This window comes from Panthera pardus, unplaced genomic scaffold (assembly GCF_024362965.1).
Source record: "Panthera pardus isolate Hobbes unplaced genomic scaffold, ASM2436296v1 HiC_scaffold_10, whole genome shotgun sequence".
NCBI classification, from domain to species: domain Eukaryota; kingdom Metazoa; phylum Chordata; class Mammalia; order Carnivora; family Felidae; genus Panthera; species Panthera pardus.
This window is the reverse complement of record NW_026526655.1, coordinates 56,258,941-56,331,029: the sequence shown is the minus strand read 5'-3', so window position 1 is coordinate 56,331,029 and position 72,089 is coordinate 56,258,941. Positions and strand designations below refer to the sequence as shown.

At 41.9% G+C, this 72,089-nt stretch overlaps 1 long non-coding RNA gene across 2 annotated transcripts; it reads right to left on the bottom strand.

Annotated features, from left to right (window-relative positions):
* Positions 1-11,764: 11,764 nt before the first annotated feature.
* On the bottom strand, positions 11,765-71,399 carry LOC109273538 (uncharacterized). 2 transcript variants are annotated; one of them, XR_002083118.2, is made up of 8 exons: positions 71,311-71,399; positions 70,912-71,045; positions 49,228-49,334; positions 47,068-47,185; positions 45,617-45,763; positions 44,170-44,281; positions 14,856-14,987; positions 11,765-12,330 (listed from the first exon to the last, which is right to left on the bottom strand). It is a non-coding gene; the product is annotated as an uncharacterized LOC109273538 (long non-coding RNA). The 2 variants fall into 2 exon arrangements; XR_008423884.1 differs by lacking the exon at positions 49,228-49,334.
* Positions 71,400-72,089: the final 690 nt, after the last annotated feature.

Sequence of the window (72,089 nt, the reverse complement as noted above, 5' to 3'; positions counted from 1 at the left end):
CACGCAGCAACGCCGGGCTAAGATCTAAATCTCTGAACTCCGCTCCTGGCAGACTACCTATCTGTACCTGCCACCTCCAGCCCCTCCTCTCCCCTTCCTCGCCATGCTGAAAGCTCCCATGTCACAAGCCAGGCAGGCTGCCGAAGAAATCACCAACCTCTCAGAGAAAGGCCCATTTCAGTTACTCTGGGGCTCCGTCCCCCTGGGGTGGGAGAACAGGATGGTAATGACGGTAGAAATGGTAGCACTAACTCTACCACCAGGACCAGTTACGCCATGAAAATAGCCTCAGATAAGTGTTTTCAGGTGGTTGGGAAGGGACTGGTGGCTTCCGATAAAGAACAACCTGCAGATGCTGTGGTAATAAGAAACTTGGTTCAGTTCCCAATTTCTATAAAAATAATATCTTCCCATATCACAAGCATGGCCATTTCAAAGACGGCTCAGGGCTGAGGGGTCCTCTGTAATTTCCATAAGCCTCCTGCCACGTGACCCCAACAAATAGTATTAGTGTGTACTTGCTTTGCAAGCGCAGCCTCAAGACACACAGGGCATCAGCTGGTCCTATAGGAAGCTCTGTGACTGGGATAAACTTACAGAGTCGTCCCAGTGGAGGTGAGGGGGCCAGACCTTTGAACCCTCTCTAGCCACCCATCGTTGAATGTGAGCTTCCCTCACCCTCCCCACCTCCGGAGTTGGGGACTAACCTCAGTAAGGAAACTGCCTTCAGTCAAGGGCAATTCCTGTTGAGGGACTTGTCTGTGATGGGTCAGGGGCCAAAAGTCTGGACAGCAGGGTGAAGGGCAGTGTTTGTTCTGAGGGGTGATTTGGGCAGTGCACCCCGGGCTAAAAGAAAACAGTGTTATTTAATTCATTTTTTATTGATGATTTAAAGCTGAGAATATGAGAACATAGAGCAATTATAGTAGACATGTAAATGGGACCACACTGGAGACCTATGTTAGGTGACATCTACGTAAGCATCCACGTTTTGCTAATGCAAAATACGCTCCTCTGGTTTCCGATGGTGAGTGATCTAGACTTTGTCTCCCCTGATATATCTCAGAGCCAGAAATTACATTAGCTAAGGCACGTTCTGAATGGTATTGAAAGGACATGATCCCCATAGAAAGGCACATAGTGATTAGGGGTAACCAGTGATGGATTACCCCTGACACTGTTTAGGCAAAATGTCACCTGTTACCATTATGGGCCAAGAGTATATAATAAGACTGCTTATCACAGCAGACTACTGGTAGCATCTCTGGGCACGTCCTCACAGCTACAGACACCATGGATTTGGCATACTTAATGTTCAGAGGCAGCACGCTAACAACAGCTAAGCATTGCTTTGGAGCATGTAGCCGCATGTTTGGGAAGTTACACTAGTTGGAATGATGTGTTAGATTTTTGAGCTGGCCATGCAACATTCAGTAATGCCAGGGAAGCTCTGAGGTGCAGAGTTAGCTCTTGAGATTTGTTTTAATTGCACCAGAGAAAAAAAGAAGCAGGAAGTGGAGGGGGAAGGAGAAAAGAGAAGAAAAAAAAAGAAAAAAAAGAGGAGGGAGCAGAGAACAGGGGAGGAGGTGATAAAGATGATCCCAGAGTGCCTAGTTTTAGTAAAAAGGTGCTAGGTCTCACTAAAGCTTATATATCTAGAAATTTGACACACAGGTTTTTATTATGAGCTTGTTCATATATATATATATGTATATATAAAAAATATATATATGTATGTATAAAATATATATATATATACATACACACACACAGTGGATAATATATCCTACTCATATACATACACATAAATATAATTTATTAAATATATTTATCTATAACATTTACAAAATATATATTGTTTATGATATAATTTTATCTATCATAAAATATAAATTATACATTTAAATATATAACAAATTATTATATATTTATACATAAAATCTCATAATGGGAATTAAGAAGACAGTAATCTAAAAAAATGTGACACCTGAACTCTGGGATCTAAACTGTCATAATCAGGGCACCCGGTGGCTCAGTAGGTTGAGCATCTGACTTTGGCTTGGGTCATAATCTCACGATTCATGAGTTTGAGCCCCACATCTGGCTGGCTGCTGTCAGCCTGTCCGTGTGGAGCCCACTTCAGATGCTCTATCCCCCCCTCTCTGTCCCTCCTCCAGTTGCGCTCTCTCAAAAAATAAACATTAAGATATATATATATATATATATATATATATATATATATATAATAAAATATTGTTATTAAACTTTGTTTTCAAGATTTCGTGAGGTTTCAGTGACATCTTTCAAGATCAGACCATGACCAGCTATACTACCTTCCATGGCTGTTAGAGAAATGTTGTTTCCTAGTTATAATGAACAACTTCTAAATGATATTAACTCATAAGTATACTACTAAGCTACTAAAAATGCTGTCTGATTGACTAGTCAGTCCCAATTTCCTGCTTATGAAATTATGACAGATTAACTTGCTTTAGGAGGACATGTCTTGTGGTCAAACCACTTGGAAAAAAAAACATTTAAAATTTAAAAACCAGAGGCTTCTGACTCTGGCCTCTACCACTGACTCACACGATATAAATATAAAGGAGACTCTGGCCCATCTCCAATGTACACTCCAAGCAGCCCAGATAGAAAATTAGAATTTCAGACCCTGAATTAAAATAGATTCTATATTCACAAAGGCCTTGTGATTGTCCAAGGTGCTAGTGATAAGTTTGGCGGGGGGGGGGGGGGGGGGGGGGTGGGCAGGAGGGGGTGTGAACTAAAAAAGAATAAAATCTTGAAAACATTGTATTTTATAGTAATAAAATTCCTATCTTTAAATATAGCCAAAAGATATTTCAAGACTCTAAAGATGCAGAACCAAGAACAGACTGATAAACTGAATATTGATTAACTGATTACTTGAAGGTAGACACCCAGGCAGGTAAAGAAAACAATGGACAGGTGTTCCCACGAGCAAACTTCTCAAAATGCACAGCTGTAGTACAAGTCCACAGAGCCTCAGTCTTCCCTGGTCTACTTGACTAACACTTTTCTGATTCTACAGCTTATCTCATTTTCCCAAGAAGAGAACTATTTATGAAGAGTCATGGCCCTTTCTTTGGCTGGATGGAAATGCTGCTCTCAAACCACCGGCATAACCTGGAACAAGAACGCTCCATTGCCTCCGATGGGACCCTGGGGACTCTTGTACACACACATATTTATCTTCTCCTCTCTGTGCGTGTGAAATTCCACAGGAAGGAAAGCCCATGCTCTTCCAGTCACTGGGCTCCCTCAGCCTGCATCTTCCAGGGGTGATGACAACATCGCCTCATCTAAGGCATTCCTCCCCAACTCTGGCACCAAGTGGGTGGCTGTCTCTCAAACCCTGGGGCTCTGCACCTTCTTCCTCTACTCTCTCCCCTCACCAACTCCACACTCTCTGACCCCCTTCCTTCTATTCACTGGTCTTCAATCTCTCCATGACCCTGAACAATAATCCCATTACATCCCTGAACTCTATCCAGGACGTTCATCTCCATCCACCTTTTTAATGGCATTGTTAATGATTTGAGGGGAGTAAATCACAGTCAAGATAATGGCTGCAAAAAATTAATAGACATGATTTTTATGATATAATATACTAGTGTACTAATCGTGAGAACAGTTAATTGAAAAGCACTAAATATTTTATTATCCATTCAGCATTCTGTCTCCTTTTACCATTCAGCATTCTGTTTATTCTTTCCCCCATTCTGAACTTTTTACCTATTATTCTTTCATAATTCCCCATAAAGGAAAACTGCAGAGTAAGATAAAGAGGATTCTAATCACTGCATCTAATTACAGAGATGAGTAAATCACAGTTTAACATGTCATAGTCTTAAGAAAAAGGGAAAAGGCACGATTCAAGGAGAAGCTAATGCCTTAAAGCTTGGGGAGAAAATCTCAGACAACCTAAAAATTGCTGAACTACTTGTGAAAATGGGGTCCTTTTTCTTTCTAACTCTTGAGCAAGAAGTACCAGTAGTTCTTTTCAAATGACAGTATTTTTCAATTGACTGAAGTGCTCGTTGTTGGGCTTTGGGGCTGTTGGCCACACACAGGTGGATGGGCAGTGCTGGGGCGACATTCATCTTCACAGCCCCAGCTCGGGTGGCACTGAGGAGTTCCACAGGAACCCAGGACTCCACTTCTCCCACCACACATCACGTGAGGACTCTACTCCCCGTAGGTCCGCAGAAGATGCTCAATTATTGTGTATTTACTTTCTTCAGCCTTAAGAAAAATACAGGACTAACAAACCGGAACATTCAGCTTTCCACCATCTACTTGCCGAAGTGGCCCCCTCACGGCGAAGTCAGATATTTTCACATCTAATAAATTCTAAAACTGTGTTCAGTACTCAGACCTACTGGTTAGTTTACGTAACTGCTCAATTTCGTGTAGTTTCTTGGGTTGAGAAGAGGATAAAAACCACAATACCATATAAATTCTGAAAACATAACAACCCTCTACCCCACTTACTATTATCATCTTCATCTCAAAGGAAGTAGGAGAGCAAAGGTTACGAGCTGTGTTCACTCACCCAGAGCTGGCCCTGAACACGTTTGTCCAACACACCAAGTCTCTCTTTTATTCTCCCCCACCCACCCCCACTCCAGACCCTTTGATTCCTGAGTCTTCATTCCTCAGGCCTTACCACCACCATCGTCCTCTGCCTCCTACCCCCACTCTCTCTCAGCTGCCTCACCTCCCCAGCCCCACAGCTCACCCCTACAAGATGAAAAGCCTTCAGTATTAACTTAGCCAGGATTTTTACGTTTTTTCAGAGGACTGTTAAAGGCTAGGGAGAAAATTATACTTAGAATTTCAAGTCTCTAGAAACATAATCTTTGATCATTAGCCCCCAAACCTAGAGGACTTTCAAAATTATCTGGAGAACTTGTTAAAAATACAGATTCTTGGATGTGTTCCACAGAACACTGGAAATTCTAGAGGGCAGAGGGCAGTCGAGTAATCTGCCCTAGCAATTTTTTTTTTTTTTTCTGAGAGAAAGAAACAGAGAGAGCAAGGAAGGACCAGAGACAGAGGGAGAGAGAATCCCAAGCAGACTCTATGCTGTAAAAGCAGAGTCTAGTGTGGGGCTTGAACCCACAAACCATGAGATCATGACCTGAGCTGAAATCAAGAGTTGGATGCTCAAACAGTGGAGCCATCCAGGCACCCCTGCCCAGGCCACGGATGAGCAGCAGCTTGTCTGCTGGGGATCATCAAATGATCTACTAACTAAGCTCCTTCTCCAAAACTGGGCCTGCTTTTGACAAGTTAAAATGGGAGCTTGAGAGGATTAATTACTAGAAAAGGCGAAAGCCATGATATTCACAAAAACGGAAGAAAAGAATCAGTTACATTCACCACGATTTTATTTTGCTAAACAGGATGCTAGCTTCAATTCAATCAGCTGAATCTGCAAGATGACATATTTGATCAGCTAATTGTATCCAGTAAGAAAATGGCATTGGCTACTTTTAACTTCTTCATTCCATTAGGCAATTGTAAAAGGCAGGATTTATAGGTGCATATAAAGGTCTTTCCTTTCCTTCCCTTGAAATGAGAATGAACCCTGGCCGTCCCTTAAACCCAGTCTGACAGGTGTTGTTTTTTTCTTTCCCCCATATCAGGTCACAGATTTTATTTATTTTTTATATATAATTTATTGTCAAATCGGTTTCCATACAACACCCAGTGCTCATCCCAACAGGTGCCCTCCTCAATGCCCATCACCCACTTTCCCCACCAGACCGATGTTGAGCAATGATCGCTTCCATTTTCCCTGTATTAAGTAGAGCCCTCACATTAACGCCAAGTAGCAGAAGGACACTCTGCAAAGTACACTCCCAACCCAGCCAGGGGAAGATTCTCTCTTCACATTCTCTTCACAGTCCCTTTAGAATCCTGACTTAGAGAAGGGCACTCTGAGTTCAAGTTCCAACTCAGCAACTCTACAACCTTGAGCATCATACTCACCCTTAGGGGGCCTTTCATGGCATCTGTACAATGGGCATCCAAGTATCCAGGTCCCTGCCTATCCACAAGGAGATGTTAGGCCCCTCCCTCTCTCCAGGTCTCTTTCAGAATTTATCTTAATTTCATCTCGACCCTGTCATTTGCCCCCAGTTAGAACGATTTGATGCAGATGAGGGCTCAGTTCAAATCTGATTGATTATTTTAAAACCACTAGTAAATTTCTGTTTCAATAAAGACAGTTATAATGCAATTAGCCACATTATTATGATAGATTAAGATTATGTTTATCTGAACCATGACAACTGTTGTTGGTTGAGGAAATAATGTCAGTGGACTTCTACATAGACCAAGGTGGTTGTAAAACCTTGTATAACCCTTTAGGAGGGTACAGAAGAGAGGATTCAGGAGTTAGCTGAGTAGATGTACCACATATCCTCAAGGACCCTTCCAACCACAGAATCGATGAAGTTATTGCTAATTCTAAATATTACTTATTATTACAAGTATTATTATTTTTATTGTTTATTTATTTTGAAAGAGAGACAGAGACAGAGACAGAGACAGAGACAAAGCAGGGGAGGGGAGAGAGAGAAGAAGAAAGAGAATCCCAAGCAGGCTCGATGACTTGGGGCTTGATCTCACCAACCATGAGATCCTGACCTGAGCCAAAATCAAGAGTTGTATGTTAACTGACTAAGACACCCAGGCACCTCCATTACAAGTATTATTAATATTAATTTACTTTTCTTTACTCAAGGTGCATCCTTGAATCATCATATTTCATGTTCAATTGTTGTGATTCTGCTACTTTAAAGGAACATATACTCAATCACTTTGAGAGGTGAGAAACATTTATTGGTGTGAATAACCTCCTTTTGCCTATCTTGACATCCTAGATTTTTTTGGACCCATTTGATTCTTTTTCAAGCAGCACATTCTAGAATTTATTAATAGAGATTTTATACTTCTACAAGAGCGTAAAATTATGAATTATGGAGGTTGAAGAAATGAGCTTTTTTTTTTTGGAGTACTGTGACTCAGCCCATGGAATTTACTTAATAATCATAAATAAAACAATAGATTCTCTTTCCATCCTCAGTGCATCATTTCTAAGGTGTCATTTCTTGTGACCCATCACAAAAAAATATAGGTTCAAAACAGCATTGCTATTATCGTGAAAGTCCTAGATCTATAACCTCATACAACTCTGCCTGAATTGTAGTCAGTGGTCATAGACAGTGTAAACCATAAGGTCACTGAGAAGGTGTAGAATGTCCTTAACACTACAATGACATAATTGGGCTCCACGTACACAAAGAACACAGCCATACACGGCCAGATATCATGCATAGCTTGGTGACCCCTTGTTTCTGTTTGCCTCGCCAGGTCCCACTCTCCTCACAACTCTGGGTAACCTGTGTGAACTGGATCAATGAGCTTCCTTGCTCTCAGGCTTCCAGGCAGGTTCGGCCAATGGGAATATCAGCAGGTCAGAGGGAAGGGGAGAATGATATAAAGGTATTTATTTTATTGACTGCTTCCCAGCATGGTGGCTTTGGGTGGGCTGCCTGCCTCAGTTGAAGACCCCAGTCCTTGCCAAGTAGCCCTCTCCCCATGATGCACACTCTGTCTCCCTCCCAGTTCTGGTTACCACTTTTCCCCTTCCTCCACCAAGGCATAGTGGTGGCATAGCTCTCTCCTGGGATTAACCCAGCAGTTCTGCACTATATTGCTTTTTATAAACCCTACCCCCACACTTAAATAGTCCATTTATTAATCTCTCCTCAGTTATCCATCTTGAATACGCCATCTGTTTCTTGCCAAAGACCTGAATAATTTGCTCCTTACATCACAATTTACATCTTGGACCAATTTCCAAGATATATCAGGGTATGCCTTTCTGTAACACCGGGGTCTATAGCCAGTAGCTCAGGTCCTAGTAACAGATCCAGGCCTCTGACCACAGTGGGATATGTCAGACTGAGAAAGGGTCAGAGTCACTGCCCGGCATGTACATTGCAAGAGACAGCAAAGTCTGGGAGCCGCAAAAATGGAGCTGAGCTAAGAGGGATGACATCTTGCAAAGTGAAGCTGAAGCCTTGTCCAGCCCAGGCCGAGAGGCACAAAGAACTACCAGCACAAGTGCCAAGTGGTGTAATCTGGGACAAGGCAGGGGAGGCAATCAGCTTCCAGCTGAATGACAGGCATTCAGTGCGGGGTCGGGAGTGGAGGTGGTTAGCAGGGGGTGAGTTTTTGATGATTCAAATATGGAGAGAACTTGAGTTCAGAGGCAGAAATCCACTCAGGAAATAAAATGCTGGGAAGAAAATATATATCGATGATGAAGAGGCACACATGTCAGGACTCAGCCACAGAAAAGCTGAGCCGTCCGCTCAGAATGAGACCAGATGCAAAAGCCGACCACACCAGATCAATGAGCACATGTCCTCAGACTCCTTAAAGCCATCTGCCTGGAGTCAGGGATAGAACTAAAATATTGGACAGACTGAGCTGGGAAGGTGGGGCAGGTGGAGGATGGGAATTAAATAGACCCAGTTGCCAGGATGAAAGGGATTCTTGAGGGGGATAAATGAAGGGTACTAAACACCATCCTTACTTAATTCTGCCTCAGGGATTTCACTGGGAGGGGCGGGGTGGGGGTGGGGAATGGCCTCTCCTACCAAAAAGTAGGGGTTTAAGAAGAACAGTGGTTTCTGTATATCCAGCACTTACTGAAGGCTTACTATGGTGCTAGGAACTGGGCTTTACACACATCGTCTCACCATATCCACACAACAACCCTACAAGGTAGATACTACTATTACTTCCATTTTATGGATGGGGAAACTGAGGCTTACAGAGGATAAATCATTTTCCTAAAGTCATACAGGAAGTTAGTGGTAGAACTGGAATTCAAACCCACGCTGCGGTCACCCTGCCAACTACTAAGACACAGTCTCCGTAGCAGCATAAAAGAGTCCATTAAGGCTGTGCATATCAGTCATCAGTGGAGTGTACACGAGTAGGTGGCATGTGGTGTGTGTATTTATCTAGACAAATAGCTGCATAGCTGTAAGCCCTTAGGGAGTTATGTTCTTCTGCAGAGCACTCTCATATGTTATTGTTAGGACAATAATTTCATCGTTTCCAGACTGCAGTGTTATCTTTCTCCAGGAGAGAAAGTTTGTGTGCCTTCTCACCAGTGTGATCAGACCTGGCAGTGTGACCCTCAAAGTCACTGATTCTGTAAGGGGGGATCTAACTACCCCCTGTTATAATACAAGTCACCTTCGGGGCTCCCAAGCAAGGTGAACAGTGGAGGAGAAGGTGGGAGGAAAGGACATCTGTAATGGCACATCAGATTTTCAAAAGCGTTCAAATTACTTTCCAGCTGCATCATTCTTTTGTAAATGCATCTTACTCAGAACTTCAATATGTAAAGTTCATAAAAACAGTACTTCTCTGGTCTAGGTTTTAGAAGCAGGCCCAGGACACTGCCAGCTCAACCTTCCTCAATTACTCTGAAGTTCCAAATTGAAAACACTGATGGGGCGCCTGGGTGGGCTCAGTTGGTTAAGTGTCTGACTTTGGCTCAGGTCATGATCTCACAGTCTGTGGGTTTAAGCCCTGCCTCAGGCTCTGTGCTGACAGCTCAGAGCCTGGAGCCTGCTTCTGATTCTGTGTCTTTCTCTCTGCCCCTTCCCAGCTCGTGCTGTCTCTCTCTGTCTCTCAAAAATAAATAAACATTAAAAATATTTGAAAGAAAGAAAGAAAGAAAGAAAGAAAGAAAGAAAGAAAGAAAGAAAGAAAGACACTGATCTTTTGGCAGTTTCTTACAAGGCTCCATATAGTCTTACTATATGATCCAGTGATTGCATTCCTAGATATTTACCTGAATGAGATAAAAACTATGTCCCCACCAAAACCTGCATGCAGATATTAATTGTAGTTTTATTGATTGCCAACAATCGAAAGCAACCAAGATGTTCTGTCATTAGGTGAAAAGTAAATAAACTGCAGTGCATCTGTACAAGTAGATATTATTCAGTGATGAAATGAAATGAGCTGTCAAGTCACGAAAAGACATGGAGGAAACTTAGATGTATATTATGCAGTGAAAGAAGCCAGTCTGAAGAGGCTACATACTATGACTCCAACTGTATGACACTCTGAAAAAGGCCCAGGTATTCTACAAAGTAAAAGGATCAGTGGCTGTCAAGAGCTGGAGGACAGGGGGACAGAAGGAACAGATGAAACAGATGAAACAATTTTGGGGGCAGTGAAACTATTCTGTATGATACTGAAATGGCTGATATAGGACATTATACATTTGGCAAAACCTCTAAACTACACAACATAAAGTGAAGCCTAATATAAGCTATGCACTTTAGTTAATGTATCAGTACTGATTCGTCAGTTGTAAGAAATGGGCCACACCAGTGCAAGATGCCAATACTAAGGGAAAATCAGAGGAGAGGGAATATATGGGAACTCTCTGTACTTTCTCTTCAATTTTTCTGTAAACCTAAAACTGGGCTAAAGAAATATATAGCTTGGGGTGCCTGGGTGGCTCAGTCAGTTAAGTGTCCGACTTCAGCTTAGGTCATGATCTTACGGTTCTTGGGTTCAAGCCCCGCGTCGGGCTCTGTGCTGATGGCTCAGAGCCTGGAGCCTGCTTCGGATTCTGTGTCTCCCTTTCTCTCTGCCCCTCCCCTGCTCTCTCTCTCTCTCTCTCAAAAATAAATAAACATTAAAAAAACTTTTTAAAAGAAATATATAACATTAATTTAGGAAAGGAATGCTAATCTCAACAAATACTGAGTGTTCAACGGGCTTAATAAATACTTACTGAGTAAAGTCACTAATTCAGCATGACATTTGGTTCATTTGGACACAGGGGCATCTCTCTGAGAAGAGATGCTTTTCGTTCATAGGGATGCTGGCACACTCAGCCAGGTTCCATGTGTGTGGTAGGCAGAATAATGGCCCATCACAGATGTCCATACCCTTATCCCCTGGGCCCATGGACATGTTATCCTACTTGGCATAAAGGACTTTGCAGATGTGATTAAAGTTAAGGGCCTTGAGATGAGATTATCCTGAATTATTCAAGTGGGCTCAATGTGATCACAAGTCCCCAAAAGCAGAAGACCTGTCCCTAGTCAGTGAGAGGGAGTATGATCAGAGAAGATGAGCTGAGAGATGCAACACTGTGACTGAAAATGAAGGGGGGCAGGGGTGGGCGCACCTGAGCATCTCAGTTGGTTGAACCTTCGACTTCAGCTCAGATTGTGGACTCACAGTTCATGGTTTCCAGCCCCGTATTGGGCTCCCTGCTGTCAAAGCCCACGTGGGATCCTCTGTCTCCTCTCTCTCTGCCCTTCCCCAACTTGCAAAAATAAATAAACATTAAAAATTAATTTAAAAAAAAAGAAAAGAAAATGAAGGAGAGGGCCACAAGTCCAGGAATGTGGGCAGTCTCTAAGAGCTGGGAAAGTCAAGGAAAGAGATTATTCCCCAGAGTCTCCAGAAAGGAACACATTAAGTAAGTCACAAGTACCAGAGATTGGAATGGAGAAGTGGAAAAGTCAAGAGAAGTGGGGTAAATAGGTGGGAGAGGCAGTTTATAATCTATCAACCAATGCAGTTTCCCATTTAAAAAGAAAAAAAAAAAAAAAAAAAAAAAAAAAAGCACTAACATTAGATAATACAGTGATGTAGCCGTGGGCCCTGCCATTGCAAACTCCAAAGCCTGCCTATCCTTGATGTTTGTGAAAATACCTCTGTTCCTAGTAATTCACCAGCCTCTGCACTTCAAGATGCTTTCTGTTTAAAATTCAGTGATAAAGCAAAGAGCTTTGCAGCAGAACTAGATCAATACCCCGTATCTCTAGAAGACAGAAAAGGTAAACCTCCACCGATCAGAGTTCTGATTTGCCTTTTACCCTTCAGTCCTGTTGTGTGCACCACCAAAACTGCCCTGAGTGATTCACCTGCAAAGGATGCCACACAGCCTAGTGAAAGGTGATTCTAATGGGAAACGCTGAGATTTCTCTTTCCTAAGAGCTTTGCAAAACACTACACCAATTTTTTTTCTTTCCTAGAAAATGTGCAAATTGTTCTAAAATATAATCACCAGGCAGGTTCCTGTGAACACACACAAAAATAATGCACCCTTTCAAAAGTAGCACCAACAGGCTTCCTGCTCCATGGTGGGGGATGGGAGGATGTGAGACCTCAGTGGAGCAAGGCATTCACTTGTACGTATCCGTTTCTGAGGATTAGCACAGAGCACTGAAAACAAAATAAAGACATTACCCAATCAAAAAGGTATTTGACAACACATAAGGTCTTATTTTAGTATACAAATAAGCACTCTGCTTGATAGCAACTTGGTGTATGTGTAGTATGGTTTTGAGCTTTGTGAGATAAAACTATAAAGTAATAAGAGATCAAGTTTTAACAAAAATGCCAGGACTTAAACATTCTTAATACACATATCTCCCTCGAAGCAGAATCGTTGAAAGCTACTTAATTTCCATGATACTGAGGATCTGCATTCTGAACTCAGGCATATCCTTCTGATATAACCTCATCGGTTGCAGATGTTGGTACCTCGAGCGATGGATTTTGATTGCGCAAAGAATCCAAAGTCACTTGAAGCCCGGTTTGATTAGCAATGTAGGTTATCGATAAGGATCACACATTATGGATCAAAAACAAGGCTTCAAGGAGCACCTAGGTGGCTCAGTCGATTAAGTGTCCAACTATTGATTTCATCTCAGGCCATGAGCTCATGGTTTGTGAAATGGAGTCCCACGTTTGGGGCTATGTACTGACAGTGTGGAGCCTGCTTGGGATTCTCTCTCTCCCCCTTTCTCTCTGCCCCTCCTCCACTCGAGCACATGTTCTCTCTCTCTCTCAAGATAAACATTTTAAAAAAAAGACTATTAAAATTGCAGAGGACTCCAGAGAACTTTTGTTTATGTGAGTTCTAGCCATTGATGTTTACCATATTAGAAATTAAAACTGAGAAATGTCTAAAATGTTTGTTGATTCGTTTCAGAATGATAATAAACCCACTACATGTTAATATAAATAACATACTTTTAAATAAAAATGACTACATTTTCAGAGCAAAACAAAATGTAGTAAGAATAATGGCATGGTTTTGCATCTTTGCAAATCCCTTCAATACCTGGGCTAATAGAAGACTACCAGATTTTCATACCTCCTCCCACATTTAATCTGCTGTGTGTCACATGTTGTGCGTTCTGGAAAACACTCTGAGAAAATGAAAGTGAGAAAGACCGGTAATATCCTAATGTTACGATGAAAGTAGTTCTGATCTGACAGACTCCCTGGAAAGGTCTCAGGACCTCCAGGTTTCCCAGATCACATGGGAAAACTACTACTTTAAAGTCACACCTGGAGTGTGACCATAAACTCAACAGTGTGTACACGCATGTGTGTGTACAAACTAAAGCGAAAGCAAATACAGAATGAGATGTCAGTAGCTTCTTCACATTGCCCTGATGTTCCTATTTCTCCCTCTTCATGTCTCTAACTTCACTTCTAACTTCACAAGGTGCCCTAACGGGGCCTTGTGCTCATTTGCCCAGCACCTCAGCTGAAACCTGTCGTCTCCCATACTCCTCAGTTGTGCTCTGTGCCCTGAGTGTCCTCATCTGTCAACTAACCGGACACGTTAGTCGGCCACAAGGAGGCCGCCGAGACCATCAGCTGCAGGTCTGTTGCTTAAGGAAGCCACTTAGTGCCTAAATGGGGTGAGGGCAGCCCAGGCTTTTTCATTGTTATTGTCCCTGATAACCCAATACCATTTTACTCATTATTTATTCCAAACACACAGACTGTGCTCATCCCAAAGTGACCATTGATATTACTCAGTTAGCAGATCAGCCATGGCAGACTGAGCCATCCCGCCACGAAACACCAGGGAAAGGGGGTTGGGTGGTGGAGGGGTGTGCATCCAGTCTCCAGAACTCCAAAAGCTGCAGACCAGCTCTCTCAGATAGCCCAGCGGGCATTTTTCAGAACTTTTGTCGACATGGTGGAAAGGTTTTAAAAATGAACATGTGCTGGACCGAACATTTCAGGAGAACATTAGAGTTTTCAAAAAACACTTTCATCTCGGCACACATAAATTTAGTTCCCTCTGCGTTCTAGGCGCTGTTCTAAGTATTTGGTGTCTTAGTAGAAAGAGCACTCAACTGAGATTCCAGATATCTGGGGTCTGGTCCCCAGGTTATATCTAACTAGCTGTGTGTCCCCAGACAAATCACCTAATCTCTCTAATATCAAGATTGCACATAGGTAAAAATGAGGGCATTAAAACAAGTGAATTTGGGGTGCCTGAGTAGCTCAGTCAGTTAAGCATCTGACTTGATTTTGGCTTAGGTCGTGATTTCACAGTTGGTAAGATTGAGTCACAGAGCCTCCTTCTGATTCTGTGTCTCCCTCTCTCTCTGCCCCTCCCCCACTTGCTCTCTCTCTCTCTCTCTCAAAATAAATAAATAAACATTAAAAAAAAGTGAACTCTAATGATCTTTCCATTCTAAATCTCTATGATCTTAAAGCGTGGTGGTAACCTTCTTAAGCAAAAGAAAAGACATTTTTTGATGTGTGCAGAAGGAAGACTGCAGGGCCCATTTCTCCTATACGGGGGACTAAGAACGCCCAGGACTCCTTCAAGCGGTGTGTATGCCCACCCTGGGAATGGAGGTGTGGACAGACAATGCAGACATCATATAGAACTGCTTCCCAGGCCTCAGGAACTGGGGACCATGAGCATTCCCCACCTCCACCAAGTATGGCTGCTTTCCAGGGACTCTGCCCTTTGCGGTTCAGGATCTCATTATTCCCAGTGCTCCAGACGGAACACATGAAGCTCCCGTGATGCTGAGCATATGGCCTGGCTCAAGAAGTGCTCCCTGCACAGAGAAATAGGACATGTCACAGAGACAAAAACACCTGGTTGCAGCCATGATTCTCGATGGAATTATCCTTATCCTTGAAACATGTGAGCACAGCTAATGTTAAGCCTTCAGCTAAACATGAAAATGGTAGTAGCCTAGACCATGTTCCCCTGAATGACACTTCCCCCCCGCCCCCCGCCCTCAGCTCTGCCACATGCTCACATGAAATATCAAATTGCTTGCAGCTCATATTGAATAATGAATATGCCCGCCTCAGCCTATCACCAAGCCTTCAGCAGTCCGCCTGGGGAACTAGGGGAGATGTTAGAGGTTTGCAGGCCAAGCACAAAATTGAAGACAAGCTTGAATTAATAATTTGCTTATTTCTATATATGTGCTTCAAAATAAAGTGCAAATCGAATAAGGTAATAACAGGGCTTGGGAGGGGAAAAAAAGAAAGCTTCCTTTTGCAAACTGCTGACACTTCAATTTCATTATCTCTCACCACCCTGAATGTGATTTGCAAATGTGCTCTCCCTATGTCATCATGTGGAAATGTCTTCAGGAAGAGCCAAAAACGAATGGAAAACAATTCCATGGAGCTTTGGGGAAAAAAAGAAATTAAACCTCTCGTTTTAAGCTGATTTTCTTTAGAGCACCATTTTCTAAAATCGTGTTCCGTGGACCTCTGCATCTGAATCACCTGAGCATTCCTTGGAGATCCCAGGGAAGTTTTATATATTGTGTATTCCAGGTTACTTCAGCTTTTTCCCACATTGACAATCATGTTCTTGCCAATCACAGCTGCATACATACATCAGGAGCCATGTTTCTTGAACTATCATTTTCAGGCACATTTGCCCCTGTATGTTGGTGCCTAAAATTGTAGGTCCATTTACCTTTGTGTTTTTAAGCATTGTCTCCCTCACATCATAACCAGGCACTTGTAGAAGAATGAAAATAATGTATGTTTGAATCCAGTCCCAGGACCTTACCCTATCTAGTTCATCGGGGTCTTTTTCTACAGTCTGACGATATTAGAAGGAGTAAAAGAAGTAGGAAGATGTGTACACACAACCAGAGACAAATTTAGATTAAAATATTGGAAGACTCACACCCCAAACAAATCCCAAAGGAGGAACAAGCTGAAGACATTCCTTATTTCCCAGTTTCCTTGAAACAGAGTCTTCTGTGAACAGTGTAGAGCAGCTCTAAGGAATCCTCTCTCTTGTGGTGGACAGTGCCTCGCAAAGATCACCAGTGTAAGATCAAGAAATTGCTCCCGTCCAACACACTTCCCCTTAGTAAAAGCGTTTCCTTCCTTCCTCCGCTCCCCTCATGACCCCTTCTCTGCCACTCCTCTGGAAGCCTTCCTGATTCCTTAAGATTGGGTTTGGTTTCCTTCCTACACGTTTCCATAGAACTTACCACTCTGGACTAAAACTGCCTAATCATTTTTCTATAATTTCACTAAAATATAACTCCTGTAACATAGGACCTCCGACCTGTTGGGGTTTGCATCCCCAGTACTCTGTTCATTATCTGGAACAGGTTACTGGTTGAATGAATGAGTGAACAAATCAGCACACTTAGACCAGCCTAACAATTCATTGTTATCCAGAGAAAGGAAAGGAAGGCAAGCAGAGGAAATGAAGATTGTGGATCTAGAGACTAATGATGGCGTATCATGTCTCCCACCTCTGGATTACTGGTTTGCACCCAAATTTGGTAGGTGACTTATAAAAACTGATATCAATAAATTCCCTTTTGGCCATAGGTATTAACACCCCTCCAAGGGGCCGATATCCAAAGCCAGAGGAAATGAAGAATCACTGTTGTCCATTTTAATTGTCAATATCCTCCAAAACATAAATATTGGTTGGACAGTAGAGGCTAGCAATCATCTTTCCCCGAGAAGCAGCCTCAGCACCTCTTGGCAACTGCAATCCATGAAAACCCACACAAAAAAATGTGCCTGGGGATGTTCATTTTATATCACCTTTGTCTTTCATTAAGAGGCCCGGATGGAGGGTTGGAGGGAAGATGGCGGCGTAGGAGGACGCTGGGCTCACCACGCGTCCTGCTGATCACTTAGATTCCACCTACACCGGCCTAAAGAACCCAGAAAACCGCCAGAGGATTAGCAGAACGGAGTCTCCAGAGCCAAGCGCAGACGAGAGGCCCACGGAAGAGGGTAGGAAGGGCGGCGAGGCGGTGCGCGCTCCACGGACTGGCGGGAGGGAGCCGGGGTGGAGAGGCGGCTCGCCGACCAAGCAGAGCCCCCGAGTCTGGCTGGCAAAAGCCGAGGGGCCGGACGGACTGTGTTCCGACAGCAAGCGCGACTTAGCGTCGGGGAGGTCATAAGTTAACAGCTCTGCTCAGAAAGCGGGAAGGCTGGAGGACAAAGGGAGGGAGAGCTGCTGAGCCCCCGGACGGCAGAGCTCAGCTTGGCGGGGAACAAAGGCGCCAGCGCCATCTCCCCCGCCCATCCCCCAGCCAAAATCCCAAAGGGAACCAGTTCCTGCCAGGGAACTTGCTCGCTCCGCGCAAACACCCAACTCTGTGCTTCTGCGGAGCCAAACCTCCGGCAGCGGATCTGACTCCCTCCCGCTGCCACAGGGCTCCTCCTGAAGTGGATCACCTAAGGAGAAGCGAGCTAAGCCTGCCCCTCCTGCCCCCTTGCACCTTGTCTACCCACCCCAGCTAATACACCAGATCCCCAGCACCACAAGCCTGGCAGTGTGCAAGTAGCCCAGACGGGCCACGCCACCCCACAGTGAATCCCGCCCCTAGGAGAGGGGAAGAGAAGGCACACAGCAGTCTGACTGTGGCCCCAGCAGTGGGCTGGGGGCAGACATCAGATCGGACTGCGGCCCCGCCCACCAACTCCAGTTATACACCACAGCACAGGGGAAGTGCCCTGCAGGTCCTCACCACTCCAGGGACTATCCAAAATGACCAAACGGAAGAATTCCCCTCAGAAGAATCTCCAGGAAATAACAACAGCTAATGAACTGATCAAAAAGGATTTAAATAATATAACAGAAAGTGAATTTAGAATAATAGTCATAAAATTAATCGCTGGGCTTGAAAACAGTATACAGGACAGCAGAGAATCTCTTGCCACAGAGATCAAGGGACTAAGGAACAGTCACGAGGAGCTGAAAAGCGCTTTAAACGAAATGCAAAACAAAATGGAAACGACAACAGCTCGGCTTGAAGAGGCAGAGGAGAGAATAGGTGAACTAGAAGATAAACTTATGGAAAAAGAGGAAGCTGAGAGAAAGAGAGATAAAAAAATCCAGGAGTATGAGGGGAAAATTAGAGAACTAAGTGATACACTAAAAAGAAATAATATACGCATAATTGGTATCCCAGAGGAGGAAGAGAGAGGGAAAGGTGCTGAAGGGGTACTTGAAGAAATTATAGCTGAGAACTTCCCTGAACTGGGGAAGGAAAAAGGCATTAAAATCCAAGAGGCACAGAGAACTCCCTTCAGACGTAACTTGAATCGATCTTCTGCACAACATATCATAGTGAAACTGGCAAAATACAAGGATAAAGAGAAAATTCTGAAAGCAGCAAGGGATAAACGTGCCCTCACATATAAAGGGAGACCTATAAGACTCGTGACTGATCTCTCCTTTGAAACTTGGCAGGCCAGAAAGGCTTGGCACGATATCTTCAGTGTGCTAAACAGAAAAAATATGCAGCCGAGAATCCTTTATCCAGCAAGTCTGTCATTTAGAATAGAAGGAGAGATAAAGGTCTTCCCAAACAAACAAAAACTGAAGGAATTCGTCACCACTAAACCAGCCCTACAAGAGATCCTAAGGGGGATCCTGTGAGACAAAGTACCAGAGACATCGCTACAAGCATAAAACATACAGACATCACAATGACTCTAAACCCGTATCTTTCTATAATAACACTGAATGTAAATGGATTAAATGCGCCAACCAAAAGACATAGGGTATCAGAATGGATAAAAAAACAAGACCCATCTATTTGCTGTCTACAAGAGACTCATTTTAGATCTGAGGACACCTTTAGATTGAGAGTGAGGGGATGGAGAACTATTTATCATGCTACTGGAAGCCAAAAGAAAGCTGGAATAGCCATACTTATATCAGACAAACTAGACTTTAAATTAAAGGCTGTAACAAGAGATGAAGAAGGGCATTATATAATAATTACAGGGTCTATCCATCAGGAAGAGCTAACAATTATAAATGTCTATGCGCCGAATACCGGAGCCCCCAGATATATGAAACAATTACTCATAAACATAAGCAACCTTATTGATAAGAATGTGGTCATTGCAGGGGACTTTAACACCCCACTTACAGAAATGGATAGATCATCTAGACACACGGTCAATAAAGAAACAAGGGCCCTGAATGATACATTGGATCAGATGGACTTGACAGATATATTTAGAACTCTGCATCCCAAAGCAACAGAATATACTTTCTTCTCGAGTGCACATGGAACATTCTCCAAGATAGATCATATACTGGGTCACAAAACAGCCCTTCATAAGTTTACAAGAATTGAAATTATACCATGCATACTTTCAGACCACAATGCTATGAAGCTTGAAATCAACCACAGGAAAAAGTCTGGAAAACCTCCAAAAGCGTGGAGGTTAAAGAACACCCTACTAATGAATGAGTGGGTCAACCAGGCAATTAGAGAAGAAATTAAAAAATATATGGAAACAAATGAAAATGAAAATACAACAATCCAAACGCTTTGGGATGCAGCGAAGGCAGTCCTGAGAGGAAAATACATTGCAATCCAGGCCTATCTCAAGAAACAAGAAAAATCCCAAATACAAAATCTAACAGCACACCTAAAGGAAATAGAAGCAGAACAGCAAAGGCAGCCTAAACCCAGCAGAAGAAGAGAAATCATAAAGATCAGAGCAGAAATAAACAATATAGAATCTAAAAAAACTGTAGAGCAGATCAACGAAACCAAGAGTTGGTTTTTTGAAAAAATTAACAAAATTGACAAACCTCTAGCCAGGCTTCTCAAAAAGAAAAGGGAGATGACCCAAATAGATAAAATCATGAATGAAAATGGAATTATTACAACCAATCCCTCAGAGATACAAACAATTATCAGGGAATACTATGAAAAATTATATGCCAACAAATTGGACAACCTGGAAGAAATGGACAAATTCCTAAACACCCACACTCTTCCAAAACTCAATCAGGAGGAAGTAGAAAGCTTGAACAGACCCATAACCAGCGAAGAAATTGAATCGGTTATCAAAAATCTCCCAACAAATAAGAGTCCAGGACCAGATGGCTTCCCAGGGGAGTTCTACCAGACGTTTAAAGCAGAGATAATACCCATCCTTCTCAAGCTATTCCAAGAAATAGAAAGGGAAGGAAAACTTCCAGACTCATTCTATGAAGCCAGTATTACTTTGATTCCTAAACCAGACAGAGACCCAGTAAAAAAAGAGAACTACAGGCCAATATCCCTGATGAATATGGATGCAAAAATTCTCAATAAGATACTAGCAAATCGAATTCAATGGCATATAAAAAGAATTATTCACCATGATCAAGTGGGATTCATTCCTGGGATGCAGGGCTGGTTCAACATTCGCAAATCGATCAACGTGATACATCACATTAACAAAAAAAAAGAGAAGAACCATATGATCCTGTCAATCGATGCAGAAAAGGCCTTTGACAAAATCCAGCACCCTTTCTTAATAAAAACCCTTGAGAAAGTCGGGATAGAAGGAACATACTTAAAGATCATAAAAGCCATTTATGAAAAGCCCACAGCTAACATCATCCTCAATGGGGAAAAACTGAGAGCTTTTTCCCTGAGATCAGGAACACGACAGGGATGCCCACTCTCACCGCTGTTGTTTAACATAGTGCTGGAAGTTCTAGCATCAGCAATCAGACAACAAAAGGAAATCAAAGGCATCAAAATTGGCAAAGATGAAGTCAAGCTTTCGCTTTTTGCAGATGACATGATATTATACATGGAAAATCCGACAGACTCCACCAAAAGTCTGCTAGAACTGATACATGAATTCAGCAAAGTTGCAGGATACAAAATCAATGTACAGAAATCAGTTGCATTCTTATACACTAACAATGAAGCAACAGAAAGACAAATAAAGAAACTGATCCCATTCACAATTGCACCAAGAAGCATAAAATACCTAGGAATAAATCTAACCAAAGATGTAAAAGATCTGTATGCTGAAAACTATAGAAAGCTTATGCAGGTAATTGAAGAAGATATAAAGAAATGGAAAGACATTCCCTGCTCATGGATTGGAAGAATAAATATTGTCAAAATGTCAATACTACCCAAAGCTATCTACACATTCAATGCAATCCCAATCAAAATTGCACCAGCATTCTTCTCGAAACTAGAACAAGCAATCCTAAAATTCATATGGAACCACAAAAGGCCCCGAATAGCCAAAGTAATTTTGAAGAAGACCAAAGCAGGAGGCATCACAATCCCAGACTTTAGCCTCTACTACAAAGCTGTCATCATCAAGACAGCATGGTATTGGCATAAAAACAGACACATAGACCAATGGAATAGAATAGAAACCCCAGAACTAGACCCACAAACGTATGACCAACTAATCTTTGACAAAGCAGGAAAGAACATCCAATGGAAAAAAGACAGTCTCTTTAACAAATGGTGCTGGGAGAACTGGACAGCAACATGCAGAAGATTGAAACTAGACCACTTTCTCACACCATTCACAAAAATAAACTCAAAATGGATAAAGGACCTGAATGTGAGACAGGAAACCATCAAAACCTTAGAGGAGAAAGCAGGGAAAGACCTCTCTGACCTCAGCCGTAGCAATCTCTTACTCGGCACATCCCCAAAGGCAAGGGAATTAAAAGCAAAAGTGAATTACTGGGACCTCATGAAGATAAAAAGCTTCTGCACAGCAAAGGAAACAACCAACAAAACTAAAAGGCAACCAACGGAATGGGAAAAGATATTTGCAAATGACATATCGGACAAAGGGCTAGTATCCAAAATCTATAAAGAGCTCATCAAACTCCACACCCGAAAAACAAATAACCCAGTGAAGAAATGGGCAGAAAACATGAATAGACACTTCTCTGAAGAAGACATCCGGATGGCCAACAGGCACATGAAAAGATGTTCAATGTCGCTCCTTATCAGGGAAATACAAATCAAAATCACACTCAGATATCACCTCACGCCAGTCAGAGTGGCCAAAATGAACAAATCAGGAGACTATAGATGCTGGAGAGGATGTGGAGAAACGGGAACCCTCTTGCCCTGTTGGTGGGAATGCAAATTGGTGCAGCCGCTCTGGAAAGCAGTGTGGAGGTTCTTCAGAAAATTAAAAATAGACCTACCCTATGACCCAGCAATAGCACTGCTAGGAATTCATCCAAGGGATACAGGAGTACTGATGCATAGGGGCACTTGTACCCCAATGTTTATAGCAGCACTCTCAACAATAGCCAAATTATGGAAAGAGCCTAAATGTCCATCAACTGATGAATGGATAAAGAAATTGTGGTTTATATACACAATGGAATACTACGTGGCAATGAGAAAGAATGAAATATGGCCTTTTGTAGGAACGTGGATGGAACTGGAGAGTGTGATGCTAAGTGAAATAAGCCATACAGAGAAAGACAGATACCATATGGTTTCACTCTTATGTGGATCCTGAGAAACGTAACAGAAACCCATGAGGGAGGGGAAGGAAAAAAAAAAAAAAAGAGGTTAGAGTGGGAGAGAGCCAAAGCATAAGAGACTGTTAAAAACTGAGAACAAACTGAGGGTTGATGGGGGGTGGGAGGGAGGGGAGGGTGGGTGATGGGTATTGAGGAGGGCACCTTTTGGGATGAGCACTGGGTGTTGTATGGAAACCAATTTGACAGTAAATTTCATATATTAAAAAATAAATTAAAAAAAAGAAAAAAAAAGAAATTACACAGAAATGATTATTCTAAAAAAAAAAAAAAAAGAGGCCCGGATGAGGACAAAAATGAGGAAGATGACCTAGCAAGATCGATGATAACCACCTTTCCTCTTTTGCAGGCTGACCCCTATATCTAAAAATTAGAAATTGATAGAGATAAGACTTTGTAATATAATCTTAGAGATGCTTTAAGAAGTAGAAGGAAAAAACAACACAAAATGCCATATGGATCATGAGACATTACAAGCTATTGGTCAAGCCAATATCAAGTTCACTTAGTTCACTGTATTCACCCTGCTATTCAACCTAGGAACGCTGGACACATTCTTGTCTAATGATTAACGTGTCCTTCTCTAACACCACTCCATCTAATCGACCACCAGGAACTACTAATTCTACCTTCTAAATATCTCTATTTCTATTGCCAGTACCTTATTCCATGATTATCTATTGTCCACATTCTATATTACTTAGGTTAAATAATGCTTGCTACTTTAGCAAACAAGCGCAAAATCTGGGTGATTGAACACAATAAAAATGTATTTCTCCAACCAGCAAAGTTCAATGAGAGTTGGTGCTGGACCTCCTGTTGCAAACTGTTGTCCAGGGACCCAGACTCTTGCTATCCTATGGCTCCACCATCTTCTAGGGCTTTTGAGTCCTCTACTGGGTCTTCTGCTTCTGGCTAGCAGATTGGGGAAGAGAGAGAGCATAAAGAGTTGCCAAGCATTGAAAAGGCAAACATCTCATCCATTTTCATTCCTTGTTCAAGACCCAGCCATGGGGCCTTACCAAATTGTGAAAGAGCTGGAGAAGTAACCTAATTCTGGGCCACGGAGAGAAAAAAACAAACTAACAAACAAACTTGTTTATTGGCTAACATTGGCATTCTCTACCCATAGATCTCCTCATATCTGTCCTTGTCCTAACCACCCCCGCTCTAAGCCAGTCTTCATGCTGCAGAAAGAATAGAAAAAATTCTGATCCAGCTTAGAACCTTTCAATAGTCACCATTGCTCTTGGGATAAACACCAAAATCCTTCTTATGATGTATCAGTCGGCATGTGATCAAACAAGAAGAATCACCATGATAAAGAAAGAGATTCATCACAGGGTGTAGACACTACACAATTGTGGGAGCTGATGGAGCAGTCGTTAACCATTGCCTCTGCTTCCAGTTCTGAGCCAGCAGTTATCATAGATCAACCAGACTGGTGATCAGAAGGCCAGCCAGATGTGGACAAGAGCAAGGACACATTGGAAACGTTGAGGATGAACTGGGATCTCAGGACAACTGGAAACTGCGAGGACAAACTGGAACCCATGTGTCATTCACCAACCCCAACCTCAACTTTAGCCATGGAGCTGAACACGTACTTGGCCAGCGCTTGAGGAAGCTGAAGGAAGAGATCTGGTGGGGGCTGCCCCACACCAGTGGGGTGAGCTGGCAGATCTCAACACACAACCTGCCATAGCACATGGAGCCCTGCACCAACCTTCAGAACACGAAAAGTGTGGCTTATGCTTCACTTCCGCCCTCCAAGTCTGCTACATGTCTCTTATGACCTACACTAAGCCAGAGCGATACAAGGAAAGGATTTCTGGGAAACATGATACAGCTTAGGTAAGCTGACATGGTTCAAAGTCACCACACATGACCTGTAAGTCCTGGCATGATCTAGCCCCTACCTACTTCTCCATCCTCGTCTGAGTGAATTTCTCCCTTTTTCATTCCTTAAAGGTCACTCCCCCAGAAAGATCCCTTGACCAAGATCTTCTTTAAAAACACTCAGTGCCCTCTTAATTGCTTGCTCAGACTCTAACTTTACCATTAGAGTACAAGCTCCAAGAGGACAGGGACCATGTGTACAGTATGCACTACTATATCCCGGCCCCAAGCAGATGCCTACTACACAGAAGGCACTTGATAAAGACCTTACAAAGGAAAATCACTTGGTGTATCAACGGACCTCTCATTAGATACAATGCCAAGTAGGCCACATAGTATTGATACTTAGTCACTTTATTTTCAAAGAATCTCTAACGTAGGAAAAACAGCCACTTGAATGAGAATTCATTCCAAAATCTGACATCCATTTTCATTGTACCTCACCTAAATCTTTAATGCCTTTAAAACTACCCAATGCAGTTCCTATATGAGAGATATAGGCCACTAAATTATTATATATTAGCATCAAGGAAGATAAGTAATTCTCTCTTTTGGAGATTTATTAGAAATAGTACACAGCTAACATTTCTGCATTATATTAGAACCACCTGCCCAAAAGCAGGGAGATGGCTTCTATGACCCTTTAGGGAAATTCCCGTTCAATGAGCCTATCAAAGTTATTTTACTAGCACAGCTGTGTAAGATTAATCATCTTTGTGAATTCTTAATTGCTGTGGTCAGACAACCCCCAGAGAGTAATCATACACCGTGGCAGAATTCACGCTCCTTTTTCATTCTTCCGTGATGAAGGAGAAAGAAAGAAGAAGCAGTAGCTCACTACCATTTGCTCATTAATTCATTCAAGAAATAATTATGGGTGTCTCCTGCAGGCTAAGGGCTAGGGATACGAAGATGGCTAAAGGAACTCAGAGTCTAGTGGGGAGAAAGGCAAGTAAACAGGCGAGGCTGCTATCTCTTTAGAGGTATTCGAAGCTGACAGCTCCTATTTTAAAAGAAATAAGTGACCAACATATCATAGCAAGTACTCAGGAGATATAAGCTATGCGTCAGGCGCTGACATGCGCACTTTACTACTGACACAATGATTCCCAGTAACAACTCTGTAAGGTAGGTACTTTTATTATTCCCCATTTTCACAGATGAGAAGACTGAGCCACAGAGAGACTAAGTAACTTGCCTAGGGCCACACAGCCGGTCTCCAGAGCCCACTGATTTACCACAGTGCCACCCTGCCTCAACCTATCTTCCTACTCCCTTCCCTAATCCCTCCATGACTATCAGACCTAACGATTACAAATTAAGTTATCAGAAGTTCAATGATTCATTTTTAAAGTATAATGAATTATTAGTGTTTCAATAAAAATGGCATTTAAAATCTATAGCGGGGTCAAATTTGTAAACTCTTCCACTTGTGAATCGAAATACCAACATGGTCTCAAAAGATGAATACAGATTATTCCCTGGGAGGAACCCCAGCCGTTGACCACGTCCCATCCCTGTCTGCATCTCTGCTTCTCCCTTTACCTGGGGCTAAACGATGAAGGAGTCCTCCGCTATACCCACCACACAAGTCACCACATTTTGCAGGGGAAAAGGAACAAAGGGCTGTCCAACAACTACACGTTAAAATAGTTTCTACTCTTCTCCTTCAGTCCTGGGACTTCCTCTGGCAGAGTCTGCTGAGAAACAGGCTGGCGTCAGCACTGTCCTCAGTGGCAGAGGGAACAAAGCATAGACAAAAAAATGTTCTTTTCATCCTATCAGGAGATATAAAGAGCCATGAAAAAATCATTTCTTGTTTGATTTCACATTGCAATGGATCAGAATCAGCATCTAGAATCCTCTTGTGGTGGTTCCATTGCACTATCTAGTATATCCCCTCACCTGTCCAGCTCCATTGGTCCACACTGAATGCTATGGAAATGCTATGACATTTCCATGCCCCATTGGGGCAGCAGGAAAGACTTCACAGAAGATGCTGGCCTTGAAGAACATGACATGGTAAATCCACTGGAGAATCCAAGTCGTTTCCTATGACCGAAGGATAGAGTAGTGGGTAAAACAGAGGGTGAGAGTGAGGTGGGGCATTCCTAGAGATGGGCATAAAGACATAACCAGGGGCTAGATCACTGAGGGTGTATAGACTTGACTCCGAAGGGTACGGAGAACTGCTGGAGAAGACCAACCAGGGAAGACTCCTCTGTCAGTAGCAGTACAGAGGACAGATATAAAGCCCTTTCCCTAGAACTTGTGTGGTGACCTCGCATAAGGGAAATAGCCCTGCCTACTTAGTAGAGGTTCCACATTGCCCCTAATAATAATAGATCGAAATAAAAGATAAGAAGGGTCTTTTTTGTGTTTTCCTTTTCTTTAGCAATGATCATAGACTATATAGGAGCCTAAGGTTCAAATGTTAACAGCAAAACAGTGGAATTCGCAACTTCCAAAAGAGACTGTCTGGGGAAAGATTAATGGGAATTTGAGATCTGGCCATGAGAAATGAAGATTCTTTCTCAACTTTTTTATAAAGGAATAGATGATAGTCTTGAAAAGGGGCCCGACTGATGACAAGAACGTATCAGAAATGCTCAAACGACCTATATTGGGGATTGACTTTAAGATTGGGTAGGAGGACACAGAAATTTACAGGACTGTAGCCTGTCCTCTCTTCACGGTGGCATGAACACAGATACCATGGGAGTACAGTGCATGGATCAACAGCAGCTTATGATCCTTTGTCTCATAACATTTGATCAGAGGAAAAGTTTTTATGATACTTTCCAGTACATAGTAGTTAAATTGAACAAATATTATGACCACAATAAAACACATTCTCATCACTGGAACATAAATCAGTAATTGCTACATTGTGAGGGAGTTTCCCCCACAAGTGCAGGGATGCTGCTAGCATCGATGAAGGGAGACGTTGAAAGGTAAAACCACAGCATCAAGTATCATCTAAAATCAAAACACCACAAAATTAAAACCTGTTTCCTCCAAGGCTTTAATGCAGCTTTCCAAGCTTTTACAAAAAGTTTTCTCCTCTCCAGCCGATCACGAAAAAGCCACCTACATAAAACCTACTAATAAGGACTCCAATGGAGAGACTTGTCATAAAATCAGGAATGTTTTGGAGCTCAGCGGAGATTCACTCCTGCCACACACAGCTTGGCAGCAACAACGCCACAATCCCAGCACACATGTTTTCAATTACAAACTGGAGATTTCTATCAGAGTCAAAATTAATTGTTTTATACCGCTGGTGTGGGAGAAACCCTTTGAGGAGAGAAAATGTCTACGGCTCACGTGCTTGGACTTCTCGGGAAGATGCACCCCCACACATACCATGTCCAATTCAGGGACGGGAAAGTGTTGAGACTCTGGTAAAGTGAAATCTGTTGTGCAACTTTGGTTTGAATTCCTTGAGTTATCATCATACCTTCCTGAAACAGTGAAATCAAAGTTGCATCTCATGACAATCTAACAAGTACTTCTTGTTTATAGACTCTTTGGAGTATGGCAAGTTCTGGACATTTGGGACAACATCGAATGTTCACATTCTGCCCTTTCTAGGGCTTAAGGCAGTCCAAATAAAACAGCTCTGAAGGCAGTTTGGGGAGCTTCTAAGGAAAATGGGCTTGGGGAGTGATGCTTTTTCTAGATTTGGAGCCATATAGGGTTATGAATTTATAAGGTTGTTATCTACCTTTTAAAAAAGATCTCATTTTTGTGGAATGACCCAAGATTGAGTAGTTTGGAGAAGAATTTTTTTTAATTTTTTTTTAATGTTTATTTATTTTTGAGACAGAGAGAGACAGAGCATGAATGGGGGAGGGTCAGAGAGAGAGGGAGACACAGAATCCGAAGCAGGCTCCAGGCTCTGAGCTGTCAGCACAGAGCCTGACACGGGGCTTTAACTCACAGACCGTGAGATCATGACCTGAGCCGAAGTTGGACACTTAACCGACTGAGCCACACAGGCGCCCCTGGAGAAGAATTTTTTTAATTCAAGGGAACAAATTCCCCCCAAAACGTGAAAAGTGGTAATTCACTCTGTAAATTTCTTTTTCTTTTTTTAAGCTAGAAAATACTGAACACTTACCATGTGCTAGCCATTGTCCTAAGAGATCACTCAATCCTTATAGAGCCCAGTAAGGTGTTCTTATTTTATAAGTGAAGAGGTTAAGGCTTAAGCATTTTAATTAAGTTGTTTGATACAACACAGCTAATGAGGCATGGTGGTAGGATTTGAACTCAACACTGTCTGGAAGTTTATTGCTCTGACATGGTGCTGCCTCATCAGAAATAACAATAGAAGACACACTGGTGTGGGACCTCCATTTTCTCTCTATTGATGCATCGGGGAACAAAATTGCCTCATTACACCTAGCAATATCCATAACCATCATGCCTCTACTTTTTACCGATCACTTCAGTTATGTAAGGTACGTATTTCTAAGGGAGAAGTCACGTTATTGCTTTTGCAATAAATATGTATAAATGAATAGATGTGCAAATGAGATCGCTTTGTCTTTCATCGTACCTTCTAAAACCTGACGCACAGATCACACCTGGGAACTTCAGACAACCAATGTGTTTTCTGGTGCTCCAGACAACCACCGGATTTATTACATATACCAGGAAGGGCACTGACTTTACTTTCTTACCTTAGCTTTTATAAGTCTATCTTTTTTCATAAAAGCAAACAAGGCATCGTTTCTGATACACACTGCAGAAATATTAATCAATTTTCAAGTTTGAAATAAGGAGCAATGAATTCAGCCTCAACCAAGTTAAGGGAGTAGGTGCAAGGAACCAGAGTTGAGGTGTTCTCCTGAGACTGATTGCTAACAATTCACCTTCAACACCAGTGCAAAGAAAACTGTACCTTTTCCAACACCCATTTTCTGGCTCTACCCAATTGCAATAGTTTACCACCTAACACAGAGTTAACCATATATAATACATTTTCATTGCCCCAGTTAATGCAGAAAAAAAGCTAGAAAATTCTCAGGGCAACCTGCAAGAGGAACTCAAGTCAACCTTGTAAAGAGTGCCTGTCTCTGGTTCTGTACTAATTGCCATGTAAATTAACAAAAAGCACAGCCCCAACCAGCAAGGAAAATGTTTTCTTCACAGACCATCAGCAAAGTCACCCCAGAAGCCTAAATAACATCATGCCTGTTTCTTTAGACAATAAAATGCCAAAGTTTTTCTTTTGCTGTCAGCAAATGATGAATACATGTGGTACCGATTATTTAATACCACTAGACCACCAGGGAAGAAGATTTAGGTGAACTGCGGCAGAACTATGCCATTTATTTTTATTACCATGCATTAAAAATTACGTTTACAGATAATTGTTTTTCTCCTTCCAATAAAGCAAGATAAAAAAAATCCAGAAGAATATTTAATAATACTGGACCACCAGGGAGGAATTTTAAAAGTTGATTTTTTATTGAAAAATTAGATTTGCTTTTTTAAAATTTCCAATTATTTTTAAGTGCAATTTGTGAAGAAATTATTTTAAACCAGGGCAGTATGAATTTTCTGCTGGGGGAGTGTCTCACAGATTAAGTTACACTTTTACAAGGGTAATTTACCTAATCAAATCACCCCTCAGAACCATCCGTTTTAAAATACTTGTGTAACTGACTGAACGTTTTACAATTCTGTTCTGCCACACATTCTCATGGTTTCTATTAGAGTCAGTGTTTCCAAAATCCCCAGATAAAATAAACTCTTGATTTTTTTTTTCCCAGTAGCATTGTACTAGATAGGGAAAAACTTCTATTTACCAGTTTCTTCTGAAAGGAAAATGAGAAGTAAAAGGAGAAGCAGTACCAGCAGCAAACTGAGAGAAGAAAAGGACAAAATAGAGGGAGGGGGAAAGAAAAAATCAAAAGGAAATTAAGTCAGGCTTCACACAATAGTTGCAATGATAATCTCTCTACACTTCAACTGGCATATTTACAGTTAGGACAGGAAGTAATTGTTTCTCTCTCCCTCTCCCTCCTCATCCTTCTCCTCCCCCCTCCCTCCCATCTCGTCTCCCTGCCCCCCTCTTTCCCCAGAGTGCAGAACCCTACAATTAGAGGGGACTTTAGCAGCCTTCTGAGCTCATCTTCCATCAATATGAGAATGTCCTCCATGCATCCCTCACAGATGCCAGCCTATCATGTCAAAGCATTAGCTGATTTGCTTAAAAGGCAGGTCATTCTGTTGCCAGTGGACACCCCCGAAAGCGAGAGAAGTTCCCGGTCTCTCTGTCACTCTCACTTTGGGTCCTAGGCTGCTCTTTGAAGAAATGAAAATTGAAAGTAATTCTTGAGACAGTACGGCACACCAATCGGCCAGCCCTGCAGACTAGGCACTGCTCTGTCTTTTTACTAACTGTGTGTGACAAAAGCAGTCCCTGTGTTCTGGGTGAAATCAGTCAGAGAGGAAAAGGGACACACACACACACACACGCATGCACGCACACCCCTACCTCATGTCTGGTTTTCCAAAAGGAAAGCTGCTTCCCAATTGTTCTCAGGATAGAAGAGACCAGGGCCAGACCCGGGCAAAATTGTAAAATCATTCAAGGACATCTTTGGCTCCTTCCAGTCCTACTCCAATTTGTAGGTTAAGATGTTAATTCCCTCATGGTGTAGTTTGCCAAAATATCCTAATTGTATTAAATAAGTTTGTCAAAGAGTAGTTCAAATCACCCCATTTCTTGTGGAGTTTGTGCCTCGAATTACACAGAGCCTGTTCACATGATAACTTTCAGGATGGGTCTTGGTGACTCAGGTTTGTTACAGAATTACCAACATGCCCACATGTAAACCAGCAAACTCTATTCTGTGCCCAAAGCTGTGTCTGTCTTGAGAGGCAAAGAATGTTGACCTACGAGGTAGGACAACTTCTGATCACACAGTGATTTCTCTTGGTAACCATGCCACCTTAGTATAATTTCCTTTGATTTTAGGGACAACTTTGCTCCAATGGAAGTTAGCTTGCTGTGCTCTATTCCTTCCAAACCAGAGAAAGTACAGGCTGGCTGGAGATGGATCTGGTCAGGGCTGATCAGAGTCGAACTTGTTCTGGGGCACCTGGCTGGCTCAGTCAGTTGAACATCCAGACTCTTGATTTCGGCTCAGGTCATGATCCCAGGGTCATGGGATCCAGCCCCATGTTGGGCTGCACAGTGAGCGTGGAACCTACTAAAGATTCTCTCTCTCTCTCTCTCTCTCTCTCTCTCTCTCTCTCTCCTCTCTCTCCCTCTGCCCTCTCTCCTGCTCTCTCTACTCACCCCCTCTCTCTCCCTCTGCCCTCTCCCCTGCTCTCTCTCTCTCTTAAATTAAAAAAAAAAAATTGAACTTGTTCAAACAGTGTGTAGGCCCCAGTCATTGGGAGCAGCATGTATGTGACCATGGTAAGGTTGTGGAAGACTTTTGGGCATGGCCCCCTCACACCAGGCCCTGACAACAAGCACTTCTGACTTCAGAGTACTTAATCTTCTCTGCTGCCATAAAGCCAAAAATAGTGTACCTCTTTATTATTTCTCCCTATGGAGGAAATCACTTACCCTTCTTTTCCACTAGTCTATTCTTCTGGAACATAAGCCTTCAGATATCACTTCTCTGGTTCCCACATGCAGAGATACAGGAGCTCTGTGGCCCTCCAAGCAAAGGTTCCAAGAAGGAGTAGGGGGGTCAAATACAAACCTGATCTTGTCATGTCATTCTTTTGCTTAACACACTTCTGTGGCTCCCTACTGCCCACTGGGACACCCGCAAACTCCTGCCATTGGCTTACAAGGCCAACCTGTTTGACCCTTTGCCCTCTCCTGTCTCAGTGCCTCACAAAATGAATCCCTCAGGTACTTGGATTTCCAAGGACTTAATGACCTACAAACTTCTGCATGTGCAGTTTCCTTGCCAGGCCTCTGCTAAGATTTTCTCCCCATCTTGATCAGCAGAAGCAACATAAAAATCCTCACAAAGGTAGAGCTCCAAGAAGGAAGTGAATAACTATTGGAAGCAGCATTTTATGTCTGGGACAAAAGTTCCCAGATTTTTGTGTTTGTAGGATTTCATTACCAGAAGAAAGCAAAGAAGGAAGAAGAGGCAGAGGAGGAGAAGAAGAAGGAGAAGGAGGAAGGAGAAGAGGAGGGGGAGGAAGAGAAGAAGAAGAAGAAGAAGAAGAGGAAGAGGAGGAGGGGGAGGGGGAGGAAGAGAAGGAGGAGGAGAAAGAGGAGGAAGAGGAGGAGGGGGAGGGGGAAGAAGGGGAGGAGGACGAGAAAAGGGGGAGGAAGAGAAGAAAAAGGAGAAGAAGGCGAGAAAGGGGAAGGGGAAGTGGAAGGGGAGGATGAGAAGGAGAGGAGAGGAGGAAGAAGACAATAAGACAAAACCAAGGCAAGATGCGGGTTTCATACTGGCAATGTCATGCATGTGCAGAAGACAGGGAAGTCCCTGTGACTGCTCAGAGACTTCCTGTGACTGCTCAAAGACAGTATTTGCCTTCTTGGCCGTCTTACTATGGCCTTGTAGACTTCAGGAGATGAAGGCGATTTGCAGAGAACAAATACCCTAGAGACCAGAGGAGTGTGTTGCTGGTCAGATACAGCTCATCCTTGCTTACTTCCTGGGGAGATCTGAAGCTGCTGAGTGGCCTCCCCCAGCAGGTTGGGGGGTACCCAAAGAAGGTATCCCATCAATTGACAAAGATATTCTGGATCTGCTGGTGTGCTGCTGGATGTCTGGTTCTCAGGTCCCCATCTGAATGTATGGGCCAAACACTTCCTTATAATCAGCCCGACAGTGTTTCCATCTAGCATGCAAAAACCTAACATACGAGAACACAGCCACTAAACTGGAAATCAACTACAAATGAAGTGATACAGCAATAAAGCTACTACAACAATAACAAAAACCAATGTGCTTCACATTTGAATGGTGCCTCCCAAGTTAAAAGACTTTCACAAATATCATCTCACTTGAAGACATAACCTTGCCTCACAGCCCTGCTATGAAGTAAGTGATCTTCTCCCCGCATCGCAGATGAGAAAACTGAGGTTTGGAAGCGTAAATGACTGCCTGAGGGCCACACAACTCACAAACAGAGTCAGTGCTGGGTGTCAATGTCCTCACATCAGCTCCTATGCCCTTTCTGCTAGACTCTGCTGATTTTCACCAGAAATGAAATCAACAGCAAAGCAATCAAGTAGAGGTTTAATTCTCTGATTCAAACTCAACTCAAACTCAGTTCAACGAATGTTTGCTCAGCTTTAACTCTGTGCCTACACATGGCAACACCCCAAACATCTCTTAAAAAGCTTAAGACCCCTGGGCGCCTGGATGGCTTAGTCAGTTAAGCGTCTGACTTCAGCTCAGGTCATGATCCCACGGTTTGTGTATTCGAGCCCCGCATCGGGCTCTGTGCTGACAGCTCAGAACCTGGAGCCGGCTTCAGGTTCTGTGCCTCCCTCTCTGTCTGCCCCTCCCCAGCTCATGCTCTGTCTCTCTCTGTCTCTCAAAAATGAACAAATGTAAAAAAAAAAAAAAAAATATATATATATATATATATATATATATATATATATATATATATATATAAAATCATGAGACCCCCCCCACAGCATTCAATTGTCCAGACTCCTATTTTATTAAAACAAAATTATTATGCAAAATAGTTCCAAAAACTGAGGCTATTCTAATGCTTAGCATTAACAAATTAATGTGCTGAACATACATACACACAATTACAACGACTGGATATAGATAAGATTTGGACAAAATCTTAGTAGGTCAAGGTGAGACCTTCCTGGCCCTTGGGACAGACTCTACCTGTGCCAGGAAATGCCTAATTTGCTAGAGAATCCAAACATTGTTAGACTCTAAAATGGATTTTAAACAAAGAGATAGGACTTCAGAGAACTTTTATTAAATTCCCAAATTGCCTAAGATTCACAATTAATAAATGCCAATGGGCATCAAAGAGCACTAGGTTAGGAGTCTAGGGACATAGGTCCTGGACCCAAATGTCCCGCGGTAGCCAGGAAACCATGATGAAGCCCCTAACCTCCCAGGGCTCAGTTCTCTCGTCTGTCCATCCATTGCTGGACTGTGCTATGGGAGATGTTTATAGCTTCATGTTCTATGATTTGAGTGCCCATCCCTGGAGAAGCTCCTTCCTGGTCCATGAACTAAAACTAACGATCGCTTCAAGCAAGCAAGACCATGAAACTGTGTGAGAAAAAAGAGAATGTGCAACTCCAAAACAAACAAGCCCTGACTTCAGAGACCAAGCTACACCAAATAATGGGAAGCGTCAGTAACTCGTGGGCTCACTGCACCCAAAAGGGCATTTCCTTTTACATGATACGTGGGATATGTGAAAATGGTGAATTTTCATAAACACCCACGCACAGAAATTTCCAAAGCAAACATTCTTTGGAAATAAAAACTGCAGTCCTAGATGTCATCATCTTGCCTGGGCTGTGAGTCACTCAGGTGACTGGGCCCCTACAGGGGGCTTAAGAAATCTTAATTTACCCAAAGATGCTAATCAAGCCTAGAGGCTTAAGAGTCATGAGCTTGTTGATGTGCTGTGTTTGTTTTAAATCAGACCGCCTACTTGGTGTGAGGCTGATCTCTGTTATTAAATCCCCTTTTGTTCTGTGTGTACACCCATCAATCTTATTTTACAAATCAAATAGAGAAGGGATAGCATGTTTATAATTAATCCCTGTAAGCTGTTTCCAAATATCTAGTCAGTTGCCCTATACAAGTGCGCCCATAAATATCCTTTAGTTATAAAGTGAAGCTTATCTTAATGGTATTTATAATCTCTTTTGCAGTAAAACAATGGCCTGTAATCTCTTCTGGTTTTAATATAATTTAGACTATGGAATTTGCTTTGAGTTAGAGTATTATACAGATTATCTTGATTGTATCCAAGACTGGATAGTCTTATCTAAAATAAGGAAAAGAATCACTTATTTTTTTTAAGTTTTTTTTTTAACATTTATTTATTTTTGAGAGACAGAGCGTGAGCAGAAGGGCAGAGGGAGATGGAGACACAGAATCTGAAGTAGGCTCCAGGCTCCGAGCTGTCAGCACAGAGCCCGACGTGGGGCTTGAACTCACCAACTGCGAGATCATGACCTGAGCTGATGTCAGACACTTAACCGAATGAGCCACCCTGGCACCCCGAAAAGAATCACTTATAACCAATGCCAGCTAACTTTAAAAATTCCAAACTCATAAATATATCATCATTTGTGTTACTAGTTTGGAAATCAGTCAGAGAAATCAGCCAGACTGTCCCCCAGTATTTATCTTCTTCTCCCTTTTAGAGGTAGATGCCCTATTAGGTTCTGGCCAGGCACAAACCCAACCAGATAGAGACTATATCTCTCAGCCTCCTTTGCAGCTGTGTGTAGTCACGTGACTAAGTTCTTACAAACAGGACATGAGCAAAAGGGATGTGTGCAACTTCCAGCTCTTGGCATTTTAAGAAGTCTGAATATACACCCTTCTCTCTCCCCTTCCCATTGCTAGGATGTGGACATGATGCCAGCTTCAACCAGGCAGACATGAGCAACACTTTGGGAACAGAAGTAACAGGAGAATAGAGTCTCAATCCCCAGATGATACTGGACCCCTGCCTTCCCGTAGGCTATTGTATGAAATAGAGATTGGCATCTATCATCTATTTTGACTGAACATTGCATTTTGTTACAGCAGTTTAGTAAATACTCAAAGGCAGAAATACTAATTTAACCTTTTACTGTATAGCCCCTTTCCTACAGAAAATTGTACTCTCCCATGTATTTTTCTTACTATGTGGAAATTCAAAAAAGTAAACATTTAAATCTGTATTATATGTACATAGTGCAGCAAAGTGAGGGTTCTGAAGTCAGGGCCCCAGAATTCAAATATTGGCCACTTTCTAAGCTTTATGTAATTTTGGGAAAATTACTCACCCTTTCTAACATCAGATTGGTCATCTATAAACATGTCAGTGATAATGCCTACGTCATAAAGTTGTAGTAAGAATTGAGTGATAATGCACATTGAGAACATGGTAAGTTCTCAGTAGGTGTTAGTTCTTATGATAATGATAATGTTGTTGCTATGTTTAAGTGACCAATTTAAGAAGCCATATAGGAAAAAAAGTATTGTGGAATATAGCTTCAATTTGTCCAGACTCAGATAAGCCAAACCAAAACTGATGATGCAAAATAGAAAACAAACAAACAAAAACAAAAAGTTGGTTTTTTTTACTCATTGCCTTCCTCCTCTTTTCCCCCAATGAAGCACCTCTTCCCCAGAGTTATTGCTTGTTTCTAACCTGTCAGTCAAGCAAAAATGGATATGTTCCCATCAACCCACAAGTTCGCCTAGGTATTTTTATTTAGAGTCTTTGTTCAGGAAACCCCAAGCAATATATTCTAGGTAAGAGAGGTAACTGGTGGGGCCTCTTACTAAATTTATATTGAAACTTATATTGTCATTGGTCCTTCTTTCTGCCCTGCTATTCAGTTATCATGCATTGTCCTCAAACCCTCCAGCCCTCTTGGACACTTGGCTTGAGGCACAGAAACACATATTAGCTGTTCAGGAGCTCAGCACACAAGGAGTGGAAAGTGTTGAAGAGGACAGAGAGAGAAGTGGTATAATGACCAAACACGGGCTATCCCAGCCCTGGGGCATCAGGAAGTTTGGGGGTGGGAGAGGCAAGAGGAAAGAGACAATGCTGGGAACAATGGAAAACTGGTCTTTATAAGATCCGTAACACTCAGTTTTAGGTGGGTTGTTGATGACAGTGGTAAAAATGAGGGAAGATACATGCTGTAGAGTATTAGAGTGAATGTTAACATAGATACCAATGACAGACCCTAGAGTAATGAAAGCAGAGGAGAAAATCCAGATTGCAGAGTTTTATAAATCATAAAGTGTAAAAAATGAGGCATTAATTAATAAGAGTGATGATGATGATGATGATCACTGAGGCAGACATCTTTGACAATAAGTGCCCTGTCCCACTCCTCCCTGGGTCAGCCGGCTGGCTGGGAGCAATGGTGCTCTCTGAGTCCTACATTATCGCTCCCCTCTGGCCACAGTTGATTAAATGAATGGAAACTTCTAATCCAAGATAGGCCCATCAGATTCCTTCTCTAGGATATATTATTCATTTACTCAATATTTGCTTTCCACTTCTGGCTATGATAGAACAGACTTGTATCTAACCAACCCTCTCACCAAGAACAGCCAAACAAGTTAAAATACCAAACCATGGGGCACCTGGGTGGCCCAATCAGTTGAGCCTCTGACTCTTGATTTCTTCTAGTCAGGTCCTGATCCCATGGTCCATGGGATCTAGCCCTGCATCAGGCTCCACGCTAACAGTGCAGATCCTGCTTGGGATTCTCTTTCTTCCTCTCTCTCTGCCCCTCCCCTGCTTGTATGTGCTTGCTCCCACTCTCTCTCTCTGTCTCAAAAAATTAAGACATAAAATAAAATAAAATAAAATAAAATAAAATAAAATAAAATAAAATAAAATAAAATAAAATATTAAACCAAAAAAAATAAAGTAAAATAGCCACCAAGGTAGCAAGACCTGAGATCTAAGATCCTAGAGAGCAGGAAAAGAAAGCACGCACACATTAGCCTGACATTCAATAACACTTTTCTCCGTGAGACATTTTAAATAGTGGCCAAGAGACTGGAAAGCTGAGAAGAGCTTTCTGCTTTCAGTTTTCTGCTACACACACACACACACACACACACACACACACATCAGAGTTCCGGGCCCACCAAGAATAAGGGTCCTGGAAACACCCCTAAACTTTCCACTGGAATCACTGAAGGATGACACCCTAAGAATAAGAGCTTACTAGTACTGGGGGAGATCATCAAGAGCACATGCCCACCATGTGTCCCCTGAGCTGGATCTGGGCATTCAGAGGCTCCTTACCCCCCACCCTGGTCCTTAGAATGTACCCACTGCTGCCTTCCCCATTCTCAGAAGCTTCCCCAAGGATACAGCCTTGAGACAGTGATGTGGTGTTGAGACCATCTGGATAGTCTACATGACAGAACCCAGTTAAGGCTTCGGCATAAACTTTTCAGATTGGGCAGAGAGGTGTGGAGATGCACTCCTCTTGCAGCCACCGAGACGAGCCTCATAAGTTCTCTTCTTATTTGAACCTGCCACCTACCAGTCTGGAGTGGTCTGCTTCTTTCTTCCCCCTCTCTCTGCCCTCAGCATAAGGGAGCTGGTTTCAGATTATACCCAGGAAGCTTCCGAGGAGGTGGTGAACCAATAACTAGAAACAGTCTCTGTAAAGACTGAAACACAAATTTGAATTAGCTCAATCTCAAATTGGATTAAGGTAATTAGCCTCTATCCTGTTAGTTTTGTCCAAGCATCAGCAGCGAAAGTATATCCTCTCTGGGGAATGATAATATCCAGGACTCCAAATGATCTCTTCAATTTTTCATATGCCATGTTCAGCACTCAATAAGAGACCATTTAGTTAACCCAAGAGATGAAAATATCAAAGACAACAGAAAATATAGGAGACAACAGATGAAAATATAGGAGACAACATCAGGAGATCCAGATATTGGAGTTAAGATTTACTCACCAGTTCACATGTCATAAACTGTGCTAGGCAATGAGAATACACTGATGAGCAAAACAGTTATGACTCCTGCCTTCATGAAGCATTAGTCTGCTGGAACAGATCAATAATTATCCCTCATTTGAAGAGGAGAAATAGGGATGCCAGGGTAGCTCAGTCAGTTAAGCGTCTAGACTTCGGCTCAGGTCATGATCTCACAGTTCCTGAGTTCCAGCTCCGCGTTGGGCTCTGTGCCGACAGCTCAGAGCCTGGAGCCTGCTTCGGGTTCTTTGTCTCCCTCTTTGTCCCTCCCCCCTCCTCCACTCACGCTCTCTCTCTCTCTCTCTCAAAAATAAATAAACATTAAAAAAAATTTTTTGAAGAGGAGAAATGAAAAGTCAGTGAGAGTCCATTTGATGGTCTAAGGCCTGAAATCATGAGATCATCACAAGTGGTGGCCAGACTCTGTGCATGCATAAATTTTGAAGGAGAAAAACCTGAGAGTCTTGCTAAGAAAGCTTGTCCACCACAGAAGAGAATAGCATAAAAGGAAAGCATAGATGCAAAAATATTTAGGCCCAAATAGAGAACCAGAAAGATTGAGAGTGGCTTCCTGATGGCTTTCTAGTTCCCAAAAAGCCCAGCTACGTTTCCCATAACTGGGTTCCATGAGATTAACGCTATACCATTTTAATCAGCACTACTTTGACTTAACCTTCCTTAAGTGGATTTCTGTTCCTTGCAAACAGGATATCTGACAAAGACAGGAGCTGTTTATGTGACCTGGGGACTATTATGCTAACTGCTATGCTGCAAAAAACGGAAGAGAAATCAGTTAAATGTGTTGGATTAGGTTGTTATGAATTTCATCTGGTTATCCTAGAAAACTGCATAGGTATGATTGCATTTACCCAGTATAGTCATATGATGAGAATGTAAAACAATGAGAAGGAATAGCAGGTACCAAGCAGTTGTGACTGAGCCCCAACATAAAACTCCAAATAAGTCAAGTTACCTTCCGGACAAATGAAAATCTAAATGCAGTATTTAAACAAGTTTTATGATGTTGCATTCACAATATATGTGCACAGCATTTTTAGCCGTGTAGTTGTTCTTTTTCTTTTTTTTTTCTTTTTTTAAATATTTATTTTTGAGAGAGAGACAGACAGAGCATGAGGAGGGGTGGGCAGAAAGAGACAGAGACACAGAATCCGAAGAAGACTCCAGGCTCTGAGCTCTCAGCACAGAGCCTGACGCAGGGCTCGAACTCATGAAGCATGAGATCATGACCTGAGCCAAAGTTGGTCACTTAACTAACTGAGCCACCCAGGCGCCCAAAATTGCTCTTTTTCTAAAAGCATTTTATTTTGTCTTATCTGTGCAAATTCCTGTCTTTTGCTTCTCTTCCTTCCATTATGGATCCAGGTAGAATGCCCTTCTATCCAAATTGCACATATTCAAAGCAGTCCAGAAAGAGAGTGCAATGCAGAGGCAGACAGAGCAAGGGTACATGAAGGAACAGAATCCACTGGGGAGATGTGCAGGAAGGTGAAATAGTACTTGGGGTTCAACAGAACAAAACCAAAAACTAATTTAAAAATAATAACTAGAGAACACTAGGCGTATTTAAATTCCAAGAGCCAGAACTTCAGTACTCTTTTGAGACTTTGACCAAATATCCTCTGGCGATGGTAATTATGTTTTCTCTTCACTTTTGGCTTGTTTGCAAGTAGGTTAGATGATGTTCACTTACAGGTTCATGTTATTTACGTTTATTTATGGGTTCATCTGTACATCTGCACATACATCCACAAACACCTACAGTATATGAATTTCAATCAAGTGCTTAAAAACAGAAATGTCATCTGTTGGTGAATTCAGCATAGCACAGCTTAGAATTTCACCCATAGAAATGTCAGGTCCTTCTTTCCTCATCCAAATCCACAAAAACGAAACAAAAGAACCAAGCCTCACTAAGTAAAATGAGCTAAAATTAGCAAGCAGCAAAGATGATGCCAGTTGCCCCGGGCAACAAATGGTTGATGGATGGAATAATTAAGATCGACAGTAAACTAATCTCTGTTCCTTTATTGAAAACGAAGTCCCCTGAATCAATTAGCCTTGTCATGGATACCTTTTATAAAACAGCTATGACATCCCAACCACTTCTCTTTGTTTACGGATTTGCCCATCCTTCAATAAGTGCAAAAACTAATTTCAAAAGCACCAAGAGATAATAATGAAAGATTCCGATACATTAGGCACTGCACAAACAAACATAGCCACAGCCCTTGAAAACTATAAATATCACAGACAAACTAGGCCCAGAAGACTTCATGGACATTCTCAAAGGCACGATACTGTCAAAGTTTTGCCGCTAAGAAGCTTAAAGCCATTCTTTTGCAGACCATGCATGTAACTGTTAGAATGCAGATCCATTGGCCAACCCACGTAATAGGGTTGGGAGGACAAGGGGTGTCAAAAGGAGACTTCTAGCACTCATGCAGTCACTTTGGGGTCAAGAAACAAGAAAGACATGAAGCTGAAAGGATGGTGTTGGGGTTGGGGGCGGGAGCTGGGTGGTGGTCGTGGTAACAGTCTACACCATGCATCAACATGCAGCTACTACAATCACTACCCTAAAGTTAGGGGATAAATCAAAATTATCAGAGATGGCCAGAAAGAACTACACTCTGGCTTCTAGTGTTTCTGTGACCTGAATTTAAGCAATGGCTGCTACAGTCCCTTGAGAAGCTGAGGGACTCTGCAGTTAATCAAAGGGCTAGGGGCAGAGGATTATGACGTAAGCATAAAACCCTTCTTGAGTTATTTTTATAGAAAATTCTGCTCATTTTATTTGTCTTCTCTCCTGCTTCTTTTTCAGAACAGCAAAAGAAAGTCAGTTAATATTTCTTTGATGATGTGGGTTCATGTAGTGCTTTGAAAGCAGTACTTCTGAATATCCTGGTTGGATACATTTGAGAAATACTGTTTTAAACAGAGTTTAAGGGATTTCTTAGTTGCAGAATATTTCAAAAACATTTAATGTGAGTCTATGAATTGAGAATAGAGTTGAAAGTGACATAGTACATAGTGTTTCTAAAACTTTTGAGGCACAGAATCCTTTTATCAAAAATACGTCATGGAACTATTTATTCCTCAAAATACACTTCTAGAATTTCTATTTGAGAACATAAATGTAAATATGAAAGGCTCATGAGAATAGGCAGACTAGATATAACCTAAGGTTATATCTTGTAAAACACCCATTAAAAACATATATGCCACTCTTACTTTAATAAAGAAAGGAAATAGATTGGAGCTATCCCATAAAGAAATTTTCCTTTTCTCCCTATAATAGTCAAGTATCAAAAACGAAATCTTGGCAAAAAAATAAAGAAAATGAAATGAAATGAAATAAAAGCTTGGCAACTTAGGCTATCTAGTTACCTGATTACTTTTTAAAATAAGATTTTATTATAACAATAATAACAGTGGCAAATTTTTAAATTTTTTTAAAGTTTATTTTTGACAGAGAAAGAGAGACAGAGCATGAATGGGGGAGGGGCAGAGAGATAGGGAGACAGAGAATCCAAAGCAGGCTCCAGGCTCCAAGCTGTCAGCACAGGGCCAAATGCAGGGCTCCCACTCACAGACTGTGAGATCATGACCTGAGCTGAAGTTGGACACCCAACTGACTAAGCCACCCAGGCGCCCCTACAATATTCATCTTTAACTTATCATAGTCTACCTTCCACCATTATGCAACTTCTTTTTTTAGGTTTATTTATTTATTTTTGAGAGAGAGAGAAAAAGAGAGCAGGGAAGGGGCAGAGAGAGAAGGAGAGGGAGAATCCCAAGCAGACTCCACACTGTCAGCACAGAGACTGATGTGGGGCTCGAACTCAGGAACGGCAAGATCATGACCTAGGCCAAAGTCGGGACACCTAACCGACTGAGCCACCCATGTGCCCCGTCGCTGGCAAGTGTTTATATGTAGATATATGTGCTGTATGTGTGTGTGCTGCAATTTTAGTTTACAGAATTTTATCACTTTGCTCTAAAATGAAAACATGAAAGTTTTCACATCAAAGCTAAAACCAAGTGGTTCTGACTTGCCCCCTGAAAGTTAGCATCTATCACAAATACACTAACCCAGGGCATAGGTAAAACGTCATTATTTTCGAGGTGAACATAGACACAGTAATCACAAGAGATGGATAAAGTAGGCTGGGGCCATTTTACCTTCCAACAGAGAATAATAAAAGAGAGTAATAATAGATTTTGCCTCATTGTAAAATTAAAACCTTTAAAACCATCACTGATGGGAGTAGGGTGTTACACTTTACTTTTTAAATAAACACTTATTTTATGCAGATTTAAAAAGTGATATATGCTCACTATGGAAAGCCTGGAAATAACTGGATATTATTAATAGACACAAGACTGAAATAGATGCCCAAGCTTGCCACCAACCATGGGCATTTTGGTGTACGTCTAACACCCATTGTTTCACAGGGTTTAAGATCATACTTGTATATTTGACATCATGCTTGTTTCCTTCATTTATTAATGATCTGTGGCATTTTCCCATGCCTTCAAAACATGTTTGAAATGGCTGGCTGTGGTTTCCCAAGACTTTAACATGCCCATTACAAAGAGTGTTAGGCAACAGGGGGCTCTGTTTTCCTCCTCTCCTAAGACCTCACCTTGGAGAAACCTTCCTGGCTAGACAGCCAGGATCCTGCTGTCGGTGGACAGACGAGCTTTGAAAGCCAGGCCACTGAATATTCACTACACACAACAAGCATTTTCTTTTACACAGTCAATTCCAAGGCCCAAGGCTGCATTTTCCTCTCAAATGCAAATGTAAAATGTACCCGTAGGCCTAAAACACTATTTGCTTTTGCCAACTCACCAAATGCAGGAATCATCTGTGCGATGGCCCAAGACAGACATGGCTGAAGTTCCCTTATGAGCACTGTGCTGTTACAGACCCTCCATGTTGCAGGAAGCACAGCCCGAGAAATCTGTGAATCACGGGGAAGAGTTTTACTACCCATAAGTGATATGTGTCTCTGGTGGTTTAAAGTCCCTCTTTGTAAATAAATACATCCAGTGGTGAAAAGAAAACAAGTCTGCTTATATTTTTCCTGTGATTATGGGTCCCATCAGAAGTGATACAAAAATTCTGTTATCAGTATAGGCGGGGGTAGGGAAGCTTCCACCAACCACTCGAAATGCCACCAATTAACTAGAATGGAGCCGTCTCTTGCAGAGAGAGGGCGGTTCAAGCTGACTAGGCTCTCCTCCTGCCTGGTGGGCTGCGGCTGGAGAACTCCAAACACCTTTTCCTGGGGTCAGGAAGAGCCATCAGTAGGAAATAACTTTGAATCACTACTCGTGTGGGCTGGATATGAACCAGCCCCCTTTGAAAGGCCGATCTGGACAGAACAGCACTAAACTCCGGGCCCTGCCAGCCTCCCACAGCCAGGCTGCTGACACTTTTATTTGCTGGCATTTACAATGTTGCAGCAGCTCAACGCTGCTAATGTGGCTGCTTCCAACACAACACTTAGGCAGGACTTCTGAGAGGAAAGCAAAAGGATGCTTCTCTAGAGTAAAAGGCCTCCACCAGGCCTGTTCACACAAAAGGGTACTGCATTGACTTAAAAGCAAAAGCTTGGGACTGGTTAGTGTTTTCTGCTTCACAAACAATGTGATTACTTGTCACACACACACACACACACACACACACACACACACACACACCCATTAAGGTATTTATCGTTATTTTTTCCTTCTACTTGTAATGAAGAAAAGCAATCTGCCATTTAAAACCACAGCTGCCTCTGAAGGAAAATGGCCGTGTTCAAGGAAGAATGAGCATCTGCTAACGCTGGAGACGGCCCAGTCATTGGAATGAGCACATAGAGGGTGTCGATCCAGTCTGGAAGTCCGCCTGAGGCAGAGGAGAGCTTACGTTTGCTGCAAGAGACAGAGGGAAGAAGGGGGCATTTCCAGCCGCCATGGCACAGAGAAATGCAGAGGTGTGGACCGTGGAAAAGCAAAGGCACAGGGGAGGAAGGGAAGGGCTGGCAAGAGAGCCAAAGGCCAGAGCTCTCTGCTGGAGAGTGCACTGGGGAGAGATCCTGATGGCGGGAGGGAGGAGAGGACTTTTCCCAAAAAGGGATGCCTCATTTCTCTGCTGTGAGGTAACCATGGGACCTGTCAAACTTCACTGCAGACTCTGCTAAATGCAACAGCCTTGTTTATGTAGTTGATCAGGAGGGCTAAGACTTACTGAGACCTACTATGTCTTAGACTCTCTGTACTTCCCAAGTACAAATGAATTGAATCCTTACCAAGGTATCTCGAGGTACATGCTGTGATTATCACGATCCTTCCCACTTAGCAGTTGAGGAAATTCAGGCAGAGAGAAGTTAACAGGCCAGTAAACGGCGGGGGTGGGATTTGCTGTTGCTCTTATTTTATCAACGCCAAAGTTTTATCTGTAAAGAACAAAGTATGAAAAGTCATATTTAAATGTCCTCTGAAACCCAAAATACCCACATCGGTTTCTCTGCTATGTATGTTAAAGTGCTTGACATCACAATACTTTTTATTATTTTTTATTTTTTCATAAAATATGTATTTGTTCTCACATAACAAAAAGAAGAGCTCAAAGAAGACTTTTTGTGTTGATATCATTTAGCATTCTGAATTTGCAAAGTAAAACCGTCACAGACCAAAACCTTTTCTTTTTTCTCCAGCTGAATTGGAACTGTCTAACCAGGAATGCACATGACTCTAATACCCTCAAACACAATTTTAATTTTGTGTATGCCTATGTCTGTATGTTCGTGCATGTAAGCTTGCATCCCAATACTCTTTAAATTTTTATTTTATGTTCAGATGAGGAAAAAAATCCAGTTCTGATGAATTGTTAACAGTACAAAGAAACACAATATAATTTAAATGCAGATGTTGGGGCACCTGGGTGGCTCAGTCGGTTGAGAGTCCAACTCTTGACTTTGTCTCAGGTCATGATCCCAGGGTCGTGGGATCAAGCCCCACATTGGGCTCCGCGCTGAATGTGGAACCTGCTTAAGAGCCTCTCTCTCTCTCTCCCTTTGCCCCTCTTCCTTCCCCCTCGTGCACTCTCCCTATCTCTCACTCTCAAATAAATAAACAAATGCAGAAATGTTCATTTTTTAAAAAGATACACAGGGTTCAACTATAACACGGAGGACTTTTTTTCTGTGTTTAATACCTTCATTTGACCGATAACAGGAACCCCTTTCCATACCTCTCTACTGTCAACAATATTCCGTTTGGGATAGACTAGAGCCACACACAAATACATTCAGGAAATTGGATCAAGCATGATTTCCTCCCACATAACACAAGAATGCCTTGAATTCCTCAAACGAAGGGAAACCTTTTGATACACTTTTTTTTTTTTTTAATCTGGTGTCAACTGCTGAATGTGATACATTTCTAGAGCTAATCTTCATTCTATCCTTGAAAGGATGATCAACCCAAGGAAGATCAGGGAGGATGAGTTTCTTCTTGCATTCCTCTCATCTCATCATCAGCACAGCATGGCAAGGGTAGGATTTTAGCTTAGATGATGGAGCTGCAGGACCACATGCTTAACCACTGCACCATCGTAAATTAAGGGACAAAAAGGAAATTGGGGCTGGAGGTGATAAGCCCTGAGAAACAGTCAAAATGCCTGAGACAAGGGCATTGAGCCAGTCTTCCACAGATCTTTCTGAGTAGGATGGTCAGAGCTGATGTCTGAGTTACATACCCTTCCTTTTATGTTGATTCATTGATTCCACATATATACAATGAAGCTCCTACAAGGTGCTAAGCAATGCATTTCATATGAAGAAAACTATGAACAAGGTAGGTCTGGCTCTTGCTCCCTAGAGTTGACAAGTTAAAGGAGAAAAAAGAAAGATGGTTAGTCCATGGCAATCAATATCATATAAACCTGCTATGATAAGGGCAGAATATATAGGAGGGGCTCCTACCCCAGACTTGGAAGGCCTGGCAAGGCTTCTTAGGGAAAAAAAAAAATCTAAACTGAGTCCCCAAAACCTGATCAGTTATTCAGGAAGAGGACAAAGAGAAATCCAAGCAAAAGAATCAGCATGTGCAAAAGCCCACAAGCAAGGTAGGCCATAGTTTGGTACAGCTGGAACCATTCAGGAGAAAAGTGGAAAGAAATATATTTGGACATTTAAACTGGATCTCGATTGTACATGCCACATAAAGAAGCTACACTTTATCACAAAGCCAATGAAAATTATTATCATGTTTTAGGCAAAAGAAGGATATGATTCAGTCACTCAAAAATATTTATTGAGCACCTACTATGTTCCAGGCATTGCTCTGGATGCTCAAAATAAATTGGTGAATAAATCAAAGATCTAGGCTTGGGAGTACAGGGCTGGCTAAGTCAGTAGGGTGTGACTGTTGATCTTAGGGTCATGAGTTCAAACCTCACGTTGGGCGTGCGGCCTACTGAAAAACAAAACAAAACAAAAGACCCAGGCTTTACATGGCAGAGTGGAGGGGGGGGGGGGTGGGGGAAGGCAAACAATTAATACTAAACATAAAAAATAAATTATGCAGAATGTTAGAAGGAGATAGAACAAATAGAACAATTAAAAATTTAAAAACGAAGCCATGCAGGCTAAGATGGATTGAGAGCGGGGGAGAAGGAAGAGAGCATGGCCAGATGCAATTTCATAGTCAAGGATAGGCCTAATACCAGTGATAGCTAGCAAAGACTTGAAGCATCTTATTGCTGGTCACTCTGCAACTCACAATAGACCCATGCAAACAGATTATTACTAATTCAAAATAAAACTTAGGAGTTTTTCATGTTTGCTCGATGTCAACAGTCTTGCTTACCCAACTTAGAGTCACAGTCCCATTTTAATTTAGAAACAAAATTACTTTAGACTCCAGAGTCTAGAAATTAACTAAAAACCAGAAGTAAACTGAAATTTAGTCCAAACCTCAAGTATTTTCATAAGCTACTAATATCCTACGTACCCCTTGGGTATCTTTACTTAAAACTTTCTATACCCCTTAAGCCTTATGTCCATCGTTTTTTAACGTAAAGCAGATTAAAAATACTTGATATACATCTATTCTTCCTGTGGCCACCCCAAAGACTTGCTTCCCACTGGAAGATAAAAGCAACCATATTTGGTCAATTTGGTTTCTGTCCTCTCTTTTTTTCTTTTCTGAGTTTATAATTGTCAGGAACAGCTGTGTGCATTGCCAATGCCTTCCCCAAAACTAACAGGGCTCTAACATACAAAACATCTATTCTGCTTCTAAATTTGTTTTTAATTATATTACAAGATGGAAAAAGAAATGCCTTAGCTGTTAACACTGGCTCAGTGGGGCCAACAGTAGACATAGAGCAGACACAAGGAAATACTTCAAAAAAATTTTTTTTTAGTTTGCCATGATTTAATAGCAGATATTCCTGGCTTTGAGTGAACTCTGCAATATCCCAGTGCGACAGGATAAATGATCGTCTACCACTATTAATTTTCGGTCATAATGTCTGAAATGCCGCTTCAAAAATAAATGCAGTATTTTCACTTTATTTGGTCAGGTAAATACTAAACTATTTTGTCATAATAACTTTACAACACTGTGTTTCACCTTGTCTTGCCTTGACTGCTGAAGGTAATAGGGACCGTTTTATTATGTCCATAAATTGAGTCAATTGACTTATCCTTATATCCTGTTTCCTGAACTTAACGAGAGATTCTGCATCATTAGGAAAACACACCATCCTGCAGCAGGATCAAAAGCAAAGGAAGCCTGATAATAAGTCATTTTGATTTCAGGGAATGTTCGCCAGGCAAACTTTCAATATTCTGGCAGAAGTAAAACAAATAACTGACTTTGCAAAGCATGGTTTGCTCAGAGCGGTACTTACGCTGGAGACATCCCAGAGGGGTCCACATAAAGGGAGAAAAAAATCACTCTCTCTGAATATGAAGTGGCACTTGTAATGAATCTGTAGATTTAGGTGGTTCAACATATCTATCAAAGAGCGCAAATCAAAATACTGTTTTTACCAGGAAACTTTTTAAAAGATTTTTACAGCCCTAGTTTTTAAAATTCAGACTCACAATAACAATCATATTCTTGGATTAGATCTTACTGTGAGAAATAAATGGTGAAGCCAAAGTATTCCTTCTGGCTTGTGAACACTGAAAGCTGTAGAAGTTGTTGTTGTTGTTGTTGTTGTTGCTTCACAGGGCCTAAGACATAGCTCAGTAAACCGTTGTATTGTGGCACTGTATTAACCGAGACAATGGCAGAGGTGATAAGGTCCTCCATACTGTGTTCATTGGAGGATCAGGACCCAACCCACAAATACTGATGGTAGAAATGACTAGCAATCGTGAGTTTAGTAATTAATATCATAGACTGAATATCTGCACTGTGCTAAGCCCTCATCATAGATTACTTGCTTTGATTTTCACAACATTTCTAGGAGCTAAGTTCTATCATCATTACCATCTTATAGATGAGTAAATATAATGTGCTCAAGTTCACACAGCTGTTAGGTGGCATCTGCTTCCAAAGCCCGAGCTTTTGGAATCCAGGGTCCAAATCTTATAGGCTAACATCCAGAGAAGGCTCCCCTGCCAGCAGATAGCCAGAGGAGCCTGGTAAGAAATAAGCAAACACCCCACAAGTGCAGAAAAGTCAAAGACGATGGGCAAGCTTGAGCTGAGCAGTCAGGTTTCTTGTCTAATAATTTAGCTTCTTAGAGCCTGTACCCTCAGTAGATATATATTTGGACCTACTACTCCTCTGAGCCTCTCCCACCTGCTGAGATCACAAGGGAACTCTTCTGCAAGAGCCAATGGACTTATTCATCATTACTTGTTAGAATTCCCAGATTCTCCCTCAGATCCCTAGACCAAAGAATTTGAATATCTCCAGCTTCATAATAACAAACACAACCAGAGTAACTACTCTCTGAAGTATTGCCCCAAATGCTTATATGTTGAAGATCCAATTCAAGGCCACTGAGACTGGGTAACCTTCAGGCAGTCCCACCAGACAACAGGTCAGGAGCTACAATATAGAAACCACTTCAAGCTATAGTTACATAAGCCAAGTAATTTAGAGAACTGAGCAATTACAAGTGAATTTCATTCATATTGTAAACCATCAAGGTATATAAGTATTCCCACTCTCCACTATACAGAAGTAAAAGTAAGATTCATTCAGCATTCTGTTGGAGTCATTAAAAAAAAGAATTATAAACCTGGATATGCCTGTAAGGAGCTCAAATATAAATTATTAGGTAATGTCCAAGAAGGACAGTGGCATGATCTGACCTCTGCCAACTCTCCAGCTTCATCTTATTCCACTCCTCCTCGCTCACTGCTCTTCAGCCACATGGAACTACTTTCCATTTTTACTTCAGGGCATACACGCTTTGTTTTTCTGTCTGGAGTGGTCTTCCCACTCACACTCATCACCTAGATAATTCTTGTTATCTTTTGAGGTGTAAATAACAGAAACTCGAACTCAGCTGGTTCACATACTGAGAAACACTTCAAAAAATCTAAAGCTAGGGGTGCTCCACAGTTGATTTATTGAGCTCAGAAAGCTAAGAACCAAGATTCTTTCCAACTTCTTGCTCTGCCTTTGGTGAGTGGGATTTGTCCTCAAGTAAGCTTCACTCAAGGTCACCAGACATGACAACATTCAGAGGAAGAAAGGGTTGCCTCTAGGCTCTAACTTAACACATACCTAAATTTAGCACATACCTAACTTAATACATACCTAAACAAATCAATGGCAAAACAATCATTATTAACTCAGATCAATCAAGACCTATATTCTGAGGCCATCTTCCCTGAAGAACATGGCTGGATAGAGGAAGTTGGATACATAAAAATTAAAATGGAGGATGGTAGTCCTTTAAGGAAAGAAGAGGAAACAGAAATTGGATATTTGGTAAACAATCTATAAGGTGTGCTACAAACAACCCATTGGGTTTGTTACAGATGTCACTTTCTCAAGGAAAGACTTCCCTGAAACCCACCCCACACCCAGACTCAGACCTCCCCACTATATGCTATCAAAGAACACTCTACTTTTTATCATAGAGTTTATCACAATTGTAATCAAATAATTATGTGCATCAGTGTATACTTAATGTCTTGCTATCCCACTATACTCTCTTGTTTATTGCTCTAACCGCAGCACCTAGCATGATACCCAGCAGAGGCGTTTGGCTAAAATAGGGTCTCCTTCCACCATTGGAGCTGTACTGCTAATCAAGACTCCCCTTCATCCCTTTCCTTCCAGACCTACAATTTTCAGTAGGTCAACTCCATGGACTCTAAGATGTTGACAGCAGTCAACCAGACTAGGAGTTTGTCTGCCTCCATGCCTCAGTGCCAGCAGCACTGTTGGCCGGTGACATGCCCTGCTCCATCTCCCTTATTCATAAAGGCAGCCTATGTCAGCCCCTGCCAAGAGAGCAGATGGCCAGGCTGTGTCCAGCTTAATCTCCTAAGGAGGTATATTTCCTCTTGCAGCTTACAACCTCCAAGAACAAGTACCCTATGAGACAGCAATCTGGCACTGGCTCATCAAAATTTCTCCAAACCAGTTTCTCAGGTGACATCAGAGTCAGATGCATACACTGTGTTTATTCCCTTTCAGAAAACAACTGAGATACAAACACTGAGTTCTTTAGAGGTAGAAACACTTTGGAAAATTATTTAATCTTTCTGCATATCGTTTTGCTCATCTTTAAAATTGGAGTAAATCATCACTCTCCCATGATGATTATAAAATGTAACAGATAATAGATTTCATCAGTCTTATTGCAGTGACAGCTACCAGAGGGGAGGTGGGGGGGGGGAATGGATGAAATAGGTGACGGAGATTAAGGAGTACACTTGTTGTGATGGGCACTGGGTGATGTATGGAATTGTTGAATCACTATATTGTACACCGGAAACTAACATAACACTGTATGTTAACTGTACTGGAATTACAATTTTTTTAATTAAAAAATTAAAAGTTAAAAAAAACTGTATAAGGCCACCCACCAATAGAAAATAGGGACAGGTGGTGTTATGGGCCTCTGTTCACTAGAGATAAAACGACAACTTTGATTCTGCCTAGACTGGTTGGCCAGGCCTGGACAGTACTTCCTAAGAAGCTAAGAAGCCGTCTGCGTTTAGAGTGATTTGAGAAACTTCACCTTTAGAAATTAAATTAAGAGGGGCATCTGAGTGGCTCAGTCAGTTAAGCATCTGGCTTCAGCTCAAGCCATGATCTCACAGTTCATGAGTTCGAGCCCTGCATCAGGCTCTGTGCTGACACCTCAGAGCCTGGAGCCTCCTTCAGATTCTGTGTCTCCATCTCTCTCTGCCCCTCCCCTGTCATGTTCTGTCTCTCTCTCTCAAAAAATAAGTAAACATATATTTAAAAAAAAAGAAATTAAATTAAGAGTAAGTAATTTTAGAAATTAAAACTAACGGGGGCCTGGGTGTTTCAGTCTGTTGAGTCTGACTCTTAGTTTCATCTCGGGTCATGATCTCACAGTTTCATGGGTTCAAGCCCTGCTTTGGGCTCTGTACTGGCAGCACGAAGCCTGCTTGGGATTCTCTGTCTCCTCTCTCTCTGCCCCTCCCCCACTCGCACTGTCTCTGTCTCTCTCAAAATAAATTAATTTAAAAAAAAAAAAAAGAAATTAAAACTGAGAGTAATAGTCCAAAAGTCCTTCCAGTTACAGTACTCTAAAGGAACAGTATCTATCCTAGGAACCATGACCATGAGAACTCAGCAACTTTTTTCTGAAAGCTTACACCTTCCTCTTGTTATCCCATACCTTTCTCATTAAGGGTACTGGATGCTTAAACTCAAAGTCAGCTGGGAGTCAGTAGGTTAAGAACACCATATCTCACTCTATAGCTATCTTCTGGAGAAAAGAACAGCAGGGTGAAATGTGGCTGCTGGTTGCTTTTGCAGAGGAAAGCAGCCTGCATCCCAGGGCCTGCACCAAGGAGGGCGGGAAAAAAAGACATCTCAAGGCCAGAGGAGTGTGTATCCCCTCTGAGGGCTTTCAAGACCATTGCTCCCCAATGTCAATACACCCTTCCAGGCAATGTCTTCTCTTGCCCTCAATGGATGTGGTGATACCATACTGTCTCAGGTCAATCTTAAACTGTGCTGGATGAAGAACGGACATTCCTTTTGCAAATAGACTGCTCCTCTCTGCCCATGGATCCTTCATCCCTGTGCCCTACAGACATGCAGTCAACACTGTAAGAGATCACATTCTATGAATGCAGTGATTCCAACCTGAAGAGTTCAAGAAAAGGCATGGTTGGAAGATGTGTTGTTCCACATTTATGCCATAAATTTAAGAATGACAAATTTTAAACTACAAGAAAATAACTGCCTTTTCCCACATACTCTGGGTAAGACTTACATTTGTAGTCATCAAGGAAGCACAGGACAATCTGAGATCATTGGAAGGCAGTATTCAAGGGTGGCAAGGTAGATGATGTCATATCATGAGTAGCGATATAACCAGCATTAAAATAAATGGTATTAGTTACTGCCACAACAATAAGATGTATACTATTTCAATGCAAAAAGTTATGGAAAGCCATGTCATTGTAATAACAGTATTTCTACTTTTTTATTGCATGGGAAATATGAAATCAGCCAGGAATAACGCAATTAACAATAAAGAACATAAAGAGATGCTTAGACATGTACACTGATTAGACAATACACAAATATGTAAGTATCTCTTCTATACTATACCCATTGTATATCTAAATATCCATGAACAAATCACTTAACTTCACATAGGCCGTGGATTTTGCAACACATTTTTAATCAAATTGCATAAATAGATGGAGTCCCACAAAAACATATTTGCCCAGGTCTCCACATGCCCTCAAGGAAGCCAGAAGCTGTTTCTTGACATTAGTTCTGCCCTCTACCACAGAAATAAAATTTTAGCTGAACATATATATAATCTCATAAAGATAATGTTTCCCAACCTCCTTTGTTGTGAAGTATGGCCATTTGACACTTCTAAGTTATGCCTCTGAAAAAGAAACGTGCAAGTGTTTCTTTGACCCTTTCCCTGCCCTTGCTGGCTGGGACAGGAAGAGAACTGGAGCACGCTTAGAACCGGAAATGGAGTCTTGGGATTAGGAAGGTAGAGTCACACTACAGGCAATGGTTCCCCTATCTCTAGATTGTCCTAGGAGACAGAAATAAAATCCTATTTAATTTAAGCCACTGTATTTTGAGGTCTCCTTAAGATAGCAATTTATCTAGGTGTTGGTGGGGAAGCCTGTGGGAGAATAAATCCAGAGTTCAGTTTTATTTTACTTTTTTTCCAAGTTCATTTATTAATTTTGGGAGAGAGAAAGAGCACATGAGCAGGGGAAGGGCAGAGAGTGAGGGAAAGAGAGAATCCCAAGCAGGTTCCACACTGATAGTATGACACAGGGCTCAATTTCGTGAACTGTGAGATCATGACCTGAGCTGAAATCATGAGTTGAACGCTTAACTGACTGAGCTAACCAGGCACCCTGGGGGGTTCAGGTTTATACTTGAGTCTGAAATGCCTATGAAATATAAAAATTATGATATCACATGAATACTTGGATCCACAGTCTGAAGCTCATAAGAGAGATCTGTGTTTATAGACAGAAATGCAAGCCTTGTCAGCAGATAGATTTTAGTCAACCTTATTGAGGTATAACTTATAACAAATTGCATCTATTTAATGTGCTCAATTTCCTGAGTTTTGACTACTGTATACCTCTATGAAACCACTGCACAATAAAGATACAAAACATTTCCATCACCCCAAAAGGTTTCCCTATGCTCTTTTGCAGTCCATCCCTCCCTCTGCCCACAGCCTCAAGCAATGCTGATTGGCTTTCTGTCACTACAGATCAGCTTGCATTCTCTAAAATTTTAAATAAATGGAATCATCTAGTATATACTCTTTATTCAGCCTTCTTTTACTTAGCATAATGCATTTGAGACTCATCCATGGTGTGTGTGGCAGTTTTTCATTCTTTTTTGTTGCTGAGTAGTATTCCATTATATAAATAACACATTTGTTTATCCATTTACCCATTGATGGACTTTGGGGTTGTTTCCAGTTTGGGGCTACTGTGAACGAAGCTGCTACGAACATTTATGTACAAGTCTTTCTGTGGACTTGTGTTTTCCAAATAGATGGGTCTTTTGATCTTTAGGATCTTTTGAATGAAATTTCTCAAGAATCTGAGAAAAAAAGAGAGCCCGGGACCAATTTCTGAGATATTCTACATAGAGTTCGGAGAGAAGAAGAGGAGAAGCTCCCAAAATAGAGTTGGAAAGAAAGGAGGGAGTAGAAGTTAAATGTGTTGCTGAAGCCAAAAGAAAAAGTGTTTCAAAATGGCAGTAATTGACAGTTCTGACAAATGCTGCTGTGAGGTAGGATGGTCTGCAGACTAAAAAGTGTCAATTAAATTTGATAACATGAAAGTGATTGACAACCTTAGTAAGATGAATTTTGGTGGGGAGGTGAGGGTGAAACCAAATTGGAACTGGACAGAGAGCAGATAAGAAGTGAGGAAGTGAAATAATTATGTATGTACAAGTCTTCTCGGACTCTTCACTATGAAAGAGGCCATTGATGAGAAGGTGAAGCTAAGGGAGAGCTCTTTTAAGCAGGGGATACAAACGCACATTTGAACAGTGATGGGAAAGATTTTGTTTGGGAATGGACACCGGGAAGGTGAGTGAATGACTGGGGTCATCCAATATAGTTTTATTACGGAATGAGTCAGGCAAGGGGACCAACGGCCTTTGCAAGAAAGAGGTTGAAATGACCATGAAATTTAAGCAGATTGGGAAGAAACTAAAGATAGGAGGAAGTGGAGAAGTTGATGGACTAGAAGTCTTAGCCACGTACTGCTGTAGCAGAAGCAGGAAGGAGAAGGAGTAGGGGTTGAAGAGTAGCACGTTTGAGTAAGGGACTTCAAAGCAGTGCAGTCTATGGCCATGGCGAGTCTAGAGTGTGACCATGGAAATGAGTGACTTCCGAGTGGAAGAGAAAGTCATTATCGATGTGGAGGTCAAGGAACTGAGGGACAGGGTGCTCACTATACAGGTTGCGCACATGGGTGACGAATTTGCCAAAGGCAAAGGCAGGAGCTGGGCTGGGGAAGAATGCCAGTGCCAAACATGCTTGTCTCTATAAAAAGGTCTGATTCCTTCATCAGGATGCACTGATGCACTGGGCATGAGAGGGGAGAATTTCAGCGGGGGCATGAAAGAAAAGCTTAAACACACGAATACAGGCTGTAAGATGGGAGTTCCTCCTCAAATCCAAAAAGTATGACCATCCATGAGTCAGGGGGCAGGGTAGGAATCTGGCTTTTGTGGAAGCTCTTAATTAGTTCGAAAACCATTCTTGTGGCATTTATGTCTTAACGAAAGAATACTAGAGAAAATCTATGTCTCTTCAATTTCCAGTAGAAGATGTTCATGTAGCCAAAGTACCAGTCCTATGAGATACAGCCACCATTATTTTATATTTATTACTGTACTTAATCTTTTAAGAAAACAGGATTAGCTTTCAGATTAAACACCATGTAAATGTTGCACTGTACTCTAATTAAAATGAATAAGCTAATTAAACCAGAAAAAAAGTCCAAATAAACCCTTGGGAGTGTAGCATTAAAGAATATACCCTTTGTTAATGCTTTGTGATGTGAATAAAGATTATAGCACATTAGAGATAAATATTAGTTGCATTTTGTTATATTTAAGGTCCCTGGATCATATATCATACTATTAATGGCTGGATTATATTAATTATGTCTGCAGACCAAAGCAATATTTGACAATACATGATATATAGTATATTATAACATGACTCAATTCTGAATAACACTGTTCACATAGATTTCAACTCTCATTTTCAAGTTAGATTTCTGGGAATTCTTGTGTTTAGTTAATGCCAATAGAAATGAGCCTTTAAAGGAAAAAATAACAACTTTGTAGCAGTAAAGGCAGAAATGCATTCATTTCATCCTGCTTGTTACACTAGGATCCTAAGTACATGTAACGGTTCCACTGGCACTATTACTACCAAGCAAGGGAAAGTGCCTGGGAGCCCTCAATGAGTGTTCAGTCCATAGCTCATTGCCACTGAAGTCAGGCCATGGTCTGCTGTGTAAACGTGCACTGAGGGGCTCCTTAATGCACAGATTAGGGGTACAATAGGCCATTGTTGCTCTTCTCTGCATATACACATTCTTGGGGGAATTTAAATATGTATACTATTGCTCAAACTCAGTATAATTTCTGAAATTGTTCTTATCAGCTAAGTCACATAGCTTTAATGAGGACTTTCTCAATTTGCAGATGAGGGATTTCTCCACTAAACTATTGATATTCCAGTCCACTGAGACTGTCTAAACCCATTTCACAGTTTGTCCTTAATGTGGATTAAGACACTTAGTATCCTGAGAAATTTAACAGAAGTCCATGGGGGAGGGGAAGAAAAAAAAAAAGGAAGTTAGAGAGGGAGAGAGCCAAAGCATAAGAGACTCTTAAAAACTGAGAACAAACTGAGAGTTGATGGGGGGTGGGAGGGAGAGGAGGGTGGGTGATGGGTATTGAGGAGGGCACCTTTTGGGATGAGCACTGGGTGTTGTATGGAAACCAATTTGACAATAAATTGCATATTAAAAAAAAAAAGACACTTAGTATCCCCTCACTTAATGTGGATTCTTGACAATTCCTGCAACAGTGTCTTGGTTTTTTGTTTTGTTTTGTCCTGTTTTTTGAGAGAGAGAAAGGGCACCAGTATGCAAGGAGCAGAAAGAGAGAGAAGTGGGGCTCACTCGAAACAGGGTTCGTGTTTTATCTGATGTGGGGTTCATGCTTACCTGAAGCGGGGCTCATGCCCACCTGAAGCGAGGCTCCAGGTCACCCAATGTGGGACTCGAACTCATGAACTGTGAGGTCATGACCTGAGCCGAAGTCAGATGCTTAATGACTGAGCCACCCAGGTGCGCTGCAACAGTGTCTTTGAATTCAATTTAATCTGAGATCATAGATGGAAAGATGAGTGGAAGGGTAATAGAGAGAGAGAGAGAGAGATAGACAGATAGATAGATACATACATACATGCATACATACATACATAATTCATATGATGGATGGATGCATAAATAGTTAATAGATGGATAGATAAATGTGATAGATAATAGATAATTGATTGATATATATGGATAGACAGATAACAGATGATTGATGGTTAGATAGATAGATAGATAATGGATAGACAGAAATAGATGAGACAGAAATAGACAGATTGGGGTAGAGGCGGCAGTGGATATCAACCGCTATCTGGTGGTCTCAGAGTCCTCTTCTCTCTGTAGAACCATTCGTTATTTATAGATAGCTAGCAGTGTCCTGCAGAGTCCCCCTCCAAGGAGCCAGCTGTGTAAATCAGACAGAAGCACATGAGGAACTTAAAGGAAATCTACTCAAATGCCTCCTAGTCACCACCCAGTTGCCTCAATAACACATAACCCACATCCTTACCATTGTCCGCCTTTACAACACCCACTCTTCAGATTAGTATCCTAATAGTCTATGTGCAGAATATTTGTCCCACACAATAGATCATTCACAGTGGAACACATTTTTAATCTATTTACCTAATAAGTCTGTGTCATTTCAAACTTACAAATACATGGGAGAGAAACATTTGATAAAGCCCTCCCCCACCCAGTCTCAACAATTTTACTGGACTGCAGGGATGCCTTACAACCTGAATTGTGCTCTGCTTCCTACAACTCACTGAACAAACTTGCAGGCTTTCATCAGCCACACCAAAGAACAAAGCCGAGCTGAGTTTGTTTTTGCTGCTTGCAGATTTGACTACATATTATTTTTATTGTTAGCATTATTATATTGCAGTTTTATAGCTTCTTTTTTCTGAGGAGTAGAAAGAATTTCATCTTCTCCCTTCAAGATCACTTTTCATTTCCCAGAGTATGGAAGAGAAATTGAAGATAAGGAGAAGAAAAATCAGCCACAATAAAAAGAAACAAAAAGGAAAATGGAGAGAATGTAATATTTGGAACAAGTCCTTTCTACCAAGTATCGATGGATTCCCACACTCTGAGAAATGCATTTAAAGCCAACTCTTATTTGGGCACTAATAATTATTTACGTTAATTTAGTTCTTTTATTCAAAGCAGTTTTATATTATAACTGTAATTGGAATAGCTAACATATATTGATGCTTGCTATGTGCTAGGCATTGCTCTAAGTGTTTCACATGTAGTGACTCAATCTTCACAACAACCCTATGAAGTAGATATTATGTAATTATCCTCATTTTATAGATGAGAAAAGCAAGGCACTGAGAGGTTGAGTAACTTTCCCTCCATCACTTGCCACTAAGAAATGGTGGAGCTGGGATTTCTCTTTCTCGTTACCACTATACCTTAAGGTAGATAGCAGTATCCCCTCCTTACAGGCGAGGCTCAGAGGCCAGGCGATGAGCCCAAGGCTGCAAATAATAGAAGATCTGGGGTAGAAGAACCACAATTGGGACCGGGTCTCTTCACCCAAAATCTGGTGATTTTACTCCAAGAAAGTGCATTATCTTAGAGAACAACATACGTTGCTGTGCTCTTGTCTAAGCCTTTAAAAAAATGTGCAGGGCATGCATAATTGGTGAGAACCGAGAGCTGTAGCACAGTGCCAGACACAAGGAAGAAACAGAACCGTCAGTTTCCCAGAACGTCCTATTTACCGTCATCTTGTTTTACAGAACAGAAGCCAGAAACGGCTTCTGTTTCTCTGAGATGGACTCCAAGGCACCAGCCTCACATGAACAGCTATGACAGAACCTCCCCGCTGTCTCTCCAGCTCTGCCAGAGAAGGCTGAATTCAGGGAGAACTGTAGGGATGGTGGAGCCAGAGGGAAGCCGGATGAGACTATTGAGTAAATGATCTCACCACCCCAGCCTGGACCACCTGCTTTCACCAAGAAATCCCCATTCTTGTCAAAGTCAGGCCACACTGGCATAGAAAAGCACCCCCAGCACCCCTAAAGCTCCGGTGAGCTATGAGACCATAAACAAATCATTTCATCTGAATTTCAGGAACATTATTAGTAAAAATAACACAAAATAAAAATAAAAGCTTATTGTCAGATAAATTCACCTAATTTCTCATTATCTTACATTTGTGATTCTAAAAAATGACACCCTGCATTATAAGTGGAAAATCTGAGGTAAAGGCTAAAATATTTACTTAGGGCCACACAAATCCCAGGACCAAGTTTGCTAAATTTCCAGATATTTTCTAGATACAACCATGCAAGTTTGTATTAATTATCTTCTTGCTACTTATCAGATATTTTTTAAAAAGGAATTTGCATAATGATATTTATTCCAAGTTAGCTATAAATTGTTTTTCTAACAAATGTTGTGCACTGAAATATTATACTTTCCTGGATTTTTTTTGACCATGTTAATGGTTCTACAGGTAAGGTTAATGAGATAATTAGTATTATATTGTAAATCCACCCTGCATAAAGATTGCTTCCTTTTACTGTTCTAATTCCAAAACAATTAATGTCCTAATCTTCTTATAAAGTAGTTCAAATTTGAAATGATTTGAACTAATGCAATTATTGTAATCAATGTAAGTATTGAGATGCCATAATAATGAAATATTTTAAAAGTGCCAGTAATTATACAAAATTCTGTGTGTGTGTGTGTGTGTGTGTGTGTGTGTGTGTGTGTGTGTGAAAAGACAGACAGAGATAGAGACAGAGAGAGGACGAGAATAAATATGTCAGGGTTTCCATAAAGAGAGTCGCTTTGTAGTACATGAGACATTTACAAAATCCATGCCGATTTATGAGTCAGCCATTTTTGTTTCTGCTGTGTTCAACATCTTGCATTTGGTCATGTTGGATTGCCTACCATTAATACACTGACTTTATCTGGTTCCATTACTACTGGGTCCTTCCTAAAGAAAGGTTTTATCAGTGTTAAGGAAAGGGAATTAGGGGTGCCTGGGTGGCTCAGTCAGTTGAGCATCTGGTTCTTGGTTTTCACTCAGGTCATGATCTCACAGTTCATGAGTTCAAGCCCAGTGTCAGGCTCTGCACTGATGGTGCAAGGCCTGCTTGGGATTCTCTCTTCCTCTCTCTCTGCCCCACCCCACTTGTGCTCTCTCTTTCAAAATAAATAAGCTTAAAAATTTTTGTTTAAAGAAAGAAAAGGAATCAATTCCACAGGTTAAAAATTCTGCATCTATGGCACACAAAGCTTTTCATAAATAAGACTTTTTATTCTGTTAAATACATATTTTTTCTAATATTCTATTATTAGAGGCACCTTACAGGAGCTTAAATAGGAGAAAGAAATAGTTTGCTGAATGATAGCAAAATGAAATGAACATTTGTCCACATATACATGCAGTTGCTTTCTATTCGGCTATCCTGAAATAGAAATTTACACAAAATGTTGATTCAAACAATAAGCCACTATTATTGATGATACTCACACCTAATATTCTTTTTTTAAGTTTATTTACTTATTTTGAAAGAGAGAGCCAGTGCATGTGTGCGTGCACACACACAAACACACACAAACACACACACACACACACACACACACACACACACACAATAATCAGGGAGAGGCAGAGAAAGTAAGAGAGAGAATCTCAAGCAGGCTCCATGCTATCAGCACAGAGTCCAACTCAGGGCTCTGTCTAACTGTGAGATCATGACCTGAGCCAAAATCAAGAGTTGGACGCTTAACTGACTGAACCAATGAGGCACCCCTAACACCTAATATTTTTATTCATTACCCACAAAATACCTTGAAGCTGAGAGGTTTGATCATATCTGTGCTCCACACTAGTGATCACCGAACTACGGCCCCCCAACAATTCTGACATGATGCTCATTTTTCCAAATAATGTTTTATTGGAACACGGTCATGTCCATTCAGTTACATATTACCTGTAGCTGTAGCTGTTTTCATGCTACAGTGGCAGAAATGAGTAGTTGTAACATTGATAGAGTGACCCACAAAACTGAATACTTACAGAACAAAAGATATGTTGACCCCTTTTCTACACAACAAATATGTTCAATGTTTCTTCTACCAATAATATTCAAGTAATAAATAAGCTAAATGTGTTTTGCTATATCTGCTTTCCTCTGCACCCATTCATTCAACATTTATTTAGTTCCTACTATAAGCCACACACAGTGACCTCTTTGTATGAGATCTCTAATGTACATACACTAAAACTCGGTGAGAGTTCTCTTAGCCACAATATTTAAAGAAGAAATGCTCTCATTCCAAAGTGAATTTTCAATGCTTTATAGCCATTAATATTTGCTTCCTGATCATCCCTTGCCTGACTTTAAAGTTTGGAACTAAATAACTAGATGAAGATTGTATCTCTTCTGGGTTTAGTAGCACATGCCTCACAGAAGAGGCATGTGCCTGTGTCTGACCAGCTCATCCCAGCCTCCACTTGACCTTCTCCCACCCAACCCTGAGAAACCTTTCACTGAGCACAAGTTGAAAAGTACTGCTCTAGGGGCACCTGGGTGGCTCAGCTGGTTAAGCATCTGACTTTTGATTCTGGCTCAGGTCATGATCTTGTGGGTTGTCGGATGGAGCTCCATGTCGCTCTGCGCTGACAGTGCGGAGCCTTCTTGGGATTCTCTCTTTCCGTCTCTCTCTCTGCCCCTGCCCTGCTCACACTCTCTCTCTAAAAATAAACAAACAAACTTTAAAAAAAAGCACTGCTCTAGTCCATTCCTTTATGTCTATAAATCAAATAAACTACAGACCAATAGGGATCTATGCCTATTTTTAAAGGTCTTTAAACCAAAAAAATTCCATAGTCTTCTAAAAGTAGCTCATTTCAACGTCCACCAATTTCTCCAATGAGAAAGCCCTTTCCCTTGTCTTGTTCTGTTTAAATTCACTCACTTCTACCTATCTTCAGGGAGCTGACAAGTACTTTGTAGTATTCTCAACTCTGAATAACATGCTTCTGTGATTAGCAAGTGTAGGGAGGTCAAATCTTTTGGTTTCTTTGAGCTAATAAAAGAAACACTTCCGTAATGAACAAATGTGCTATGAGAATTCTTCTCATACTGGGGAATTCTGCTCATTCTCACAAATTAATTCCCACATTAAAGTTCCTCAGAAAAGTCCTTTGAATGTCCTTTTAAAGATACTGAAGGTGTAGTGGTCTAACGAGAAGCTGTTCCATACAGATGACCATACAGGTGACAGTTGGTTTCTTGTTGCCCACTTGTTGTTCACTACTCAGTTTGCCGGTCCCTTGGAAATACAAACACTCCTAGAGACCCAAGAAATCAAGGGAAGAGAGCCTGGCTCTTTGAAGCTGCTAGACTTAGTTGAGCCACTGTGTCCCAGATGAATTCACAAACCCCAGCCACTTACTACACAGCATGAAGACAGGTGAAAGAAAATAAGTACATCAATGTAAACTCATCATTGTTTCCGGGAAAGAAACACAACTTACGCTTTGCTTATCTTTATACATAAAACAGGGCCTTCCATTTAAATTTCAGCAATAGGGGCACCTGGGTAGCTCAGTCAGTTAATCGTCTGACCTCGGCTCAGGTCATGGTCTCACGGTTCGTGAGTTTGAGCCCCGCGTTGGGCTCTGTGCTGGAAGCTCAGAGCCTGAAGCCTGCTTTGGATTCTGTGTCTCCTTCTCTCTCTGCCTTTCTCTCTCTCTCTCTCTCAAAAATAAATAAACACTAAAATTTTTTTTTAATTTCACCAATAATTACAATGAGAGACTCCACTGTGTCACCATGTTTACAGAGTCAAATTGCTAATTAGAGAAACAGTAAAATAATTTATGATACAATTAGACCCAGATACTATTCCTTCTGCTATAGTCACCAAAAAACTAACCTGGGGTAAGCACTGGCCTAGACATGAAATGATTTTGAGTGAATGACCGTGGCTATTTACAATGCACCGGAATTACGGAAATGTTCTGAATTTGATCTGAAGTCCTTGGAAAATAGAATATTCTTAAAATAGCACAATTCAGAAAAGTAAGCCCAGGAGCAACAGAATTGGAACCTACTCAGTAAATACTGTTGGGCTCTGAGAGAGTGGCACCAAGCCACTGGGCCTCACAGCAAGTTTCCTACTCCAAATGGCAAGCCCTTTTAAAGCTATACATCTACTTCAATCCATTCATCCATCAGCAATAAAACTGTTTTGATGGGATTGATTTAATACTTGAGAGAGTCCTGAATTTGATAAATGCATGACAGCTGCTTATTTTGGCCTCTTTTGCAAAGCTGTAGCTAGCATTGTTTGGCCTCTTTTGCATAGCTGTAGCTAGCTCTAGATAGAAAGTCCATTTCTTCCCTTTGTTTCATTTACCAGAATATATTCAGGGTAACTGTTACAAAGAGCAGAAAAGAAATGGTTCCTAGAGTCTTTTTAGCACAGAGGTTGGGTACCATGCTAGAAACAGGCAGAGTCGCTGGACCTGGTGCTTAGAGCATAGTCTCTTTATAGAATAAGGAATAACATACCAATGTCACCATCCACAGACAGACCCTCCCTTCATTCTCTTCAACCCCCTTCAAGTCATGAGAAGTCTCTTACCTTGTTTCTTCCAGCTACCATGGCTATCATTTTTGGATGACCCTCCCAGGCTACAGGAATGTTTTTGAGTTTCCTCAAGATGGCAAAGGCCTCTCACCCATCCCTAACTGACTGTTCATTCCCAACCACTTACTTGACATTTCCTCCAATCACAAACACCCAGGATGTTGTGTTTCTTTGCAGCAAGTCCAGAACTATCCCTTGGTGGCTTTATATCATCAATTAGAGATTAAACATATTCTTTAGATTAAGTGGCACAAAGTAAACACAGGCATTGCTGAATACCCTCCACTCAAGTTAGGGAGGTGGAGGGTTCCTTGCTGACCACAGATGCAGTGTGGTGAGCTAATGCTCCTTAGCTGAGAAGGTACAGTATAGTTTGCCCTGATAGCTTTCATTGACTAAAAGCACATAATCATACAATCATACTTGGATAAGGAGAAAATATACATTAACAGTATACTCTAAAAGACTACTATATGTACACATTTATACTTTTATATTCATTATACATTTTTATTTCATTCTATAAACTTCAGGAAAATATTTTCAGAAACACATACTATTATACCAAATCAAGGTGATGTAAAATATGATATGCGTATTCTCCCTGGAAAATGCTTCAGATTTTTGAGAAAGACAGTTTAACTCTTCAACTCTGCCTCTTAAATCTTCATTCCAAATTCAAGGGCAGTTTCAGAGGTCACTTTTTGCAGCAGCAAAGCTCTTACTCTGCCTGTGTTATTTCAGTGGGAAGCCTCTGGAAGACAGCTCTCCTTCACAGCTCAGGGGAGAAGGGTTCATGCCATTGGTGACACAGGTTCACTAAGACAAGGGAGGGCAGGGGGCAGGAGAAATAGTTGGATGGAAGAAGACAGACTGGGGGCTAGACTAGGCTGGGGGAGGGGGGGAGGCATGCAACGGAGGAGCGGGTGCAGTGGTCTCAGCCCTTATGATGAGGGCACTGAGATGGGTGTGAGGCTGTCTGATCTGATCTGCAGGGCAGGGAACCTCTAGAGAAGCAGATGGCAATAGAGTGTTAGGGGTCTGAGGGCTTCAGCGGCAGCTGTAGGAGATCTGTCTGTACAGTTCTGCACAAGCAGCCAACACCCTGGGGGAGGGACTGCACACAGGTCAGGCAAGCAGTCTTTGGTTTACAGAAGAGCAACTAGGTAGCTAGCCCCTGGACTGACAGAGACGGTGGAGGCAGATAACCCTGTGGCTAGGGGAACCACACCTAGGGCTCCCAGGGCTCAGGTGATGGATAGTCGTGGTCCTGGAAGAAAAGAGATGCACGCAAGAAAGGGAAATGGAAAGTTTCATGAAGAGACTATTTTCAACGGAGGGGACGGGGTTAAAGAAACCTGACCGGGGACCCACTGTGCTGCCAAGTGAGGCTGAGGGAGGAGTTAACACTGGGCCTGCTGGGTCAAGGGCAAGGAGCCTGTGGGAATTGTCTCTCAGGGGGTTTTGACATAGAGAGCTGTCGGGGTGGCTATAAGAGAGGGCCACCAAACAGAAGGTGCGCCCCCTGAAGGAGGAGCAGAGCCACTGCCAACGCAGGCCGGGCAGGGAGTGAGCCCAGGCGCACACAGACACATCCTTGTCTTCTGTTCCGTGGCCAGATGCAGCAGAGGGGATGGGAGGGGATACACTAGACAGCCCTCAGAGCACAGCTCAGGATGCACACGCGTGGCGAATGAATTTGCTGGGACAAACTGAGAACATACAAGCACACCCTGGGAGAGAAGGACACAGAAGCCCAGAAGTCACACTTTGCACCCCTCAATGTGAGTCCGTGGAGATACACCTGCTTCCGGTGGGAGGGAGTTTCTTAATAATCTAGATTATATTCTTTCCCCTCCCCCACCCTCCAGTTGGACCAGGTACTGGAGCTAGTCTGAACTCACAAGTGGGAATCATCACCGCATTTATAGTGAAGCAGAGGAGACGGAGGCAGGGAAAGTAGGAGAGGGGTGACCAGCCAATACAGCTCTCAGTACCCGACAAATCTCAAAAGTATGTCCATTCTAATACTTGTACTTGATTCTTTTAGCGGGTCAGGTCAGCATTTTCACGTTTTAAGCACCATTCAGAAAGCTGAGGAAATTTAGACTGCCCAATAAGCTACACCAACTCCCCCACTTGCAGCATATTGGCCACATGAATCACAAAGAAATTTGGTTAGAAGAAAATCTACTACCATTAGAAGAAATTTCTGTTCAAAGGAGCCTGGGGAAGTCTCCTTCACCAGCACAGAGCACACCTCGGCACCTCCCTCCCCCTGGGCTGGAGCCGTTCTCACTGGGGGGTGGTCAGGTGCCACTGACTCCAGCAGGTGTCATTACTCTAGACTGTTTCCTCCTGCTGCCCTTCCCTAGTCACCACTGATGCTGGAGAAGAGAACATGTAAACAGCTAGTGCTGGCCACGGCCAAGGCTACTGCCACTTCCCTGGTCTCTTTCTTTTAAAGCTCCCCCAGCCAATGGGTTCCCTTCCAGCTCCCCCAGTTGCAAAAGTTGCTTGCCTGCTTGCCTAATTAGGCTTATTTAGCTTCTAGGCTGTAGAAGTTCAGACCACAGTAAGGGATTCAAGGCTGCCACTCCCCCAGCACAATCAGCAGGGTCCCACCATGGAGCCCCCAGCACCTCAGCTCTCTCCTGCCTTCCTTCTCTACCAGGTACACCTAGAGAGCTGCAAAGAGCCTCTGTCTTCTCTCTTGTTTGATATCGCAGTCCTGGTGCTAAATATCCATCTCTGCTTTTCCCTTCACTACCTTTACCCACTAGGGTTCTTCAGTAAACATAAGTGTCATGAATGCTTTGCAAAGGTGACATGATGTCAAAAGATATTAAATTGGTGGCAACAATCACATCTGTGCTCATAGTCTCACTTCGTCTCATGCTACACAGCTTGATAGGCTCATAAGAGAATCTGGGACCCTCCAAAAGCAGTTTCTGGAATAGCAACACAAATTGTTACCATTATAATAAAAAGTCAGTATTTATTGAGACTAACTAGGTCCCATACATTAAACTGTGTGGTTTATACATTTATCTTTAACCTCCACAGCAGCCCAAAGTACTATGTATTGTTATCTTCATTTGAGAAATTAGGTTAGAGTGTTTAGATAAATATCCCCCAAGATTAACAGGTAGTAAATTGTAAAGACAGGATTTGAATTCGGGTGTCCTGGACAGGGTAATCTTAGTTCCTGAAATGCCTCCTGACCCATTATGAGCCTCTGCTGTAAGGGAGGACCAATGCGTCTTACTATGCAGAGGAACAGGAATATATTCATTTAAAACAATAATAATGTCCTGAAACTAATGTAACATTTGTGTCAACTCTACCTCAGTAAACAGATAAAGAACAATTCCAAATAATGGAATTCATAGCATCATGAATGTGAAAATAAAATGTCTCAGTAAACAAGGCATGTGGGTCTGAGTTTTCACCTCATTCATATCTGTGTATTCTCAGACGCATTTCTCAGATGCATTATTCTCTTGGAATACTACATAATTTACATATTTGCCTTTCACAGCACTTCTGGAACTATTTAAAGTTCAGAAAAATTATTCATCTCACAGCCTCATTGGTACATTAATTATTATAAAAATTATTAATTTAGTATTTGTATTTAAGTTGGAAAAGTCCTTTCCCTAAAGCACCATTTCCAGTTTCTGATCTTTTTTTAAAAGTTTATTTATTTATTTTGAGGTGGGGGAAGGGGCAGAGAGACAAGGAGAGAAAGAATCTCAAGCAGGCTCAGCACTGTCAGCGTAGAGCCCAACATGGGGCTCGAATTCATGAACCTGGACCATGAGATCATGATCTGAGCAGAAATCAAGAGTTGGATGCTTAACTAACTGAGCCACCCAGATGCCCCTCCAGTTTCTGATCTTAAGCGTGTCCAACAGAGCTCATGGCTGCTGTCCACATGGGCCCTCCAAGATGTCATGACACGTCTTCCTAGCTTTCTAACACCCCACTGTGATGCACACTCTTTGCCTTCTCAGATCCATAGACATCAGCAGCAGCCCTTGACCAACTCAACTGTACTATGACCTCTTTTTTGAAGATGTTTTTCTAAATGACTACAACTCCATCCCTTTAATGCTCAACAGAACATCTTTCCTGCCTTTCCTCTCCAGTCAATGCAGAGAGTACCCCTGACATTATACTCTATTACTATTCACTGCTTACTCTGATGTTACGTACCATTTGCTTATTTTTCTGTACCCATTAGCATTTTATTAGTTTGTCCCTAATTATGATAATTTAATGGACTAAACATGGAAAGAAAAGCAACACCACAGGAGTATAGAAGATGTAAAGAAGGTGGCGAGGGGTGTCGAGCAGAGGGAGGTACTTGGGGAGTTATAATAACAGGTGTTGACTCAGGCCACCCAGTGCCCTAGAGGCTGACTCCAAAATTGGTTTACATACTGCATAGCAACACAGCCCATGCCCACACCCTCCCTCATTTAAAGGCTCAGCCTTCCAGAGACTCCAGCCCAAGGTTCTGTATTACAGAGCTATGCTTGAAAAAGGTAGCCTGGCCTGGCAGGTCGTGATGAAAGCAAGGCAGAGCAGCCAGTGTCGATGTCCTTTACATTGATGACTTTGACCAGAGGAGTCAACAGGAACATCAGCAGAGACCAGCAATTCCCTCGGGAAGCCAGGCAATGCCCAGTCTCTCTTCCCCCAGCCAAGACAGTCTGAGTCCAGAGCTTACAAACTAAGTGCCACACAGGCAGAGCAGGTGATGTAAATGAGTGAGGTGATCTGGAGTGTGACAATCAGGAGTACACCTGCAAACTGTAGCGTTCCTTCCCAGCAGAAAGAGCCAGCCACTTCTCAGTTTACCCCACTTATTACCACATAGGATTGTGGTCTGTGTTGCCAGCTCCTCTGATTTTCCCAGAGAACTCAGAAACCCAGATTTTCATGTGAAGTCTGCCAGTTTTGAAATGTTATTGGCAATCTTTACCTATTTTTAAACTACATGTGCCCTTGACACGCAGGTGTGACCTAAAGACTGACAGTTTGCAACCCCTGCGTGGTGCCCAAAAATCAAGGTCAGCTTCTTCTTTCTTTACATGCTCTTACTGCTTTTTCTCTGCCTTCTCCTCCTCTGTGCTGGCTCACATCATCCTAATCCTTCCATCCAAACCCTTGCTCCCTTCGCTAATGCTGCCTTTTAGCAAAATTCCACTTCATGATTATATAAAAAGACCCAACCCCCCGGATCAAACACAGCAATTTATGGAAAATCAAAATGAGTAAAAATTTTTAAACCTGGCATTAAAAACCACCTAGTAGACTCCTCTGTCTCCTGAAGCCACTTTAGATGTATTAATATTTCAAAGGTTCATACTTGAATTTATTTTTTATTCCTATTTGATATTGCCTCATACATATGTGGTCTTTTTCTCTTTAAATTCTTGAGGTGAAAGGGTCGCTTCAGCTTCTCCTGTTCAACCACTTCCCAGAGGCCCCCTAGTTCCTCTCCACAAACGTAAACATGCTAACATTCCAGTCCTCTCTCTTTGGAGTCAGCTGACAGCGGTTCCAGAAGGCCCTTTGGACTTTCTGGGGGTTCTAACCTGTCTGAGGAACCATGACTGTGACTGGAAGCTCTCTGAGGGAATTCTACAGATATTTACCTAGCACCTCAGCAATGCAACTCTATGCCAACACTGAGAGGTGTTTTCATCCCACATTTCCTGGATTCGTCCTGAGTTCTGGCCATTTCACAGAAAGAAGATGTCAAAAACAGGGCCAATCTTGCATCAAGAGAGAGTAGGTGATCACCTATATGCTGAAGATTTAGTAAAAAAAAAAAAAAAAAATACAATTAAAATGAAAAACTTCCCTACCTGTTCACGATGGCTAAAACCTCAGGCCAAGTTTTTCATTCCACCATGGAAGTGCGGGAGACTGTTCCCCAGGGAAAAGCATCAGCAAACATCAGTCCATCCTGAGGGGTAGATACCAGGTGTCAGGAATTTTCCTGAAAAAGCAAGAGGCAAGTGAGGAAAGATAGGGGCCATGAAGTCAGTGGGAGTCCCCACAAGGAAGGGACGAGGAACCTGAGAAGAGAGACTGGGCGGCCACTGCACAATTTTGCCTGGATTTCTTTCCTACTGTCCTCCCACTTCACTCCTCCAGCAACTCTGGAGCATATTCTGGACCTTTGCCTGCCCGTTGGGGACAATTTGGGGAAATACTTTAATACTTCCTCCAGTCCCTAAGGCAAGATCAAAACCCTAACCCACCTTTCAGCCCCACGACCCCCACACCACCCCAGCATTCAGGCCGCGGACACAGACAACGCAGTAGACAGATGAAATCTGCTGGAGTGTTCTGCTGCTAATTCCTGAGGCAAGCCCTTTCTTGTGGAGAAATTTCACTTTCCTGGTCCAACAGAGATACAACCCAGAGGGCAAACTCCCATGGTGGGTATAATTCTTTGGGTGAAATGTTTAGAAGAGTCCTGCCAACACAAAGCAGCAATTTCCATGCAAATTCATGCCTATGGGGGAAAATGCAATTGGCCCAACAACCACACTGATGGGACCTCCCCTTCCCACTCCAGTGGGGTGTAGAGGCACGGCTTGAAGGAAGAGATCTATCTGTTCAGCTTTTCTCCCTCTGAGCGTGCCAAACATAAACGACTCCTGTGTTTCGAAGGGGTGTTACTCCCCACTGCTGCTCAATGACAAGGACTGCGTGGAAATGGGAAGTCAAGTTCCCCCTCCTTCTCAGCGGGATCACAAGAACAAAGGCAGTGTTTTGTTGTTTTTTTTAAGAAAGAAAGAAAGAGTCAGGGCATTCATGTTTTGTGAAACCAAAAAGGCTGGTTTACCATGTGGAGTTTACAGAGAAAAATCATCACCATCAACATCATCATCATCATCATCATCATCATTCACTAACTTTGGTTAATTGGAGGGGACGACAGTGCTTGAACCCACCCATATCGATTCTGATAGGCACGCTGGGGCAGTGGCAGATGTAGTGGTGGAAAGAGTTCAGGATCAGTAGATTGTTCTGG